Source organism: Coffea arabica, chromosome 2e, assembly GCF_036785885.1.
Source record: "Coffea arabica cultivar ET-39 chromosome 2e, Coffea Arabica ET-39 HiFi, whole genome shotgun sequence".
In the NCBI taxonomy this organism is placed as follows: Eukaryota; Viridiplantae; Streptophyta; class Magnoliopsida; order Gentianales; family Rubiaceae; genus Coffea; species Coffea arabica.
In genome coordinates, this window is record NC_092313.1 from 69,730,895 (window position 1) to 69,784,165 (window position 53,271).

General features: G+C 36.0%; 6 protein-coding genes across 7 annotated transcripts; 5 read left to right on the top strand and 1 right to left on the bottom strand.

Moving 5' to 3' along the window:
- The first annotated feature begins 4,633 nt into the window (after window positions 1-4,633).
- On the top strand, window positions 4,634-8,365 carry LOC113732803 (uncharacterized). Its single transcript, XM_027258789.2, has 7 exons — window positions 4,634-4,881; window positions 5,640-5,734; window positions 6,703-6,782; window positions 6,862-6,917; window positions 7,062-7,174; window positions 7,674-7,732; window positions 7,911-8,365. Exons 1-7 carry the CDS (start codon window positions 4,764-4,766, stop codon window positions 8,200-8,202), a joined length of 813 nt encoding a protein of 270 aa, XP_027114590.1. The 5' UTR covers window positions 4,634-4,763; the 3' UTR covers window positions 8,203-8,365.
- A 453-nt stretch (window positions 8,366-8,818) lies between these two features.
- LOC113732805 (amidase 1-like) lies at window positions 8,819-15,678 on the top strand. The gene is made up of 9 exons (XM_027258790.2): window positions 8,819-9,374; window positions 9,973-10,125; window positions 12,107-12,231; window positions 12,325-12,450; window positions 13,259-13,441; window positions 14,009-14,150; window positions 14,243-14,411; window positions 15,157-15,291; window positions 15,437-15,678. Exons 1-9 carry the CDS (start codon window positions 9,262-9,264, stop codon window positions 15,581-15,583), a joined length of 1,293 nt encoding a protein of 430 aa, XP_027114591.1. The 5' UTR covers window positions 8,819-9,261; the 3' UTR covers window positions 15,584-15,678.
- A 3,630-nt stretch (window positions 15,679-19,308) lies between these two features.
- LOC113732806 (mevalonate kinase) lies at window positions 19,309-24,544 on the top strand. Its single transcript, XM_027258791.2, has 5 exons — window positions 19,309-19,616; window positions 20,992-21,235; window positions 21,327-21,580; window positions 22,325-22,738; window positions 24,230-24,544. Exons 1-5 carry the CDS (start codon window positions 19,484-19,486, stop codon window positions 24,346-24,348), a joined length of 1,164 nt encoding a protein of 387 aa, XP_027114592.1. The 5' UTR covers window positions 19,309-19,483; the 3' UTR covers window positions 24,349-24,544.
- Window positions 24,545-24,959: 415 nt separating this feature from the next.
- On the bottom strand, window positions 24,960-26,985 carry LOC113732807 (NADPH-dependent aldehyde reductase 1, chloroplastic-like). Of its 2 annotated transcripts, none has more exons than XM_072080843.1 (4): window positions 26,653-26,985; window positions 25,869-26,245; window positions 25,503-25,771; window positions 24,960-25,280 (listed from the first exon to the last, which is right to left on the bottom strand). In XM_072080843.1, the coding sequence occupies exons 1-4, from the start codon at window positions 26,932-26,934 to the stop codon at window positions 25,258-25,260; spliced, it is 951 nt and encodes a 316-aa protein (XP_071936944.1). In that variant the 5' UTR covers window positions 26,935-26,985; the 3' UTR covers window positions 24,960-25,257. The 2 variants fall into 2 exon arrangements, with proteins under 2 accessions (XP_071936944.1, XP_027114594.1); XM_027258793.2 differs by having other exon boundaries at window positions 25,413-25,771; window positions 26,653-26,984.
- Window positions 26,986-28,352: 1,367 nt separating this feature from the next.
- LOC113729407 (uncharacterized GPI-anchored protein At3g06035-like) lies at window positions 28,353-29,515 on the top strand. The gene is made up of 2 exons (XM_027253705.1): window positions 28,353-28,434; window positions 29,067-29,515. Exons 1-2 carry the CDS (start codon window positions 28,353-28,355, stop codon window positions 29,513-29,515), a joined length of 531 nt encoding a protein of 176 aa, XP_027109506.1.
- Window positions 29,516-33,307: 3,792 nt separating this feature from the next.
- Window positions 33,308-42,292, top strand: LOC113729408 (uncharacterized). Its single transcript, XM_027253706.2, has 9 exons — window positions 33,308-34,667; window positions 35,043-35,387; window positions 35,756-36,103; window positions 36,350-36,844; window positions 36,993-37,058; window positions 39,424-39,588; window positions 40,483-40,699; window positions 40,873-41,217; window positions 41,628-42,292. Exons 1-9 carry the CDS (start codon window positions 33,492-33,494, stop codon window positions 41,741-41,743), a joined length of 3,273 nt encoding a protein of 1,090 aa, XP_027109507.1. The 5' UTR covers window positions 33,308-33,491; the 3' UTR covers window positions 41,744-42,292.
- Window positions 42,293-53,271: the final 10,979 nt, after the last annotated feature.

A 53,271-nucleotide genomic window follows, 5' to 3' on the forward strand; every position in this document is an offset into this window, starting at 1 on the left:
GGCAAAACGAAATGCATAGCTAGTATATCTAACCACATACTCGTGCACCTTGATTGTGTTATTCATCATAGCAACATGCTCCAGCATTAACAAGCATAGAAATAAATAAAAAGCCGACAAACTACAATGTTTTCATTTTTTTTTTCATTTTTCCCATTTTTTTTGTTTTTTCTTTTATTTAGAGTAACAAAGCAAAAAGAAATAATGGAAGCCACTCCCCCACACCTAAAACCTACATTGTCCTCAATGTAGAAAAGACAAATGAAGTATTAGGATAAAAGAAGAGAAACTTCCCTGACCACCGGGGAGGGGAAGCGAGACACTAAGGCGGAGGAGGGTGAGGTGGTTGGAATCCAATGTGAGCAAAGAAAGCTGTCTGATGAGAGAGATAGTGACGGTGGGGCCGGCAGCGACGTGCGATGAATGGCGCGAGGAGGAGAGAGAGAGTTTCTAGCGGCGGTGGACAAGGGGGAAACCTTGGACTAAGACAAAACAAAGAAAATTGAAAAGGAGAAGCTGAAACAATGGAAATTAACAAGACCATACAAGACAAGAAAAGAGAAAAGTAGAAAGTGGATTAGAGAGGGTCCTGGTCAATCTTTGACTTTCGTCGGCGCAAAGGCTAGAAGGCTTGGGCACGCCTTGGAAGCTATAGTCTTCTGACCATCAATTCCAAAACTTCATTTCTTAGGCATGACCAACTAGAGTGGGCATGTCTAACTGCCAGCTGCCTGCCACAAAACAACAATCCACTAAATGACACTAACACTTAACAAAAATTTCAAAAATATAAGAAAACTAAAACAAAAGAAGCTTTGGGTTGCCTCCCAAGCAGCGCCTTTCTTTAATGTTTTTGGCTAGACATCGTCATGTTTATTTACGGAGGATAAAATCGTGTAGCTCGTTTCAGTACTTCATCTTCTATGTAATCCTGATAGCCCTCGTAAATAGAGTAATTCTTGAGTCCACGAGCTACGGTCTTCCATGGATTAGTAGACAGCGCCAAACAAACAAGTGATGACCTTAAATCTTCACTCACTCCTCCATCACGAGCACTTATTGGTTCGAGATATTTTGCCATCGCAACTCTTAACTTATTCCTGTCAAGAAATTTAAAATCTTCTGATATAATAAAATCAATCTCACTAACAAGAATTAAAGAATAAGAGTCAGGAAAATATTGATCAAGGAATGGAGGAGATGTCACCGCATTTGGAGATTGTTCATTGGATTCATTCACTTGAACCATTTGATGTTGGGGTCTCAATTCTTGCGCTTCAACTTTCTTTTCAACCGCATCTTTAAATTCTTCTTCTTGAAACTCTTGCAGTACCATGTCATTTGTCAGAATAATTGCACTCTCATCTTCCTCATGGTCGATAATAGTCGGTGAGGGCAATTCTTCATAAACTGGAGAAATCAATTTGCTCATTTTAGATGCCCATTCACGCCTTCCTTCTTTCATCTCTTTACTCATCTTTTGTGTCTCCTGTTGAAGTTGATGTACCTCCTGTTGAATTTGATATGTGTTAGTAGCTATTAATTCAACTATTTCTTCAAGAGACATACCTGACATGGATGACGGTTCTTGAGACTCTAGCTGTTGAAAATCTATTGGCCTTTGTTGATAATTAAAATTGGAATCATCCCACCATCCTTGCTCATACCCGTTTGAATAAGGGTCATACCACGTTTGATATTGAGATGAAAAATCTCCAAAAATATCGATTGGAGCACTTAGACCATTTTGAAATGTATGGCATATGTCGATTGAATGATCTGAGGCAAAATAAGTTCCACAATTTGCAACAACCCATTGATCATTAGAAAAAACATGAGTCTCATAACCCCTTGTAGAAATAAAATTCAGTCTATCGCCAAAATACGGAATGTTAGCAGCCATAAACTATATATATATAAAAATAATAATAATAATAAGAGAAAAAAAAATGAAAACAAGATGAACTCAAAAAGAAACAAATTAATCAGGCACCAGTCCCCGGCAACGGCGCCAAAAATTGACAGGTGCCGAACCTGTGCAATAATAAATACCTGCTCAAACAAAATATAATTTTTGTAGATAGTGATAAGTAGGGTCGAATCCACAGGGACTGGGGATATTTGTCTTTTTTAGAGTTCAAATTAACAATGGGGGATTTTAGGAAAATTATCAATAAGTTATACTAATCAAATATTATAATTAAATAAAAATTAAATAGTATTAGACAACTCTAGTCAAGAAACAACTTCGGAAATGGTTCTTCTAATTGATCATCGATGCAAGAATATTCCACATATAAACTGATAAACAAGTTATAATTGTCAAACAAACGATGACAATCAATTCCTCCGTAATTATCAATAGCTAAGGTACGACCGTTAGCTATTGCCCTAATTGCAAAATAATCCTAGGTACGACCATAGAATTAAATTTCACAATTGCCTTAAGATTTAGAGAAACCCTGTTCTAACCAAACAACACGCTACGAGGGTTGTCTACGAATTAGCCCGTATATTTTCCTGACATAATCTTGACTATGCCAGTTACCACTAATTTAGAACAATCAAACAATTACGGATTTAATTATTCTAATTGGCTCTAGGTTATTGAATTAATTTAACATCCGAGCCCAGGACAATTGAATAATACAACAACCATAAGAAAATAAAGTAGAAAATATACGGATACCAGAAAATAATAGGAAAGCTAAAATCGATTAGATTTCACGATTTAAGTCGAACCAAATCCTCCGTTGTTCTTGACTAGAAGAAGGGATTTAGTTCATCCCTATTGAGGAGAACCCACGCAAGATTGTCACAATACTTCTGGCATACATACGAACCTAAGAGAACGCATGAATCAGGAAAAGAAAGAAAACTAAAATTGTCTCTAAAACTTAGCTCCCAACCCTCTGTACGTTTCTCCCTTTTTAAAGCCAAAAGAAAGTCTAATGCTATCTCTAGTGGTCCCCACTGAATTGAGAGTCCAAGGGCCAGAGAATTGGAGCTTTGCCAAAGTCCTTGTTTTTAGTTTCCTCTTTACCCGTAAGACTCCTAGTACAAGTCCACCATTTTCAGCAGAAAGATAGGAAATCCCTTTTTGTAGCATCCTGTGGAGCCCGGCTTGTATTTCCTTTTAGAACTTCCCATGTGTGGAGTGTTTTTCTCAATAAAGTCTCCTTTTTAGCACTTGTTTGCTCCACTTCTTGTAATTAGGGCCAAATATCAAATATAAGTACATTTCAACAATTAAAACAATATTTGGCAAGGACAAAGAGAGAAATTAACCATAAAATTAACAACAAATTATGCCCTATCAGATTGAAATTTCAGCTAAGCAAATTGCAATTATGCAGGTCAAAGCTTCAAAAGAAAATCAAGACAGGTATCTTCTAGCCAAATATTGATATGGTGGAACAACTACACCTGGTTTCTAACTCAATTCTTTCAGATTGTAAAGTCTATATGTTTGATGGAGATCAGGAGCCTCAGGGCTTTTATGCATTTATTTGCTACTACTATTTTTGCAATAATCAGATCATACCTTTAATTCATGATGTTCATCATAATTTGTCTTTCTCTGATTCCTGTGCTTTTGTTTAGGTTAGGAGAGTTTGTCATGGAGCAGCTCATAGGGTTGCTCAATTAGCTAGACCAATCATTGACTCTGTATTGTGGTGGATTGATCCACTAGCTGCTATATCCTCAGCCATCTTGGCTGAAAGTTTGGGTTAATGAAAAGCTTTGCTTTTATCCAAAAAAAAAAAAAAGATTGTATTCTTGAGATATAATTTTGTACATCATGAATTACTTTTGCATATCCTCCAATTACTCCATCATAATAGAGAAGAAGAAGATAACCAACAGCTAATTATTTTGATATACCAGACTCTGCTCATGAGCTTATTTTTACTGTCCCAATTATCCTTCCCTGTTTCATCAATCTGATCATCCCTTTCTTCAACCTCTTTTCTAGCTAGTTGAACATAAAACTCCAAATTCAGAAGAATCTTGATGTCTTGTTCAAGTCCTACACAAATTTGTGCTAACAACTACATAGCTTCCAAGGGAATTGGAATAAATTTCTTCTATTTATCGCTAAGAAAAAAAAAATTTTGTTTGTACATTTTGCTACTGATATGTTGGCAAAAGGAGAATTGGTGCTGTGTTAGTACCATCACAGTTTGATCCTGCCATATTAGGCTTCATACAAAAATTCCCACATGAATTAGATTTCTTTTGTCTTTTACAATTTAAAGTTTAAAATTGGTGTCACTAAAGACTAGTCGATAATTCCAGATTCAAGACAATAGCCTTTGTCAGGGACTTATGCCCTCCCAACAGTTCAGATTGATAATTCCATTTTCAAATCAATAGCCATTATCAGGAATTTTATGTCCATCCGACGGATTAGGGTTCAAACTTGGCTGTCAAGTTTGGGAATAGGAAGGGATTAAGGGAAGAGGAAGAAAAAATATATAAAAAAAGATAATTCCATATTCAATTTTTCATAATTTGGTCACAAAGAATTGTAGTTTCACAAAAGGAAATTCCAAATTGAGCATTGGGTAGATATTACTTGAACAAATACAAATTAGTAGTACCTTCTAGAAGCGTTATTCTTAAGCTGCCTCCAAACCCCGCTTTCTCTCAACCGCTTCTCTTAAGTAAGTAGGAGAGCCACCCCGACTTCACTACAGACTGGTTTTTTTTGATTGGCCATTTCTTCTTCGTCTGGGAAAAAAAGAAAGAAATTAAAAAAAATGGAGCACCATCAGAGCAAGGGCGATACACTTTCTCCCCACCCGAATCCAAACCGGAACCCGTGCCCCATCTGCCTCGGACCCGTCAACGATGAGTCGTATTTGGACCAATGTTTCCGTACGACTGTCTCTCTTCCTGATTTACTTTTCTGTTCTTAGTAGGTTTTGAGCAATAATTCCTTTCAAATAAAATAGCAAGAATTTGATTGAATTTAGTAGAGAAGTTTGAATATTGCAGCACTTGTAAACCCTAATTGGAGAAGTAAATGGAGGATTTGTTTCAAAAAATTTGTGGGAAGCCCTCAAATCTATGTCAAAAGTTCATTTAAGTGCCTGAACTGTCAAATGGAGAATTTGTGGGACTATTGCAGTTCTTGAAACCCTAATTGGAGATGCAATGGAGAATTTGTTTCAAAATTTGTGGGAAGCCCTCAAATTTATATCAAAAGTTCGTTTAAGTGCTCTGAGCTATCAAATTCTTGAATCAATTTGTTTAACAAATATCACATTCTTGCTCCATTTCCCTTACAGTTTCCTTTATCTACTCTTCTGTAAGTTCCACCAATTATTCCTCCCTAGTTTGATTGTTTAACTAGTTCTTTGGGGATTTTTTTGTTTGTCTGATGAAGGATAGAATGGATAACTAGAATCCAAAAGGTTGGATTTTTTGCTGAAATTAGGACCTTAATTTTTAAGAAATGCATTGGTTATGGAGAGATGAAATGCTGAATCATTCAAGGCATACATAGTACTAGAATGTAAACAATAATTTAAGTCAGTGTATAAATATTTGAATCCCACAGCTGCAGAAATTTGACTTGAATTACAATTTCTTGGGAAAACCATTTGGTCAGTAATTGAGCTGTTGCTTTACAGATAAATTTTGCTACAACTGCATTTTGCGTTGGACCAAAGTGGCAGCTTACAAGCACTCTGCACCACCTACTTCAGTAAAATGTCCTTTATGCAAGGTTTGGTTTTTTTGTTCTGAGAGTTAGATTACTTTCGTTCACTTGATTCCTTGGGAACTGCTCATGTTTCTGAACTCATGGTGAAGTTTGAATCTTTTTGTCAAAAGGATATGGTCTAATTAAATGACAACAACTACAAAGAGTTGCAATTATATGTGTCTCTGTTGGTTTTCCTGTCTTTTAATAAGATGGAAGGGGAGCGCGTATATGCTAGATATTGTTTGTTTATTTTCCAAAATTTCCTTTTTGCTTATGATATTAAGTGATATGAAATTTGTCACTTGGCTGATATTCACGCTAAACTTCTATCAGAAATGTGGGGAATTTGTCTAGAATTGTTTAAAAGTTGTTTAAAAAAAATGTTGAGTTGGTTTGCTTTATTTATGATTTTGGTGCAAATTGATCTTATGAACCGAGTTTTAGGACTAATTGTTTTGCCTTCAGTAGCAAAAGTATAGGTGTTGTGGAGTGACCGCTAAACAGGATTTGTAGGACTATTTAAAGAGGCCAACCATGAGTATTAACATTTCCTTTATTGCAAACCAGTTAAGGTGAAGGGGATAAAATAGGGGTCAGTTCTGAAGCAGTCGAATGAGTAGCAAAGGAAAGAATGGTCATGAAATACAGGATTCCTACTTGCTTTACAAGTCCATTATCTGTGGTACCTTGCCTCTAGATTAGTCCATGGAACCTAATTATATGTCATGGAGCCTCTACTTACAGTAAAAATTTTCCAAGAGTGCCGGTGCTTCTTTTCTGCAGAAAAGCTTTTGAAATAATTGGATATAATTCAACAACTCCAACCAAAAGATACTAGAAGAAAAAGGAAATTTGAAGGGACTAATGAATTCTTCGGTTATCCCTTAATTGGTGCATCTAGTTTCCTGTTTGTTGTTTGTCTTCCTTTGGAGTAGTATTATTTTCTTTTTTTCAGTGAAGATCAACTTTCTAGTATCTCTGACATGCAGACTGAGAACTTTTCTATTATACATGGATGTGATGGATTTTCTTTCCGAAGGCATTTCATTGGTCAGGATTTTCATAAAAGGTATTATGGTTTTTCGTCAATTGTACTTGTACAAGTCACTGTAGGCTTTTGCTCATACTTCTGTTAATCAAATCCTCAGTGATTTCTTTACAAAAGCACACAAATACAGGCTGCAGTCCTATTACTGTGAAACAGGTACCATGCTGCTCCTTTGTCATTTCATAAGTGTACTTAATATTTTGGCCCTCTGTTGTATTTAGTAGGAGCCATGTTTTCTTTCATTGCTTCGGATGTTACATGACCAAGTGTCCCTTTCTTTGTTTAACGCAAGATAAACAGGTACATTAATTGATGTATTTAATCCAACCCGTTATTGGAAGTTGCACAAGTATCTTCAGCCAAGTCATTGGCTCTATGACTGGATGAGAAGGGAAATTCAAGCTTTAACTCAGGTTGATTTGTCTTTCTCCCTTTTGCATTTACTTGACGCATTTGCATTTGTAATCTTTAATTGCATAGAGGATCTCGATCTTTATGGGGAGCTGTTGTGCAAGACACAAGAAAAAGAATGAAAAACAAGAAAAATGTGATTGGTTTGGAAACTTTAGCTCCTGCTTGAAGTCCATGAACCACTCTGGGCCTGGGGCTGCACCTTAGCCTATCAACCTTTTTGGCAATGTAGCTCATAAAAAAACCTGTGAAGCTTTCTAGATCTCTATTTCTGACACCATTTTACTTCTCTGCCAGCTCCCAGACTCTTTTGTTGATAGAAAAGTGTAAGCTTGTTAGTAGTTATCTGAATACCAATCATCACCTTAGGAATAGAAACTGCCTGCTGTACAAAATGGTCATAGTATACTTCAGTTCTGCGAAATGGAACTGACTCATCTCTTATACAAAGCTGTGTTTTAAGAGTTTACTAATACACTTCCTTCGTTATTTTGCATCCAGGAGGAGGATGTTGACATTATTGTTCATCACATACTCGGTGTTATTGAATCCTGGAGAAGGTAATATGACTGTGTATGGTTGTGTTCATTGGAATAAATTGCAGCAATTTTAGGCAGCATGATTAGAGTAGACGTCCCTCTTTTGCTTTATAGCACTATATTTCTGTCTTCGACATGGTTCAATTGATATTCCAATTATTTGGAGTAGTGAGCTCACTACAAACCCTCATGTTCACAGAAATGAGCAAACCAGTTCAAGAACTTCACCCGAGGCAAAGCAAGAAAGATTTAGAATCTTAGTCTCTGAGGCAGCCAGATGCTTCCTAACAGGCAGAACAAATCAATTTGTGAATGAGTTGGAAATGTTTCTTGCCTCAGGATTGAATATGGATGCATACGATAAGGTCTATCTGAAGAATTTGGGTTGGAAAATTCCTGAAATAAATGAGGATGAGGAAGAACCTCATGAACATGCCCCTGTAGTTCCAAACTTGTACTTATTTGATGAGCACTCTGATTATACAGAGTAGAATTTCTTCCTTAGCTTCCGATTAATTCGTTCTATTCCATCCTTCTGGTCTTGTAATATAATCTCTGACCTGTCTCTTTGTAGTTTGTACCCAGTGGAACATCATCTCTAACCGGTAGTGGTAATTATCTCACTCCATCATTATGTGGATCCCTTTTCCTTCATCTTGTTTATGTTTATATTTTAGGCTCTCACTTGGGTAGGCCCGATCTTCAATGATTTAATGGTCCAAATTGTGCCACACCATCTCACCAAGTGGTGTGGCACAATCTGAACCATTAAGTCTATGAAGATCTTTTGGCCTATATTTTGTACTTAACTGGGTGCTTAGCCTTCTTAGAAGACCAAAACCGAATCTTCTAGCTAAACAAAGCTACCCCAAATTCTCATTAAATTAACTTCGGTAGCAGTTGTTGTTACGAGTATTGTTTCTACTATACAATTATTTGAAATGCAGTATTTTTTCCCTTTTGGAAGAGAGATGGTATTTTATGATTTTTTATTTTTGGTATCTAAAGCTCTGTTTGAGATTACAGTGATTTATAAAGAAATATTTCTGATACAAGTTCTTTTAACAAAAGTGTTTTTAGGTTATCAAATATTGGCTCCTTAAATTACGAGAAATTAGTTATAGAGACACCCATAGAAAATTAGTTGCCAAATGTCACTTTTAGTGCTTAAAAGCGCACAATCCCAAATGAAACTTCAATTCTAAAATTTTTTTTGTCAATTTATTTTATACCTGCTTCTACTTTATATCAAGGGGAAGGGGTGGATCACAAGAGTCAATTGAAAAATCGGAGGGACTGGACTGCCAAAACTTCTAATACCCTGATCATACTTGTTTTTATCCTATAGTTCCCTTTTTCTTCCTCCAGAAAAACATTAATTAGTGGCTGTATTCGTCGGACACTTTGGTCGCACTATCGTTAATGTAGTGGTTAGAAATCAAATCTTCAAAGGACGCCGTTGCCTCCTTATCTCCAGGATACTGGCAGCGTTTAATTCCTGGGAAAAGAGGCACGCTAACACACTGCAGACTAAGGAGTAAGAGGAGAGAATGGCAAAAGGCTCATCAGACAATGGAGCTTTCATGGACAAGTTCATCCTAAAACCAGACTCTTCATCATCTCAACTCCCCTTGAGTGGCCTCACTTTTGCTGTCAAAGACATGTGAGTTGCCCCTTTTCTTTACTTCAATCATCATTTGCCAATATGGTCTTATCCAACATATGCTCTTATATACGAACCAAGTACTCAGTCTGTCTCGTGGTGCTCAACATGTTTGTGTAGTTCCTTAGTCTTGTATTAGATTATTGTATTTTGTTGTTTAGATAGTGCTAGCATTTGTGGGGGGTCTCGCACAAGACTCAAGGGTGAATATGAAAAGGAAAACAGCAAAAGAGGATTGCAAATTATTGGAGTTTTACACCATTGGAGTTTTAGCTGCCAGAAAAATAAAACTTTGCTTCTATCTCCCAATACTCCCAAGTGTTTCAGTGGTATTGAGTGAACCCTTTTGAGTTCTTGATTTAAATTTGCCTTATTTTGGCCTTTTTACTGTTTTTATTGATTTACTTCATTATGAGAACACCTATAGCAGGGGTGAGTGAAGGCTTTAAAATGAGGCTTCTAGATTTTGTTTATCCTGGATATATGAAATTAGGAAGTTGTTTAGTATGTTGGGATTCCATTTAAATGCTCTCTTTTCCTGTTTGTTTGGGTTGTGGGATGTATAAATTGCATTGATAGGTCAAATTTTGATTGGCAGATTTGATATTGATGGATATGTTACTGGATTTGGAAATCCCGATTGGGCACGGACTCATTCTGTTGCAACATCTACTGCCCCTGTTGTTTTGGCTCTCTTAAAGGCTGGTGCCACTTGTGTTGGTAAAACTGTCATGGATGAAATGGCTTACAGGTAAGGAACTTCACGTTCTCATAATTTTGCTATGAAGCTTCTTTTCTAATTTCTTTCAGCGGTGAAAGTTCATGTTACTTTTCTGGGCTTTCCAGTATAATTTGGTTAGATAGTTGCTGGTATGCTCAACATTGTTTATATATAGTCTTCTGGAACCATTCTTGATAGCTTCTTTCATATTCCTTATTATTAGCAAACTTTTCTTGTAATGGTTACATAATGATCTAGCATAAAAGGGATGAGTTGTACTCTTCAGTAAAACAAAATGACTATTTTGACTGTTAAGTATCCAGCTACCTCTCTTTGGCTTTTAGGATATTGACATGGACACCAGATTCACATTCCTCCATTCCTATTTGTGTCAAAAACTGTCAATTCAAGTGATATTGGGTATACAAGTAGGGGAAATATTTTGGATGGGAAAAAAGATGGTGGTTGGCATTCTATCAGCTGTATGTTAACTTCTTATCTCTAAGCCAACCTCTAATTTACCAGCCTTTCTGGTTAAAGTCAAAATAAATTTGAAGGGCTCTTTAGAAGAAATAGGGTTCATGCTGACAATGGGTATTTACACAAGGCTAGGTAACATCTATGGTAAGTTGACAGAACTGTATGCATTTCTTGCTATAGAATAATTTCTGTGTATGAAGTATATCAATAGCAAAGTGGAAACATTTGCAACGTCTAAAGAAATGGCAAACTTTGGGCTTTATATGAATTGTCTCTTAAAGATTTATTAGAGAGTTTCTTCCTCGAGTCTACTTGGTTAATGGAAGGATTTTGTCCTCACTTCCTTTATAATATTAAGCTCAACTCCTGCTTCAACGCCTATTCTAATATACCCAACAATCAAGAAAGAGAAACTATCAATTTACAGTACTTAATAAGAAGAAAAAAATTATAAATTGTGTCTAGTTGCAAACCTAATGGAACAAATTTAATTTCACAATGCACTTGGGTGTCTGAATTTTTCATTTGAAATTGTGTTGTATTCTAGTCATTCTGGTTAACCTTCTATTGGTGCTGAAGTAAGACCCTCTGAAACTTGAAAGCTGTTAAAGAAAGAAGGTTTGATGATAAGTTCAATGAGTAATTGTTGCAAGCTTACGGATGGTAAAGCCTATTTTGCAAATCTTTAAAAAGCTACTGCCTATCTGACCAAGTATTTGGGATCAAAGGTTACAGAAAACAAATTTAATGCTTGTTTTGCAAAAAATTGAATTGTCAATATCGTTATCCCAGCATCTCTGAGTATATCAGTTTATAGGTTGATCTCTGGAGATTCTTGAAACATCTCTCTCTTTTATGTAGGTTTACATAGTTCTAAAATTGGTGCTTTCTTTATGCTGTCCATGAACTAGACATGAAACTTGGTGACAATTTCTCAAATCCAAGTTCAAGATTGCTGAATCCTGTCTTTAATTCTTTCACACCAGATAGACTCCTTCCATGTCAACATGATGCGTCCATATTCCCATTTTAGACTACTTCAAAATAGTTTTTAGCTTTCTGTCTTCACTCACGCGAATGTCAATTGAACCCCACTAATCTACCTTAGTGATTAATGAAGTGGCTTATGGTGTATTTGTACCTTTTCAAGCCCCTTGTTTTGAATTTGTAAATATCAGACACTGTCCATCTAAAACTTCTATCTAAACTTGAGTCAATGTCAAACATGAACATTTGATGAAAATATTTCAACTCTAGGTTTCGTGCACCTCAATATATTGAAATAGATATAAGTCGTCTTTGGTGACCTGTTTTTCTTTTATGAAATCTTATCCTTTCCTGGCCATCTATGATTACTTTCTTTACCCTTAGTCCAAAATGCTAAAGAAGCGTTGAAAAGTTTTAGTTCTTTTGCTACCAACCTTAGAAATGCATTTAGGCTCATTTTCTCACTGTGCATCACACTGAAAGGTCTGGGGAATTCTCGGTAAAGTTAGAAGATCCTTTAGCTGAAAGAGTTGTCGTTTGGCAGTATAAATGGTGAAAATGTACATTATGGAACACCAACTAATCCATGTGCTCCAGATCGGGTACCTGGAGGATCCTCTAGCGGATCTGCAGTTGCAGTTGGTGCAATGACAGTAGATTTTTCCTTAGGTGAGTTTCCAGAATTACAAGTATGCTAATTGAATTCTCATAGCTAGTTGACTTCTTGTTAGCTAGTTGAATCAATTATTCCATCTAATACAGGTACTGACACTGGAGGAAGTGTAAGAGTTCCAGCTTCATATTGTGGAATTTTGGGTTTTCGGCCCTCCCATGGAATTGTTTCCACCAAGGGAGTAATTCCAATGGCACAGAGTTTCGATACAGTAGGTCAGCATAGAAGTACAATTTAGTATTGTGATGTATAGCATGTTAAAAGTTCTCTTTTTAAACCCAACTCAGGAAAATTAATTCGTTAATGTAATAGTGCCTAATATATTCCTGTGTGTGATATCTTAATGGAAAAACTCATCACCTTCCAAAATGGAAGGCGAATTTGATGCATTGTTGTGCTGAGTACTATGACCAGAATCCCTTATTTCAAAGTCACTGATGATTGTAGCAAGTAAGCAAGAGGAAAAAATAACATGAGATTTGCTTAAATGCCACTTATGGACTGGTAATCCTCTTCTAATTTGAATTCCAGTTAGAAGTCAATGCCAACTAATTGAACATCTTTCGTAAGCTGTTTGCAATTAAATCTTTCAAGTCTGCTGAATCTATTTTTTCGTTTTGCTTTGAAACTGGTTAGCTGGATATCAAGAGGATTTCTTGATTGTCCTTGTTTCGCTGATTTGCAACTGTAAAATGCTATCTCTAGGTGATGCCGTAAGAATAAGAGAGAGTCCATTTGCCATGGGATAGAATGCTTACTGAATAACATTATAGGCAGTTGCGATGAGTGTAAAATGGGCTGTAAATCCTCTTCTCTCATCCTCTCTGCTTCTGTCTGTGATGTTTCGTTGAGTATGAATATGCTTTTTAAGTCACCCTAACTCTTCTTTCCCTTTCCCTACTCTTTCCAAAACTTTCTTTTTCTCGGATGCAGACATGTACACAGTCTCTTTGATATTCTTTTGGTCTGTGGTCATAGAGATGCAAGTTTTTGACATCTGTTTTATTGAAAATGTTATTTCAGGATGGTTTGCTAGGGATCCTGTAATCTTGAAGCAAGTTGGAAGAATTCTTTTGGAATTGCATGATGCCAGCTCTGTAGCACCCAGTAATATTGTTATTGCAAAGGATTGCTTCAAGCTCATGGATTCTTCAGGAGATCAATTAACCAGGGTTATCACACAGTCAGTGGAGAAATCCTATGGCCGTAAGTGTGATCATGATGCTATTCGAATTCTTTTAAATTCCTATGCGAACTTAAAGACTAAAAGGAAAACACATTTTACTTGTTAACCCATGAATTTGATTAATCATTGGGAACCGCACGCTCAAACACCATGCTTAATGTTGGAAACAGAAAAGGAGCAGAAATTTGCTAATGAAAAAGAGAGTACAAAAATCAGAAGCCTCTCAAACCTGTAAAGCTGAGTAACAATAAGCCACAATATTGACAATTTCTCACAGCCAAAAGACTAAATCTCCTTTTTAAAAGACATTAAAAGAAATCTTAGTTTGTTTAGTCATTGGGGACAAGGATTTTCCATATAAAGTTTACTTCTTGCTGCAACTCCATCCTGAGATGGGACAACCAAGGACCCATAAACTTGCTTGTTAACTACAATCTTATGTCATCTTTTGTCTCTCGTGAATCCAAGCCTATCACGTGCTACAGTCAATAAACTGGGAGAATAACAGAAGTCGGATGAATAGGACTTATGTTGAGCTAAAAAATAGTTTTGTTAACAGGTGCTAGCACATCAAATGAATTTTGCAGGTCATTGCGTAAAGTTTGCAAGTCTGGGAGATTATGTTGAGGAGCAAGTTCCAAATTTGAAGCATTTCTGGAGCACTGGAAACCAAGAATATAGTATAGCCTCCTTAGCAGCGCTTTCAAGTGCCATGCGGTTGCTTCAGAGGTGAAAATATACATATTCAGTCTATTTGGTAGTTCAATAAGCATGGTGTGACTTCTTATCTCCATTCCTGAACCCATTTTGCTTTTAAGCAGATATGAATTCAAGAAAAATCATGGTGAATGGGTCACCACAGTCAAGCCTAATTTGGGTCCAGGTATATCAGAAAGAGTATGGGAAGCTGTTAGGACAATGGATGAACATATAGATGTGTGCCACAGTGTGAAGAGTGAACTAATTGCTGCACTTACTGCTTTCTTGGAGGTGGGGTCTCTCTCTCTCTCTCTCCCTCCCTCCCTCCCTCCCTCTCCTGTGTGAGGGCATTTTCGTGATCATTATAATACCTTGTCCAGACCTGTCTATGCATGTGTAGAAGTTTATGTCACATACCTTCAAAGGAAGAAAGGACAATGTAAGAACATTAGACTCTGGCAGCAGTAAACTTGCTGAATTTTTATAGGAACACAAAGGTTAAAGTTACCATGATCAATTACCATTGCCTATAAACCATTTTCACGGTGTGATAGGAGGCTATTACAGTGAATACATGTTTGGAATTTCACTCTTTGAGCTTTTCCCTTTCCCAGTTGTAAGCAACAGTTGATGGTATATCAACATGTTCCTCCGTTTAAAGCTGCGTGATTTATTTGATTCTTTGGAATGAAAGTTGAATATGAGAATTTTCCTTAAAATGTTTTTTTTTTAAACACTTTCAAAGGACTATAACCTTCAGAATAGAAGGCCTTCATCCTTGTGGTCACGTACATATTTTAGGCCTTAAAATCATCTATGTCTTTTTATATCTCTTTATCTTCTGTAAGAGAGTAATCCTTCTTAAACAAAAAAAAAAAAAATTGGCTATCCTTTTTCCAATTAAATTTGTTGATCATGGATTGGTGTTGGCTATCCTTTTTCCTATTAAACTTGAAATTGTAGAACAGATTTTAATAAGCTTGGTGTTTAACAGTTTCTGCCATTCTTAAGTGAATACTCTTTATACAAAATGTAGGATTTTGGCATCCTTGCACTCCCTACAGTAGCTGGACCTCCTCCAAAACTTCAACAGGAGGCAAGCTCACTTGAAATTTTTCGTGCCAAGGCTTTTAGTTTGTTATCTGTTGCAGGAGTTTCTGGATTTTGTCAGGTTCTCTCTCTCTCTCTCTACATAACCTTGTTGAATGCGGAGATACACCTTTTTTTTTTTGGCTTTAAGGAATGTGGAGATACTGACACATGCTTTCCCTGAAAGCTCTAATTTGGTTCTTTGCAAAAACTGCTTTCATCAACAGGTAAGTGTACCTCTAGGGATGTATGAAAATCTTCCTATTGCAGTTTCATTGTTGGCAAAGAAAGGTATGGATTGGTTATTACTAAACGTTGTGGAGACTATGTACACTTCCCTTAAGGAGCAGTTTGAATTGCTGAATATTGACTAGCTGAGTTGTATTTCTCCCTAGATGCAGATTTTAAGTTTCACTATTGTTTCTCTAAACAGCTGAATACCAATTAATGGAGCCTTTTTTCCTGCTGATTCTTGCTGTCTCTTTTCACTCTTTTCCTTCACTTACTTTTTAAATTCTGTTGCATCCCATTTTCTATTTTGGCACTATCACCATGAACAAGGGGTAGAAGGAACAGTTATAATAAAGTTTAAGGACCAAGATGACCCAATTATTGAATTTGAAAAACTATACTCTTTGATGAATTGTAAACTTTAGAGCACATTTTATACATCATTTCCAACTCCATGTGCATCCCACAAAATAATTTTTAAAGTTTACACTATGATCAAAATGATTTACATTGTTAAATAAAAGGACAAAAAATCTCAGCGGCCACTAAACTATTTGTCAGATCATGTTTTGGCCATCAAACTATTTTTCGTCAATAATTGGCCACTAAACAACTTAATCAGTAAATTCGTGACCATTTAGTTGATAATTACTCTTAATCTGTGAAATTAGCAGTACACATGGCAAAATATGAGGGTAATTTTATCTAACAACTATGCGACCGTATTCTCCTTTTAATTTCTTTCCTCAAACAATCACCGAATGGAAAATTATATGGAGGAAAAAATAGGGACTCAATTGGGAGCCCCAAATCTTCAGCCACAAATCCAAGAAGCCGAAGAAGAAGACAAGAATGTCGAGGCGCTCTGCTAAACCTAGATGCTTCTGCAAATTAACAGCAACGATGAAGACCTCATGGACAAATTGGAACCCAGCAAGAAGATATGTGGTCTGCCCAGGAGAGGTAAGATTTTTTCTGGAAATGATGCCTTTATCAGAAGAAGAGTGAGCTCTGAAAGCCATCTTGCGGAGAAGCTGCCAGCCTTCGTGTGGGTTAAGAAATCTCATCCGGTGAATGAATCCTTCGTCGTCGGCTGATGAAGAAGCAATCTTGTCTGCAACTCCGACATCCCGAGTGGTGAGCAGTACTCTGCTGGCGGTTGGTTTTTGAGACAAAAGTGCAATGCGGAGGCACTCCCAAGCATCGGCAGAGCAGACATCATCCAAAACAATCAAGAATCTCTTGGACTGCAGGAACTGGTAAAGCTTCTGAGCCAAGTCCAAATCTGAAAATGGGGCCATATCATCCTTGGCTCGGCAGACATGTTGCAGCAGCAAATCTTCCAAAATTTTTCTGGTGCGCAAGTCCTTCCCCACCATAGCCCAAGCAAAGCAATCAAAATGGCGGCCACTTAAAACCTCCCATCTTGCTTTACTGTCTAATCCACTAAAAATTACCGACACTTTTGCCACGTGTACTGTTAATTTCACAGATTAAGAGCAATTATCGACTAAATGATCACGAATTTACTGATTAAGTTGTTTAGTGGCCAATTATTGACGAAAAATAGTTTGATGGCCAAAACATGATCTGACAAATAGTTTAGTGGCCGCTGAGGTTTTTTACCCTAAATAAAATGATAATTTGTTAACCCCCTCAGAATGGTTAAATTGGCGGCCATCCCTGCTCTTTTTACCTACCACATTTGTCTTTCTGCTTCTCATTTTGCTGATATAGCTGGGAAATGGTGGATCTGATTATTTTTGAAAAAGAGGACTTACTATTGCTAGAAATGGTGGATCTGATTGTAGTAATACGACTGTGTACTGTATACATTCATGTTACTGATTTTCAACATATTTGTAAACATACTTAATTGTTTGCAAAAATGAGTTAATCATTTGAGTGGTCTGCTGTTAAGGTACAAAAATCATTCAAATGAGCGAGTTTAGATTCAGGCACGTATGGAATGGAATCATATGAAATCTATTTTCTCGGATTTTTGTAGAAGAATGCACCGTAACGATTTGACGTATACAAGGTAAAAAGATGACTAAAAAATGTGTTCACGGAAAATGTAAATTTTTTTTTTTTTGGAGAAAAAGTGCAATGTGAACAAGGTAGCGTATAACTATGTTATACACCTAATATGCACAGAATTAAACTCGTTAATTTTTCTACAAAAACATTTGTAAGATCCGAATCTTGAAGCAAATGGTTGGTGAAGGCCGCATGTAACTTTTTTTTTTTTTTGACATGGTTTACCTTTTCTTGTTCATCCTTTTCGGGAAATCGCCTAAAGAGTCCTTCAAATATCTAGACTACATACTTTAGTCATCTGCTCTTGAAAATGATGCATTTTCAACCCTCATGCGAACAAAACCTTTTCCAAGATTCATAATAGATCAATATTTTGTTTGAAAGAAGGGACGTGGTCACCATGTAATGTTAATTTGAATAGCAAAAAGATATCACTCCCTTGTTTTGGAAAAAAAAAAAAAAAAGACTCGTGTGTATCGCAATTGGCCTTCATGTTTAATTTCTTCTCGAAATCTTTGACCCTGTGTTTCTCAATTTCCTCAACAAACTTAGTTTGTCTTTGTCGACCCATCGCAATCATCTTTAATAAGCTTACAGCCACCATTAGGTTTTAGGACTAAAACAGTGCATATCGTTTGCGTGTGGTAAAAAATTGCATTATGTTGAAAGCAAGGGCCTAAAAAATAATAAAAATGTGAGGGACTAGATCCACATATTGTAGCTTTCTTTCTTTTTTTTTTTAATGGTGGGGTTGGAGAGGTTTCACTAACGGTATGGCTGAAAAGCGAAACTTTTATGAACGCTGACTTTGACTACAGCTTGAAAAGTCTACCAACCCTATGAAATTGACATTCTCCCAACTTCTGTGGGGCGCGTGTGCAGCAAGTGACGAGTTGCGAAGCAAAAAGGCTGCTGAAGAGCAACTTTTTTCTTTTTAATTAGTGTAAGTTGGAGCAACTTGTTATTCTATGAATCATAATTCCTTAAATTATTTCTTTTTTTCGGGTAAAATTTCCAAAATTATTATTTTAGTTTACAATTTCATAGTATATTAAGGTGAACAAAAAAAAATGAACATACTAGAAAATTTGATATGAGAATTTTTTCTTATCATATAAGATTATTCAAAGCCATCTAAAGTTTATGATGTTAATTTATATATATTTATGTCATTGTTTACGTAGAAGATTGAATGTGTTTAGTCATAGTTGTTGCTCTTTATAGGAAAACCGTTGAGCATATGTATTATCAAAAAAAAAAATTATTCATTGGTTTCAGTATTTTTTTCTGAATTTCTTTTTTTTTTTTGTGTAAGTGATAAGGTTCGAACACGTGATCTCTTACTTACAATTCTTTATTCCTAATTGGTTTTAGTATGAATGTATATTTGGTCAATATTTTTCTTTTTCAAATAACATTTTCTGGATTATGGTGTCCAAACTATATATATATATATATATATATATATAACAAATTATTACCTCTAGAAAAAATCAAATATTCAAGAAAATGACAAATGCAGTCAAGAGTTTTAACAAAATTTCCCAATGAGAGAGATAGCCACTTATATGTTTGATTAAAGGTTATTTAAATTTTTTACTTTTTGTATGATTCACTTCAGTGTATTTTGTAATCTGTTATATGTAAAATAATAAGTTGATTAATATACTAATGTATAAAGAATTGACAAAAAAAATTTTGATAAGAAAGCTCCCCTTTTTCAAATAATCTGTCCAAACCCGCTATCTTAAAGACGGCTCACGCGCCTGCAATCTGTGTTGACACAATAATGATATTAATTTAACCCAAAAAAAAAAAAACTCCGTCCTCCAAACAAAACCGGGAATCAATTTCTTGCATTGAATTTCTCCGGCATTCCCAGCCAAAATTCTCTGCTCTCAATAATGAGCATTAATTCATAATCATACATCCATATCCTACTGTATTTGAAAAACCCAACAAAATAACTAAAAAAATCCAATTGGATTTCGAAGAATAAAGAAATGGAAGCAAGAGCTAGAGCTCCAGGGAAAATCATACTGGCCGGAGAGCATGCTGTGGTCCACGGATCAACGGCCATGGCTGCCGCTATCGATCTCTACACTTATGTTTCCCTCCGCTTCCCCACCCCTTCTGGTATTCCCTTGTTTCTTTCTTGTTTTGTTTCAATGGGGGGCTTCTAATGATATTGAAATCTTGGAAGAGGTAATCTTGGTTAATGTTGCATTTGGCTTCTTGATTGGGATAATTAAGTGGTGATTAGTGCATGATATGAGGATTTGATTGGTCCTAATCTGTGTATTATGGTGTTGTATCCGTATGGAATAACATGATATTACCATGCAGTTGAGGTATAATTGCATAAGGTGTTTATAGGACAAAAAGAGCTAGCTTGTGCCAATATTTATGGATAAATTTATTGCCTAACCATGGTTTGATCAAATATTAAGGATCTTGGAGAGTTTGAGTCTCTGCTAATAATCAGGACTTGCGTTTTGTATTTTCCCCTTGACAAGTACAGTGGGTCTTTCTCTAGACAGGGTGGTCTGACACGAGCGCAATGATTCCTGTTTGACAAAAAAATTTGAAAAGATTTATTGGTTTATAGGAAAGTCCTTCAAAATCGTAATCTTGGGTTTATTCGAAAGCATTAGCAATTTTCGTACTGGGAGGAATTCATACAAAACCTTTAACTGTTTGTTAGTCATTCCATGAGACGTCTCATGCTTCACAGTTTGAAATTGTTTGGTGGTTGTTTTAGTCAACTCTGTGTCATGCAAAATCTTACTTTGTTATTTGAGATTATTTATTGGCAATTTACTAGTGCAAGAAGACACTGCTGCGGTAAAATTTGTGCTTAGTTCTACAAATTCAATTAGCTTGCACTGAAAAGTGAATGAACTTCTGGTCGTAATTTCATTCATACTGTTTTTTTGGCAAATGTTGGAATGTTTCTGGATATTTGAATGATAAGAGGGTTACTAAGCTGGTCTCTTCTCTGGGGATATTCGAGTTTGATCCTTTAACCGTAATATTTTCGTCTGTTGAAATTTACTGATAAAGTGACTTTCACTACAGTCATTGCGTATAGATTAGAGATAGTGCTACTTGATTTAGAACAAACCAAATTCACCCCAGACATGTTTGTTCAGATGGCTAGGAAAAGCAAATATGGATCTGGATTAAGCCCTTCTGTCTTTTTTTTTTTTTTTTTTTTTACTTTTATTTAGCTGAAACAGAATAATTTGCTTGGTCAACTTGGTTGATGTAGTATATGGCTCGATTGTGAGATTTAGCTTAAATTCCAGTATATTGAGGAGTCGTCCAATTCAATCCTCCAAAATCTTGTAATTTACAGCTGTAAAGGTTACCTAATATATCAACATCTGTGTGACCACTGCTGGATAAGCTGACTCTAATCATCTTCTCCTCTAATCAAGTTGTAGCATTTGTAGTTTGTTGCTTCGTGATGAAGTTATTCCTCTTTATTTTCTATGGTCTGTTTGTGTAGATAATGATGATACACTTAAACTCTACCTCAAGGACATGGACTTAGAATTTTCTTGGCCGGTTGGAAAAATCATGGAAGCTATCCCAGAGTTGGGCAGTTTTAGTGCCTCTTCACCAACGTCATGCTCACTGGAAACTACAAAAGCAATTGCAGCCTTAGTTGATGAACAGAACATTCCAGAGGCGAAAATAGGGCTCGCTTCTGGTATTTCTGCATTTCTTTGGCTATACATCTCTATCCATGGGTATGTGGCATTTTTTCTGAGATGATAACATTTATGTTTTTTTAATTCTGAATCACGTGCAACATCATGATTCCATTTTCTTTGGCATCAGTTGTAAACCAGCAAAGGCCACTGTCAATTCTGAGCTTCCTCTTGGATCAGGCTTGGGTTCGTCTGCTGCCTTTTGTGTTGCGCTTTCAGCTGCCCTGCTTGCCTTATCAGACTCTGTAAAGCTGGATTTTGGCCACCAAGGTTGGCAGATATTTGGTGATAGTGAGTTGGACTTGGTGAACAAATGGGCGTTTGAGGGTGAAAAAATTATCCATGGGAAGCCATCTGGGATTGATAACACGGTTAGCACATATGGTATGTCAAAATACAAAGTAAAGGCTGAACATTGACTGCTTTTGCTTCTTATTAAAAAAAAAAACCTGGAGAGACAGAGAGTGAACAGAGAGAACTTAATGATCTTTATCTCAATTGTCTTTATTCTGAAGTAGAGGGTGCCCTTTGCCACACAGAAAACATTACTGCTGGAAGTTTTTTTACAGTTTTAGGAGTAACAGTATTCGGAGGTTGAACTAGTAACTGGGGAATGATATGAATAGAAAGCTAGATAAACAACCTCAACAGCACTAAACACAAAAAAAAAATAAATAAAAATTCTTATCCTGGTGATAAATGTTTGGCTGGCAAAATTGACCTTTCCTTTCCTTTCCTTAACTATAAAGAATTAAAAATAATTCTATATCTTCTTTCAATTGGAGTAGTAATGTAAAATGGAATAATCACAATAGACTAACACATGTTGAGTCTGAACATCTTTCATGCTTTCACGGTTTAGATAACTTATGTCCTTTAAGAGAGCAGTGGCTGATGTCAAATGAAATATAACATTGAACAATTATTAAATGATGGAAGCATATTTACTCCTTTGACAAATTCAGGAAAGTGAAATTGTTTTTACCATCTAATTTTTCATATCTGCTTTAGATTTTTTACACTTAAAATGTTGTTTTAGTCAACTGTATTCTGGCTTGTTTTTGCACAATGTGGGAAGGGTCTCTCAGAATTTAGTTGTCCTTTGAACTGATAAATATTGTCAAACAGGTAACATGATCAAATTCAAGTCCGGCGAGTTGACATGCATCAAAACTAATATGCCACTAAAGATGTTGATAACTAACACAAAAGTAGGGAGAAACACAAAAGCATTGGTGGCAGGTGTTTCAGAACGGACAGCAAGGCATCCAACTGCTATGGCTGCTGTATTTAATGCTGTTGATTCCATCAGCAATGAAATGGCTACCATTATTCAATCTCCTGTTTCTGATGATCTTGCCATAACTGAGAAGGAAGAGAAATTAGAGGAATTAATGGAAATGAATCAGGGATTGCTTCAATGCATGGGTGTCAGTCATGCTTCAATAGAAACTGTGCTCCGAACAACGTTAAAGTTCAAACTGTCATCGAAGTTGACTGGAGCTGGTGGCGGCGGCTGTGTTTTGACACTGCTACCAACATGTATCCTTTGTATCTTCTATTTATAGTGCTTCCTATAACTCCTTAATTTCTTGCTTTTCGAAATTCTGTTTCCTTCTTGTGCTTGACTTAGCCGCATCTGCAGCATTCATTTATGCCTTTTTACCCTTTTTTTTTAAATAATCCTCTTGTGCTGATTGTCCAGGAGTTAGGGTCATTTGTTGTCTATCAAAAACCAATTGGTGAATTAGAGTTCATGTATGTACAACATTATTATGAATAGTTTCCCAGTAAATTTTGGTTGTAGAATGACAAGAGAGCATATCATAACTGTTGTAGATTGCAGTTACACTACCAAAAGATCGTTTAAAGGAGAAGTCTTTTAAGCTGAAACTTCTACATTTGAATCCTTGATAAATGATTTACTATCTTAGTTGGCAGGTGTTCTGATAATTATGGTATCAAAGTGACAAATAATTAAATCTTAGTGCACTCTAATGGCACAGAGTCCTATTGGCATGGTACTGACTGGAATAAATTGACTTGAATTAGAAGTGGTAATTGTGGAGTTGGGGAGATCATTTGCTGTTAAAGCTCACATAGACTTGGGTATGAATGGAAAAGGACAGAAATTTTAAAAAGATCTAGGAGAGATGCTAAGGCATACATACCTAAGAACAAATGAATTCAAATTCAGGCCCATGAATAGAATGTGGAGTTTGATTCTTGAAGGAATTGGATCACATGGGAAACTTATGTCTTTCTGCCTATTTTACGGGGTGTAAAATTTAAGGCAAGATCACTCTGGAAGCAGAACTACTCTAAGGATGTAAAACTGTAAGAGAAAAGGTGAGACAGTGAGATATTTTAGATGAGATGAAGATGTAGTGTCTTTCAGTTAAATATAGAGCTCACCTTAGAATGCAACTTTAAATTTAAAAAATAGGGGTTAGTAGTTTTGGGCTTGGTATGATAGCATGTGGTGTTTATTTTACATGTAGTGCACAGAAGGAACATTCGATAACTGGAAGGTATTCCTTTGATCCTAACAAAATAGCCAATCTCTTAGTATTTTAGTGTTTTCTTGAGCTTGAAAAGTACTTATACTTTAAATGTCTTCCTCAACTTCAATGGTTGCTTTTCTGTGTATGTGTGTTTGCTAACTATGTTCATATGTTGGGTCTCACATATTTTGAGTAACTATATACATGGAAGAAACAATGTAGGGGAAAGGAGATTGCAGGGGCACCTGCAATTGCTTTGCTGTAGCCTGACTAAAACTGGTGAACATCTTCAAGGTCTCCAGATTTCTGTGACTTTCTGTCATGATTTACAGGAAACCCTTTAACTTCATTTGCTTTTGGGAAGTACTAACATCATTCTATGCAGTCGAGGAATAAATTTTGCATCCAGAAAACCTTCCTGAACTTAAACTTTTATGTCATATTTATGTTCGAGAACTATATATAGGTTGGTCATTGTCTGGGTTAAGATTTTTATCCTTTATGTTCTTTCCTTAACTACATTGTTCAGTATTGTCAGGAACAGTTGTTGACAAGGTAATTGCAGATTTAGAATCATGTGGCTTCCAATGTTTGATTGCTGGAATAGGTGGGAAAGGCATGGAAGTTTCCTTCAGCGGTACTTCCTGATATTGTCTGCTGCAGCTGCTAATTGTAAGATCTATCTCTTTAGAATCAAATAAATTTGTTGAAGACATTTGTTTCTTCAAATTTTCCCATTGATCATTGTTGTATGTTCATTATTCTGTAACGGAAAGCTATTGTATCAAATGACAATCACATTGTTGAGAAAAAGATGTCTTTTCCTGGGTGGCATTAACCTCAATCTTCATTCTCAATCTGTTTTTCTGGTTTAAAAGTTTAGCATGCCTGTTTTACTTCAGGTTTCAGTTTGAGTTATCATAACTGTATAAAAAAAATTATTCTATGACTGTCGGTCGCACTTTTGTGATTTCCTCTCCTTCTGTTATACTGACCATACAAAAATCATATGTCAAATCTTGAATAAGCTAAATCATATATTCCATCTAAGCCAAATTGCACAAATGTAAGACTTAATCTCCATTCTCCACAGGAATGATTAATGGCACAAATTACTGTAGAACACAGGCAGGTTGTTGCCTAGGATTCTACATGTCGCAGGAAATTTGTCTTCAATTTCATCTGTCTACCATTTATTCATGTTTCTTCAGACTTAGCTGCATTCAATATTTACCACTGCACGATCAAATCCTCAAATGTGATCAGAAGATAAAAGTTCATTTAAAGCCGTATTTTTGCACAGAGTTTCTCCCAGATGCCTATATCAATATACAAAGAGTCACTAGACACCATTCTTTTTCACCAAATGAATTCTTGAACACAAGGGTTTTTACATTTACACACATGCATTCACATTTCTTGATGCCAAGTGCAAAAGAAGACATCACGCAAGGGAACTTGAAAGAACATAAAAAAGGACAGATGATTCCACTTCCTCTGGCCACACTGCTATAGACACTCAGCATGCCAAGACCACCACAAAAGCACCGATCAAGGTCAAGCATTAACAATCGTCCCACCTGTGAAAAACCAATCAATTAAATCGTAGAACTCAATTAGAAAAGACAAAATGACAAAATTCTGATAACACCATCAATAGGTAAAGGAAAGAAGAAACTGCAGCCTGCATGATACGGTGATAAGGAGCATACCATTAGGATGGAGGACCTGGCCAGTGATGTAGGAGGAGCACTCATTACAGGCAAGGAAAACATAAGAGGGTGCAACTTCAATGGGCTGACCTGGTCTATGCATCGGCACCTCACTCCCAAACTTTTGAACCTCCTCTTCGCTGAATGATGCAGGGATCAGCGGTGTCCATATTGGCCCCGGGGCTACACCGTTTACACGGATGCCTTTGCTGATTAACTGCAGCGCAAGTCCTCTGGTGAATGCAACAATTGCTCCTTTGGTGGATGTGTAGTCAAGTAACTTAGCATTTCCCTTGTACGCATTGATTGATGTGCTATTGATAATGGCGCTTCCTTCTTTCATGTGCTTCAAAGCATGCCTGCAATTACATTATCACTAACTAATCAAATAAAAGCCAAAACAAAAATCACACATATGATGAAAGATTGATAGTTAAATCATCCCAGCGTGCATACCTGGTCATAAAGAAGTAAGCAAAGATGTTAGTCCTGAACACTCTTTCCAGTCTTTCTTCATCAATTTCCTCAACAGAGGCTGCTTTATACTGCTCTGCTGCATTGTTCACCAAAATATCGATCCTACCGTAATTATTTACCACTTCATCCACAACCCTTTTGCAATTTTCATCATATCCCAAATCTGCAGGAAGAGCCATTGGGTCTTTTGCATCAGGAGCTTTGGCTTTCATCAACATTCCTAGGGTGTCTGTTGCATCTTTGTCCTCAATGCCTTTCACATAGGTGAAAGCCACAGTTGCACCCTCTAGAGCAAAGCAGTGGGAGACTGCTCTCCCAATGCCCGAATCAGCCCCGGTAAGCAGTGCTATCTTGCCCTGGCAATTGAACATTGGTTAGAGTAATCAATTTCCAAGTATATAGTACCTTCTTAGAATAATTTGCCATAAAATTCATGAACTTCAAAATCAAGAAGCAATCCCATGCAGAATGAAAGTACTAATGCCCCTCAGTTGATGCTTTATTTTTCCGCCCCATAAAATGATCAATCACAGTTTGAAATGAAATATTCACTACAAACATCCGATCAAGAACTAAAGAAAAAGAAAGATGAGAAAACAGGCCTTCAAACTCTTATTAAATAAGGAGCTATTTGTGACAGTAGAATAGCAAATTGAATTGAGGTAGTGAAATTGTTTTTAGTGCGAAAGAAGTAAGTCTAAAAAATTTCATTCTCCAGAAATAAAAAAAAAAATTAAATTTATGCAAAATTGGTGGAACGTACCTGAAGCTTGTTAGAGGGCTTATACTCATGGCAAGTAGCCTTAGGAGTTGGATCCATGACATGTTGTTTCCCAGGTTGTACATCCTGCTTCTGAGGTGGGAATTGCTGACCGCTAGAAGCCATAATTGATCTAACAAAAACGGTGCTTTTTCTGGTAAAACTGTGGTAGTAGGTTGAACTTGAACAAGAAACTGGAGAAAACTGACTTTTCAAAGAACTTTGGTAGCTGATCAATGAGGTGGTTGCTAACACTCTGGAAGAAACAAGAAAACGAAAGAACATGAAATTTAGAACTCTCTTTTTTTGGGATGTATATATGAAAATGTTGATAGATATATATATATATATATATATCCGAGGTGGTTTATATGAAGATTGAAGATTGAAGACAAAAATGTGGAAGAGGTGGCGAGGCTTTGTAACGTGGCATGAGGCAGGAGTCTGCGTGTAATCTTAAGCCGTATGAACCGGACACATCAGTAGCAAGGGCGTCATGCATGCATGGGGCGTTGAGCTGAGATTTGTATGGAAAGTTGGAAACAATTTAGTTTGCATTATCAATACATTATTTGCATTGATAAATTTAGTTTGTTTGAATTGCACATTATTTGCATCTTATTTAATTTGTTTTTATTATTAATACATTTTTTTATTTTATATATATCATATCAAGAAAGTATTACAATTTTAAAAAATTATCTCAAATAATTTCTTATCCAAACACACCCGCAAATCATGCTAGAAACAAAATGAAGATTCAAGTCAAGAATTTTGAGTAGAATGTTCCAATTTTTTAAAATGACCAGAAACTAATTATAGGGAAGACTAGTATGAGCATGTCATATGAGTATGAACAAAAGGAAAGTTAGAATGTGAAAGTGAAGTGAAGGAAAGTGAGATATAGGAAAATAAAAATCAATTTTTCATATACATTTAGTTATTAAAAAAATATTAATAACAATTAATAATAGCTATTGAAACTTTCGTGAGTAATTAATTTTTTCTTCAAAACCTTGTAAATTAGAAAATATAGGAAAATGCAAGAAAATTTTCAACAATTTATCAACCAAACATGCATGAAGAAGAAAATAACTAAAAGTTTTCTACACTTTTTCACACTTTTCCCTTGCAAACAAATAACACTATCCTAAACACTATTTTGAGTTAGATTTTTGTTTTCTACTCTATATCCTAAAGGTACAAGATAAGTTTAAAATTGCCAAAAATTATATTAAACTCACTTCTTATTCTTATTTTTTTGCTTTAGTCCACCTAGTTGAACCCTTTGAATTTTAAAACTAGACACAGCAATCACCTTAGAGCCTTAAACTCGGTTGCTGTCCACTTTTTCCACGAGAGTGGGGTTTGTCTATAAATTAGTCTATAAGATGGCTATTAGCTACAAATCCTCTCACAGGGACAGGCGCCAATAAAGGCTATGCATGTATGCTACGTGTAAACATCATGCAACTGATATCCATTCTTCAGCAACCTACCGCAGCCTAATTTGATACCCCCTTACATGTACCAGGACAGCAGATTTCAATTTTCAAGTGCCCTTTCCTGCAAGATAAGTGTTGCAGCCAATTTACCGAAAAAGAGATAGAAAATAACTTAATATTTTTCTGCTAAATTAACACGGAAAATTTTCTGAAGTTCGATCTAGTTTATTAGGTCAAAGGGCTCTCCTAAACTTAGCAATGTTGTCTGTTAGAGTTGGACTTACTACTTTCTTGGTGACGCATCTCATTCTCTTGCTGTCGGTTCCAGTTCTTGGTGATGGTACAACTTCATCTCCATTATATGCTTGTCTATCTCTGATTTTTTCAGATGCACCCTTTATACTCACGCATGAGTGAATTAATTAACGGACGAAGTAGGAAAAGCAGTTATTCTCTAGCACTATCTGATGATATGAAAGAAGTAGGAAAAATGAAGCTGAAGTTTGTGTTGATTTTGTATATAGGAACATGAATCAATTGTTAATTGTTCTTTCATGAGACAATGAATTAATGTGAATTCCGTTATTTCCTATGTTTGAGGATGTCAATTATGCGAAATAAGTGCAATGGTTCAAATATTTTGGGAGAAAAGATGGCTCTAATTTTGTCAGATTAGTGGTTCTTCTTCTTTCTTTCTTTTTTTTCCTGTTTCTTTTTCTTGTTCCAACCTCTATTAGTATGACTTTAACTTCATTGCTTGAGCATGGTTGTTTCAGGCTATACTGCGCTATACTAATCCCAGTATATGAATAGAACAAAAGGGTCATTTTGTCTGGATCATATGAAATGTTTAGTGGTCTTTTCTATCGTTGAAATCTTTTCATGCTTTTAACCCCCCCCCCTTTGTTTTTGTTGCTTTTACACTCAAATTTCAAGTTTTTTTTGTCCTTCATCTATTGCATTGACCTCCAGACGAAAGAGATTATCTCCTTCAAGGTCTCAACAGTTACAGGCGATCTCAAGGTGCTGCACCCCTTCAAATGCACGACAAAGCGGGGTGTCTAGCAGACAAAATCGCCGACGAGATACAGGACCGACCTTGCCCGCCAGGAGGCGTTCCAACAACAACTTCACCCGGAATTCGACCTCAGCTAACCAACTATCCTGCCCTAGTAAAGGAGTGCAACATTGACATCAACAACACACTAGACGGTGTCATATTGCCCGTCTGCGTCCCCAAACGTGTTGCAACTCTCGTTCTCACAAACTATACGCTGTCGCCTTACTCGGCCTCTGTCAATAGCACCAAGTACACTGGAGTTGGCATTGGTTTAGAGGACGACTGGACCGTGCTAGTCCTGACTACTAACACTGCTGCAGGAAGCTTTGCTAGTGCAGCTTGTTTTACTTGTTTTGTTTAGTTTGAGGTACCACGTTTTGGCTATGATTCTGGGATTGTTATTTGATTTCTAGTACTTGTGGCCTAGTCGTATATATATATATATATATATATATATTAGGGTTCTTCTTGTATCTTTTGTTGTTTATGTCACGAACCAAGATGTCATATCTTGTAGGTTAGTGCATCATAAGTGGTTTCTGTGTGTAGTCCACAACTATTTGCTTGTATTATTATGTTGTATTGAAAATGTCTGTTCATGTAAATTGGCCGTATAAAAGTGTAAACCCGGGCGAGTATTATTACCATAAGATGGTGAATCATCATCATTTAAGGGAAGAAAACTTGGATTAATCTAGTAAATCATTTCACTGAGTTTTTGTGATGTTGGATTGCTGTCAAAGAGAGCCTTTCTTTTCATGTCAAAGATAACAATGATTGTGCATCAATTTGAGGAATACTGGCCAACTTGAGTTCTGCCAATTGGATTTACTAAGAAGCCACGCTTTGGAAGGAATTTTTGCACCTAAAAGTGGTTACAAGTTTGGAATGCATGGTGTACTGTCATCAACTTGATGTTGTCTCCTCTGACTTGACTTCTAAACCAAATGGGGTCATGTGTCCTTTTTAATTTTATTTTATTGTATAAGTCGCATTTCTGCCGTCTAAGTCGTATGTCGTTTTTACCAATTGGCTGGATGGCTGTGTCTTGTGGATCCCGCTGCTTAGATTACCTTCGGGTCGGTTAGCTGCTAACTCCTGCATGTCTGTTTGTATGCGTGTCTGTTTGTATTATTGTGTGTGTGTGTCTTATTCCGTTTCGGAAAAAAAAAAAAATCGTATGTCATTTTTAATTTGATTTTGTTGCATAAATCGTATATTGTTGAGTACAGAATTCTAAATATCTAAACCATTCAATACTCTACCTTCTTGAAATTGGTTCAACATGATTGCATGGAGAACATGACACATGATACATAGCTTCGTATACTTGAGGATAAAAAATTAATAATGTGCCCTTAATGGATTTATTACAATTTAGCATGCCTGAACAAATGACTTAATTCCCCATTTGTTCTTCAAAGTAGCCAAAATTTTCAACTAAGTTACTCAAACTAAAGAAGTTTCAATACATTATTTGATACATCTTGTGCCAATTTAGGCCTCGAACCGTGTCGATGAATGGAGGCTTAAATTGGCAGAATTTACCTACATTTTTTACCCCTTTGGTGGACTGAACTGAGACCTTTTTAGTTCAGGTTAACTCAGACTTGTGGTTACTTCGGAGAACTAGAATGGAGTTTTTTTTTTTTTTTTTGGGGCATTGATCTGATTGTTTACATCTCTCGGATTGTAAATGTGTACAAGAAGAAAAAGATATAAAAGGAAATTTGTTTGCCATGGTGATTTGTTTTGTCCGCTGATGTTGTAATTAGGTTTATCAACTGGCCAAAGTAACCAACGGCCCTTTGGGCGGTGGTCAACCACCAAAGATTTCAAGTCTTGATAGGGTGGAAAGTTAAGAATTCAAATCTTACCTCCCATCAACGTACAATTATATGTGTTTTCAGTTTCATCGATTTCTCTAAATTCCATTGTGCCTCTCCTCCCAAACAAGAACACATTCTTAAAGCTTGATTCTCATTTCTCAATGGACCTATTATTTGGTTAATTTAATTATCGGAGCCTTGTATAGGTAACCATTTAAGTTGAACATCTATCAAATTAACAGAGAGAAGGAAAAGAGAGCAAATGGAGTAAACAAATTGCCAGATTGGTTCTGTCAGATAAGAAGCGCTTTAGAACAATACTTAGCCAAGGATTGTTAGGAACCAACATCATACAAATGATTATATGACTTCGACGAGTATACTTAAAAAAATTCTGCTGCAGTGGAAATGTGGAATCCCACAAAACTAAAATCTAATTCAGAAACTTTACCACATTGTTCAGAAATCAAGCGTGATATATTGAAGTTCTAACTTAATTTGACTATTATATTTTTGTAGTATAATAAAAAGAAAAGATAAAAAAAAAAGTAGAGAAAGGTACTGGGAATTGCAAAGGCAATGATGAAAGTGTAAAAATCCAACATGTATACTGATCAAGCTGTTAATCAACAATTACAAGCATCTTAACATTCTAAACAAAGCTGTACTTGAGGAATTATGTTAGTGACCTTAAAGCTCAATTGTTGATAAATTTTCTTTTAAAAATTCTCAGAAAGAGGAGCATGTTCACATCGTTATAATGCACAAAGTTGTTATTATTATTTTTTTAATTTCTACCACACCGAAAAGTTTGAATTTGAACTGCTCCATTGCACCATTACTTGACATCCGGTAAATGAATTACAATTTTTTTTTGACTTGCTATCTCAAACAAAAAAAAAGAGGAAAAGGATCAAAGAAATGTAATTTTGTATATATAACTGCGAAATCTTGCCATTATAAAAAGAATGCAAAAATGGAACCATCACTAACACTTTTTTTTTTAATCTAACATCTCGAGGTCACAGTTAGAAACCTGAAAAACTTAATCCAATCATTGATTTGTCATCAAAGTTAGCTAAGATCCTAAAAACAAACTAACATCAAACTATTCTTATATAACAAAAAAAACTATGCACAAAATGCGAATAGGGAAAGAGTTTCAAAAATACCAAATTGTTTAAACATGCATGCTCCTATACATTTATGCTCTTTTGGACACCCTCATGCATTGTGAGTGTAGGTTTTATGTGTACCACTCACAGTTCTCTTTTGGCAAGTAAGGGTTAACAAAATTCACAACATTATTATCCCTTAAGCGCTTCATATCTTGAATGGAATTAAACCTGAACAAATCATCAGTCATAAATTCACCTTATATAAAATTAACAGATTGGCTATTAATAAAATAGTATAGTTTCTTCTAGAAATAATGTTGAGTGCTATTCAATTAAGATCGAACAATTTTTTTTAAATATCATATCAAATTATGAGTTTTGTAGAAGGTAATACAAAACATCTTATGGTTTTATACGATAATTGCTATAAAGCTAACGATCCATTAGAAGATTTTCTTAAGACATCAACTATAGATTTAAAACCACTAAAAAAATGGTTAATTCCCAATAGATCAAATAAAAGAAATCATCATAAAGAGAAAAATTCAATGTTTTTCCTAGTGAGTAAATAATGGATGCCTTGTTCTCAATTGATTATTTCACTCAGTTATGTATTCTAATTTTGGATAATTTGTTTATCCCAAGTCTATTAAATTTGTACTTTTAACTAAACAAACTGCTTAGTATAATCAAGTTTTGATTTAAATACATATACTCATATTCGTATTTTACCCGTCTTGTTGATCTAATTTCACTTTCCTAAAAATTTGAGTGCTTGTTTTCGATGATTTTGCAAAAGTTGGTTGTGGAGGGTGAATTTAGAGAATAATCACACCAGTTCAAATCTCAAACTACTCTTTGACAGTGGATTTTAACTATTTTAATAGATACTATAAAATCTACAATCTAAAACCTATATGCAAAAGTAAACAAGAAAATCATAAAACTAAATATATCCAACCTAGATACATGAACAAGTCTTAATAGAGTGTGTTCGGATAAGAGGTTATTTGAAATATTTAATATTATTTAGAATAATTATTATAATATTTTAAATATTATAATATTTTCATAATAGGATACATGTGAGATAAAAAAATTAATTAAAAAAATAAAAAAATAATTAGAAAATTTATTTACAATAGTATTATAAAAATTAAATAAATACCACTAAACATGCATTAGGAAATTAAATACTCCCACTAATTGCTTTTTGGAGCCGACACCCTATGGTTGGACCAGACCAACGTCAACAAAATTCGCACTAAAAAGAGCGCTTTCTTCTCAAACTAGTGCTAAAATTCCACAAGTGGAAAATCCGATCGATCGACCAAGAAACGAAATCAAAAGGACGGAAGTAGAAAAGGGTCTCCACACCAGTCCTTCGAAGATGGCGGAGGACGACGACGACGATAGCTTTGGAGACTTTACGTTTGCGACCTTCAACAATAATCCATCTACCAATCATCAACAATTGAACCAAATCAACGCCCCACGATTCACAATGGCCACCACGACGACGTCCGCCACCTCTGCAGCCGCCAATGGCGACGACGATGATGAATGGGGTGATTTTGTTGAAAGCCCACTTGGATCTAATGCGTCCTCCATTAACACCCCGGCAGCAAAGCCTTTCGACCCTTTTAATTTCTTCGCGGCAAACCCCATTACTCAATCCCAGTCAGAATCTGGTGGGGTCCAATTGGAGGAGGAGAAGAAGGAGAGCCAGTGGGTGAAGCTGAAAGGGGCTATTCCACTGTCGATATTTGGTGATGTTGAAGAGGAAGAGAAGGAAGAAGAAGTGGAGGGATCTGGTGTGAGTGATCCGCATGGTACTAATGGTAAGGACTCGAAATTTGATCTGAAGAAAAATGGTAATTTTAGTAATGGATTTAAGAGTAACGGTTATTTAGGTGGGTCGTTTGGTTATGATGTCATCGCAAGTTTGTATAATCAGAATTCGGATTTGAATTTGAGCAAGAAAGATTCGAGCTTGATGCTGAATGGTTTGAATTTGGAATCAGAATCACTGGCTAGGAAGAGTGATAATGATTCTTTTATGAATTTGAGTAGTCATAACGATAGTAAGAATCAAGAAATGAAGACTGAGGATGGGGTTAATGCTAGTTCTAACGGAGTACAATTGCGTTTGGATGCATTAGACCTGGATTTTGGTGGGTGGAATACTGGTTTTAATGGACTGGGTTCAAAGTCTAGCTTGGACTTGGATATTAAATATGATTTGAACGATAGAAATTTGGATGGTAAAGCTGAAAATGACAATGCTCAGTCTCGTTTAAATTATATTGACTTGGCTGTAAAAGATACTGAGAATCCACCTTTTAGCTGGTGGAATTCAAATTTGGATGGATTTAAATTGAATTCATCTGCTATGGAGTCAAGTTTGGAGGGATTGAGTTCAAATGTAAACGGGGTGGCTAATATGGGCTCTGATTTTAAGGGTGGACATGAAGAACTTGTTGGTGGTGAGGATGATGATGATGCTGATGGATGGGAGTTCAAGGATGCATACGCAGAATCAAAAGTTAAGATGGGGAATGAGAAGGTAAATCCTTGGACTTTGCTATTTTTTGGTCATCTATATTGTTTAGCGCATAAGCATCCTTGATTAATTCTTTTGAAATATATAAGGAGCCTGTGGCGTTAGTGTTGTCAGGATCCACAATTCACTAGTAGTTGGACAAGAAATTCTGTGTGATACCTTGGAACTTTCAAGTTCTGTAGTCCTTATGTTACATGACAAGTTACATCAGAAAGAGTGAAACTCTTAACTACAAAACTTGGATTTTAAATTGCTCTAAACTGAAAGCTAACTACTGTATGAAAAATTGCCTAGGTTTTATGTTGAAATATCCCTATTTGTTTGCTAACTGGCATATTTCATTGATTGATCTAAACCTGGGATTTGTTCTCTGTGAAGGCTAGATTAGAGGTGCAAGAAGTTTGGGAGGAAAACTCACACTCGTCTGGTAGTGGAAATGGCACTAACAGATCAATTGATTTGTTTACTATGTCAAATGGATCTCGTGATATGTTGTCTACACCAAGTGGAGCTTCCAGTAAATCTAACGGCTTTGATATTGGATCGAATATCAAGTCGATTGCAGCCAAAGGTAATGCTTTAGCTCCGGATACATGCCTAAGAATTGATCAGAAAGGCCACGAGGCTGTGCTATACCCTCACCCAGTCGCTGAAACTGCTGAATCTGATGAGGATTTTGGGGATTTCACGGCTGCATTTGCTGGAGCTGGACTAATGCAAGAGGTCAGTTAACAGTCAACCTGTTTGTAGATTGTATTTATGGAAGCTATACTAGTGCTTGAGAGTTCATTTTTCACTCTGGGGAGAGTTAAACATGGATTATATTTCTTAGTCTAATTCAGTAATTACCACAAGTGATGCTGAGGTGGTTGATTTGATGGGATATCTCACTTTTTGACTAGTAAAGTAGCACCCAAAAAAAAAAGAAAAAAGAAAAAGTAAAGCAGATGTAGGTTAAAAAGTTGGTCTTTGAGCTTTATAAGACATTATTAGTTGGCTATGTTCAAATTAATTTACTCTATTCTGTATGGTTTCCCAGACTACTTATAATTGGTTTGTTGAGCTAACTTTGGATCTTTTTTTTCTGAAAGGCTGATTCTGAGGTGCGTGAGAGCTCTAGGATCAATGCATCCTCGTCGGGTTTTACAAGTGGCTCAAATGGATCACTTGATTTCTTTTCTGCGTCTGATGGAGCAGTTGACTTATTTGCGCCATCAAATCGAACTTTTGGTGACTTCAGTCAAGTTGGTGGTGGTTTTGATATAAAGCCTAGCATAATTGTTAAACGTGAAGCATCTAAACTTGATGCATTCTCAAGAAGTGAACTCACAGATGGTGTAGACCTGCAGGACCATTCTACTGTAATTCAAAATGCTGTATCTGGTGAGCCAGTTAGCGAGTTCAGGTCAGCATTTGAAGAAAATGCACTTGTGAAACAGGTAATGAAGCTCAAGCAATCAAAGATCTGCTTTAGGATGATATTTGAACAGGTGTATTTTCTTAGTGTTTGGTGTAGTGGGAGTTAGAGACTAGTAATTTTCCACACTGAACTTTAAATACCTGCAAATGATGGTAATGTCCATATTGGTAATTGATACTCTGATTAAAAAACTTACATAAATGCGATATCTTCTGTAGCTTTCTGAAATTTGTTAGGTTTGACATCAAATTTGTATGTCTTTTAGGAAAATGCCATTGAATTGGAGAATCATAAAGGTGCATTGCCCTTGTCCATATTTGGTGATGAAGAACTGGAAACTGACGGTTCCTTGAATGCTGATGATAGTTTCATGTTTCAATCTGCTTCTTCTAAGGGAAACAGCCATAGTACAAAATCAGCTATCTCTATCAATGATCTTATATCAAACTTATACAGCCAAGCTGGGCCAATTTCTTCTGTCAGCTCAATGCAAAACCCAGTTGTAAATGGGTTGCATCTGTCAGACTCTTTCTCTGGTTCTAATCTAGTACCTGCTGCTGAAGATGTTGATAACAGTTCTTGGGAATTTAAGGATGCTGTCTTTCAAAATGAAGCTAATAAGGGGACTTCTCTTTCTGAAAATGAAGATGTGCATCAGACAAGCTCAGGCAAACTAAAGCTACAAATTTTCATGGATTTCTATTCTAAATTACAAGACGAGTTATACTTGATAGCTAAAGGCCATCTTGCAAGCCTAAAGGTCTGTACCTGAAACTATCCCATCCTTTCAACCTGCATTAGACAGGGATATACATGCTTTATTGAGTTTTTATACATGTGTGGGAGGCACATTTTTCCTTTACGTTGTTTCTTTTCGTCTAACTAACTGAAGTTATGCTCTTTATCAGGAAACTCAAAATGATGTTAATTTTGGTGAAGATGCAGGCCTTGATGCTCTCATTGAGGAAATTCAGGTCATTGTTGTCCTTATTTTTTTTCACTTTTAGTTGTTCTCAGAACCAGATGTTCATTCAGCATATTTCTCTCGCTTTATTTTTAGCATTCGAAGGGAAAATCTCCTTATTTGCACAAATGTAACTAGCATTATTTGACACCTAGCACCGTGTTGACAAAGAGTATTTTCTGATTGCCTTCCAAAATACATGCATGCGGAGTAAAAAGTTGGCTATGATACTTCTTTAACTGGGACAATGTTTTACTTGCACAGGGTCTATTTATTTGTAAAAATTACCTGGGTATGTCAAAATCAGTATTGGTTTTACTCATGTTAAATCATCATCCTTAAGGTGACGAAAAACTATTCTATCTGCATGTTCCATTCCTCTGAACTTGGCGCATGCTAAGGAAATTCTATTCATTCAAACTATGACATTATTGTGACATAGAAAAAAAGCGTAGTATGTTCTGTTTAGAATTTTTTGGCTTGCAATTGGTTAGTGTGATGGTTTTGCTGATGTTAAAAAACATGGCAACATAAGAGAAAGCTTTACTGTTTTTTGTTGCTTTCCATTGCTCTGCTTAATTGCGAGTTATATTTGAAGCTTTTGTAAATTTATTGTCTTTTCCTAGGATTACCTATGCCTTTCTGTGTGTGTATGGTTTAGTTGTTATTGGCATGTTTCTAGTTGTAATGGTGTCTGTTGAAAGCACTTTTCAGTTATTACATTAGAGAGAAATGTGCTGTAATCTATAATCTTTGTTCAATATTTCTTGATTCACTGCTATTCATTAGCCATCCTTCAGTTAGTGTTGAAGTTTTTTAGAACACTTCCCTCGGGATTGGGGAAAGAAGGATATCATATATAGACAGAAGCAGTGAAAGACAAGAAAATTTGTTTTCAATGTTTTGTGGGAGGTTAGCATTATCATGTATGTGCCAACCTTCCGTAACAAAATGCTGCCACTTAATCTTCCTTAGCCTCAGTAACCATAATGAATTAAGAACCTTTTGCTTATTTGAGCTCAAAACTCAATGTTCCTGTGGTTCTGTGAATGGTTTTTGAAGTAGTGTTAATGCAGAGTATGGCTGCAAACGAGCCGAGCCGAGTCGAGTTTTGGTCTAATCGAGCCGAGCCTTAACTTATTTTTATTGAACTCGAACTCGAGCTCGAGCTCGACGAGTTGACAATTTAAAGCTCGAGCTCGAGCTTGAAAAAATAAAAAATAATTATTTTATTTTTTAAAAAAATAAATAAAATAATATTTTTTCTTAATAAATAATAAAATATTAAGGATATATATGTAATTTTACTATTAAAATAAAAAATATATATATACTATTAAAAAAAAAAAAATATATATATATATATATACCCGGCTCGCGATCTAACGAGCTTAATATTTTGAGCTCGAGTCGAGCCAGCTCGAGCTCGACTCGAGCTTGCCTCGCGAGTGGCTCGGTTCGTTCGCAGCCCTAATGCAGAGAAAACAGCAAGTATCATATCAGATGCAGTTAGGAAAAAGGTTGAAGCTGCATTGGGAAGTGAAGTTTTAGTTATCTGTAGCTCTCCTCTCCTTTAGTTTTCCCTTACTTTAATGGTTGGAAAAATCACATCTTCTGGTTCCTCATAGGACTTAAATTTGGAAAGTCAGTCATACAACATGGGATGGTTTTGGAAGGCACAGAATACTTTAGTGAATCATCATATAGATTATATGTTAAGCAATAGTGGAAGATACCAATTTTAAAAGCTTTGGACAGTGAGGAAGCATTTTTCAGTTAGTTCGTGCTGAGATTTTCTTTTTTTCTTTTCTTTTTTGAACAAAATGTAGAAGCAAGTTTGGACTAGAAAAAATAAAAAGGTCGAAGTTTGAGGTGTTTCCTATTGTTTGAATGCCCTAAGGTACTGTATTTTTCATGCAGTGTTATTTGAGGCAATCTCATATCAAGTAGTTCTTTCATACAGCTTGCTTTGTGATGATAGGTCAGTTTAATAGTATCAGCAACTTTATCTTGTGTATAGTTAAGGGCTGTTAATTAACTTTCTGGAGCTTGTAGGCTTGTGATTGTTCAGTACTGGATTAATTGCATTTATACTTGTTAATTTCAGTGGTAAACGTCAGTATCAAGCTTAAGCTTATCCATTGTTTTTCATACCTTTGCTTTGTGTAGTGTGGTGCTTTTTGGGTCTCATCTTGGTCCTTATATTCACTTTCTTGAGGTGCAAATTATTAACACATGCAACTTACTATTTTTGTATTCAACTTGTGAGTAGAATTCATGTTAATAATTGCTATGTTCCTAATTTCTTGCTCTTTCTGTGTGATTGTTAACTAGTTATTTTTCAACTGAAGTATCATGCTTCTTTTATATTCTAGATGGCTTGTGACGAGCTTGGCCAAGCGAATGCTATTATTAAGGAAGAGCACTTGGGTAATAGTACACAAAGTCAGAGTAATCTCCATGATTTTCTTGAAGTTTTGCAAGAACCAGGGTTTTGTGTTCTGGAGACCGAATATGACTTGCAAAGAAGACTGTCATTGGTATGCATTCTCTTCCTGAATATCTGAAACATTCTTCAGACGTCTATGGCAAGTGTGTGCGTGTATTTTCTTGTTTTTCTTAAAATGGGAGTTGATGTACAATAGCTAACTAACTTGACGAAAGCTGTGAAAGTTCACACTGCAGGATATTTTAAAGAAAGAAAGAATTCATGAGCTGGGGCCGTGTGGACTACATGCATTTTTTAGTTTTGTAAATGTATAAGTTCCTCAGATTTTTAACTCTATGAGTAAGAGTAAAATACTCCATTTTGAAAATGCGGAGATTATTTAGAATTGCTCCAAAAATGTGGTGCAGTATGAATTTAACTTGCATAATTAATATCTGGGGAAGATTCTAAGACTTAATGTTCATTCATTAGCAATATGCTGCAGAAAATCTGTATACTTCCTAAGATTCTATGCGGTACATTCTGCCCAGTATGTCAGAATCATTATGAAAAAGGGCTAGAAGACATCAGAAAAAGCAAAAGCGTTGTGTTTATCTTGCACGAAGTTTATTATTGCTAGTGTGTTACCTCAGCTATAGTGAGATGTGACAAAGTTGCTTTAAGCAATTTCGAGCAAGTCATTATTGACGCCATATAGACATGACCTCACAATCATTTATGTGTTTTTTCGCTCTTTTGAGTAGTTGTAAATTAGATGGTGCATGCATGCACAGTTTCTTTAGGCTGCCTGCGGAGCTCAAGTTGGACTGATCCTTCTTTTCTTTAGATTGAATTACATATTGGGCATTCCTTCGGTTCTTGGGTGACTTGGTCAAATTTGTTAGCTTTGAAAAACGAATTAAAAAAGGAGATTTACTTGTTGCTAGTAAGATCAACATTATTTTTTGGACTTTTATTTATTATTTTGAAATATTTTGGTTTATAGGTAGAGAAGGATGCTAAATCAGCTATGGAACTTATAGGTCATGTGAAAACAATGCTGAAGATTCTGATGATGGGGTCATTGGATGAACAACATACTTATGTTTCCGTGTGGTCTAAGATGATTAACATTTGTGCTCAAGAGCTGCAACATGGTGCTCAGTTATGGAGGGAGTCATTGCAAAAGAATATTCAAAGCCAGATACTTGCTGAGCCTCAAGGTATTATATTGTTGTTACTTGCTAAACCTGTTAGGTTATTATTGAAGCTGTTTGGTTATAACAGTTGCCAATGGTAGAATGTCCTATTTCTTTCTTGAATAAAATATGCATGCACATGTGATACTGTAGTCCTCCGTGCCATAATTTGATAGCATCATTGCTTATCATAACAGGTAAAACATTTGTTATCGCCCTTGGTGAGATTTACAGGGTTGCTGTATTACTTGGAGCTACAGCCAAGCTTTATAAACCGTGGATATTGTCGACTCCTGTAGAATCATCAAGCATCTATTCACTCCTAGATCAATGTCATTCTTCATGGTCTGCTTCAGGCCTTGAAGAAGCCCTAGCAATTATATCAGATTCTACTCCTGCTAAAGGTCATGGTAGTCTTGCATCCTTGCTGGATTCAATCAAGTATCTTTGTGATCTTGATGCATTTGCTCTTCAGAATAAGCTTTTTATTCAACACGAATCCTTGTGTTGGCTATCACTTATGCCTCAAACAGTGGCTCCAGGTAAACAAATTTTGTCACAGTTTCTGCCATTTGGCATTTGTAAGTGTTTGTAGAGTTAAAAAAAAAAAAATTTTTTTTTGACATTTGATCTCCACTAAATCCAATGGGATTTAGGGTTCAATTTTGGAAACATGGTCGTTTACATTGCATTTCCAGATTTCATGCAGCTGGCTAAGTTGTTATTTGCAGTAGATAAATTTTTTTTTGACATTTGATCTCCACTAAATCCAATGGGATTTAGGGTTCAATTTTGGAAACATGGTCGTTTACATTGCATTTCCAGATTTCATGCAGCTGGCTAAGTTGTTATTTGCAGTAGATAGATAGAACTTATTGCAGGTTATTACTATCAATTTTGTTCACTGTTCATTGATCTGACTCTGTTTTCTCTCTCGGATTGCGATAATTAGGAATGACAATGGTAGTTTGGAACGAAGAACAGTGTTTCCTCAAACTGGCAAATTTGTGGGCGAATCTAATAAGTTCTGATCGTCCAAAATTGCCGCCTTTGCTTGTCAACGGATGAGAACCTCAAAGTATATGATGGAAGCTCAGTTTCTTTCATTCACGAGGTGTTCGCTGTCTCTCTCTTTTCCATCAAAAGTTTGATTTGGTTTAGGGAGATTTGCCCATTGACAGTAAAGAATTTGGTAAAAAGCGTAGTCGGATATTGAGTAAAATTTTTGTCATCCTGCACGCTTCCTTTAAATGGGATTTTGCGATGAGAAAGGCGCCAACAGGGAAAGTAGGGAAAAGAAGAAGAAGAAGAAGAAAAAGAGAGAATATTGCATTCTTTTGTTCAATTTGTAGCCTGTAGTTTAGCTTTTATATGTGCTAGTACTGTATGACTGTATTTTTTGATGTACAGGTCAAGTTTTGGGTGGAATAAAGCCCAGATGCAGTTACAAAGGGCTTGTAGAATACAAGATTTTGAGATGTAATTATTTTAATGGCATTTTTGTTTTGATTTGAATCAGATATATAGGGTTATTCTTTGTACTCATGAGACTGGTACCCAAATGTGTTGATAATTCGTTATCTCTGGATCATGTCTTAAAGGTTATAGTATTATCAACCCCCTGTCTTTTGTTTAAATGTATATTATCAGCTTCAACCAATATCATGATTGTGCTAATATACGCCATTGCAGACGGGAAAATTATGGTTACGACTGGAGTAACATTACATGACAATCGTTTAGGAGAAAGATGAACATAAGGCTTCTATTTCCATGAGTAAAATTTGAGAAAAAGCACCATCTAGATTAGATTAGAGCTAAATAGGCCCCATTGAAGATGGATCACGAGAAATCAAGACTACAGATGATGGTAATTTATACTATAAGCTGATGAACATATGTAAAGCTGAAAGCAATTATTAATGTATTTTCAAGAGACTTGCTCTTATGGAATTTCGTACTTCTATTCTTATAAGGATGAAATGAAACGGATAAATGAACCATTGTTCAAATATCTGTTGTTTGTGAAATTTGCATGCCACGATCCCTGCTTCATAGTATGATCATGGTTAGTCGTCGCGGAATCAGTAGTTTTTTCACATCGATTCAACGTGCAATGTATCAGAGTAAAATTGGAGATACGTATTTTTTAATCGATTCAAAAATTATATATAAAAAAAGAAAATCCTATAAACAATTCAGTGAATGAGAGAAATAAGTTAAATATATTTGTTTACCAAGTTGGATATGTCAACATTTTATTTTTTTGCCCCTATTCGATGTTTTTTTGTATTAATTAAAGAGTAGTTTTTTTTTTCATTTTTTTTTTTGTATCTAATCAGTAAAAATGGTTTCTCTAAAACTTATTTTAGGTCCCTAAAGTGATTTCAAAAACTTATTCTTAAGTGAATTTTATCTTCAAAAAAAATGAATAATTTGCTGTCTTCATAAGAATCGTAACACGACTAAAATAAAATAATATAGCATTCTTAGTAAATAGAGTGAAATCTTGGCCTAATGGTGTAAATTCGATACTCAGAAAACAGAGAAGACTCATCTTCCTCAGAGTAGTAGAGGAAATGGCTCTTCCGGTGCTACAGCAGAAGTTTAGCCGGGACTCTTCTGGTAATTATAAAATTTTTAAAAAAACTTGATTTTATCTTCAAAACACAAGGAAAACCCACCATTTTAACAAAAAAGAAAAAAGAAAAAAGAGAAAAAAAAATCCCAAAAGAAAGCTCCCACACACGTCATGTAACTAAAAAGGTATCGGATCGGCAAGCTCCGTTCCTGTTATGACTCGTCGGAGTCAAGTCTGCCAAAGTCGGATGACAAGAACCACGACGTTTCCGACACGATCACGGCTAAATGGATTAGGGGGTACATCACAAGCACATTTGTAAGGGAGGACTTGCATCGGCTCTTCCTGACTGATGTGAGAAGCTGTTGGTGATCGCCGACTCCAAGTGTCTTTCCGAACTTGATAAAAAGATCCTCACCGAGTCCAGGGATGCAAGAAAGATGAAAAGATTGATCGCATTCGTTGCAGTGATAGAGCCAATGCTTGGGATGCAGTTCTTCTTCACAAATCTCGCAGTAAAACTCATTTGGATGGTCTCTGAAAAGGGGATACGTCAAGGTAAGGCAATGTATTTCCCATCTGTGCGTGACTACAGGGGGTGAGATGGCACAGTGGTAATGCAGAGAGAAATACGAACAGTCAATACAGCTGCACCTGAGGCCATATCTGTCTTCCCCACATGCATCACACAATTTAGTAGTACTATCTTTTTCCTTTCCTTTTTCTTAAAAGTGTTGATTATGGCTTTGATGAATAATGAAACGCGGTAGCTAGGACTGCACAGAGAAGATTAATGCGAAACTTAACAGGACTTACATTCAAACAAAAACGCGTTGCAGTTCATGACAAAGATCACAATAAAAGTAGTCGAACTGATTTTCCAGTTTTCTGGGTGAAAGTTGGTGCTCTGAATGACTCTGGTGCTTCAATTCTGTTGGTAAGTTGGCACAACTCTGGTGCAGAAAGAAGCGGCACTCAGCAAAGTGTAATAGGGAGCGGAAGCAAATTATCCTAATAGTCATTAAACTTTTGGAGACGTCCAGTTTTGGCTACTGGACTATTAAAAATTTGGTTGTAACTACTGAACTATTTAAAATTTAGATTTCGGATTATTTCGTCAAATTTAATCATTAATAATACTCTTTTCTTTTGTCTCGTGAATCGTGCGAGCACTCAATTTTGCCATATTTAATGATGAAATTTAAAGGAATGACCTAAAATCTTCAGACACATCTGCCCACCATGCTGCTGGCTTCTCATAATGATCTTCAAGTGGCTTGTTCTTCCCTGTATTATTGGTGCTGTAATAAGAACATCAAATTTATGTTAAACATTGTAAATAAGTGAGACAATTCATGGATCATCATTCCATTTTCGAAACACTGGAAAGTATGCATGATTTCTTTTAAACAATAAACAGCACTGGACAGGAAGAAATAAAAATGAAAATGCATGAATATGTCAACTCTACCCTTCTACGCCTACGAGCTCAAGAAGATGCTTATGGCTAAAATGTGCTATTTTTGTCTCACTGTTTGTGGCTAAATCGTCAATTTTTTCGAGTGACATTTCTGAGGGACAAGAAAATTTTTAGGGCATGTAAATGAGGAAAGATAAAAGTAAAATTTCTAGGCAGGATTGTATGTGACATGTTGATGATTTTGGCTGGATGACTTGGGAATCGATCAGTTTTTGTAGCTACGATCAGCACAATTAACAATACCTTTCTTGAAGTGTGTGAGTTTTTGCTTCTTTTTTTTTCAAGATTCAAAAAAACTTCCTTGCTTCCTTTAATAATTTGCTTCATGTACTCTAAGATTTGTTGGCCACTGTGCTGTTATACTCCGACTTCAATATCTTAGCAAATGAGACAATTAATTGTTTTTGCTTCATACTATAATATTGGCCACATTAATATGGAAATGAGATAAATTGGTTCTCAATTTCCCTCTTTGCTTCGTCCATGTTTTTTTTCCTTCTCTTCTCTTCTTTTATTTTTCCAGCATTTTTTAGTTATTATCCTTCTTAAATTTTTTACTCTCCCGCTCCTCCCCACACCATCATTTACTATCATTTATATTTGGTGTGTACTAAAAATAAAGAAAATGAAAAATTGATATATTTAACAGATTTGTGAGATGTAAAAGAAAAGATATTCAGAACGATGATAACATCCAGCTTTATTTCATTTTGTATAAATGCCAAGTATAGAAGGAAGGCTACAAATGATTTCGTCTAAATTTTTTCAAAAGGACAAGCAATGAGTAAGACTAGGCATGTTAATTTATAGGGTTTGAGTTGTATCATTTTGATTCGGACCCAAACCATTAAATTTAATTAGATTTAAATTCAGACCCAAACCCTTACGTTTGAAAAAGTAAATCCAAACCCAGGCCTTTTATGGATTTGGACATCCAATGGATATCCGTTATATTATTCTAAATATACTAAACTAAAAATACATTAAAAATATATAGAGCTCAAAAATAATATAAATGCAATCCAATTTTTTTTTAAAAGAATTTCTACTAGGAAGTCTAGGACTAATTCAAATAATTTAATATATCATGTTAATACTATCAGATTGAGAATTTTATACAGAATAATACATAAACAAATTAATCTTTTCTTCTCCGTATTAATCTTAAGAAATACTTATCAGAATTGTTGCTGCGAATTCTGTCAATGCAGATCCTAGACTTCAAAAGTAAGATATTCGCATTCTCATAAAGGAAGGGGCTACGTGCAAGGTGCGGACTTGAAAATGAGAACAATTTTTTTCTTATGCATTCTGTCAATATTTCAGAAGTATTGCTAGTTATCTTACTGTTGTTTGTATTCCTTTTATTTCATGTTTTTAGTGTAGCTTTATTTGTTTGCCTTTGTGATAATCGAAATGCATTGACAGAATTATCCCTTTTTTTTGTTTAATTCAGAACATTACCATCATCTACATATTATCTGTACTGCGGTCCCATGCTCAATAAAAGCATGAGATGGTGAGACAAGAAACCATTTTTTCTCAACTTCTCGATTTCAGAAAAGAATTTAACATCCACCTTTATTCCTCATTATTTGTAATAAGTTTTGTATAGACATCAAAAAGGCTACAAACTCTTTTGTTTAAATGGTAAATCGAGTGGAGAAGCAATGCGTAGGGCATGCATTTTTTTGCCTAAGTTACCAAGAGGTGAAATCCTTGAGATCTCCAAAGTTTAGGAAGTTTTTAAATTGAACAAACATGTCTGCATGAATAATTTTTTATATACAATGTTAGCACTAAGTTCTTGGAACAAATTGAGGATTTCATAACGAATAATACATAATGAAATAATTTCTTCTAATTATTCATTCTAAGAAAATTATTGTTGGTTTTATAAAAAGGAAGAGAACACGTGCAATGCATGTATGCATTGCATAAATAGAGAATGATTTTGTGCTTTTGAATTTTGTCATTGCATATTCAAAAACTCAAAAGTAGGAGATTCTTTTACTTTTCAGAAATATACAGCCATTATCCTAAAGAAAGGTAATAAAATATGTGCAAACAATGTCAGAAAGAAGTTCTGATATAGGCAACCCTAGGGGAAGACCCTCCTAGAACCTCCCAACCTTGTAATTATCAGAGTTGGATCTTTTCTCCCAACAGAAATTGAACTCGATTGTTCTCATGAACTCAAGACCTCTGACACACAAAGGTAATCAGCAACCTTAAGCAAATAAGGATGGATGAAGCGACACCACGATTAGGGAACAAGCTAATCGATAAAGTCAGATTTGAATCCTAAGCCATGAACTCAAGAATTCAGGAGTAAGTTCGATTAAGAACTTGAAGGAAAATTCCTCACGATTTCTGGTTGTAATATTCTCTGTCTTTTACTCTTACAAGAGGTGCCTTTTATAGGCTAAAACTAGGGCAAAAATCCGGCCCACATAAACCTGGAAGAAATTCGGCCCGCACAAAGAGCTTAAAGAGCCAGCTCTTTAAGGCTTTCCGGTAAGGCCCAATAAGTAATAAACCTGGAAGAAATTTGGCCCGCACAAAGAGCTTAAAGAGCCAGCTCTTTAAGGCTTTCCGGTAAGGCCCAATAAGTAATAAAATACTAAACGCCTAACAACTACTAAACTAGACAGTCTTAAAACAACTACCAAAGTCTCCTCATCATTCCCTCTTTCCTCGAAAAGATTCGTCCTCGAATCTTCAAAGTCTCCTCTTGAAAGTGAGTTGTCCACAAATCGATGCTGCGCTTAAAGGACAGCAATGTTGGAAGTAGACGAATGACTACAAGCCATGTTGCATGTCGTTTGGTCAGCTTCGGGAAGCTCTCAAACAAGAACATGCGCCAAGGTAGGAAAGAGCTTGTGTAAGGCATGTGAAAATCCCAAGTGGCAATGAAAAACTCTCTAATTAGTCTTTGGTCATGGATCTTCACATTGACACCTTGATTGTGCAAAGGTGTAAAATCCAGCACTAGTTGACATTGATTTGAATCATCTTGCATGGATAAATTGTGAGCATGTTGTTGCATGGATGAAGCACTAAACAACTCGTGGAGGACGGCTTTGGGATCTTGCGTGACACGCAATTTCTCTTCTTCCAACATATAAGGTAGCAAACAATTGAATTCCACTTCATGAGGGTTACTCGAACTAGCACAAGTTGAAGTTGACAAATTGAGCACTTGGCCACCAGCTTTTAGCGGAGTGAATAAGCATGAAAGATCACCACATTTAGTTGGAATAAGCACAAAATCAGGTTGTAAGTCTTGAATCAAAACTGGAAAATTGTGGATAGCTTGACAACCTACAAAAACAAAATAAACTTCAACTTGAAACAAATTTGAAATCGGGTAAAGAAGTAATGGTACATTATCAACTAAATGGTAAGAAGGTATAGAACAAGTTTTAAGTGTGAAAACTCCCTTTGACACTTCATCATTCCTTTCACCAATTGATTCAATTTGAGAAGGCATTGCTAGCCTTTTACACTTTTCTTCAAAATCTGGATAAGAAATACAAGTGTTAGGATGGAAATTATACTCAAAAGAAGGTAAAGATGATGAATGACCCATAGGTAGCAAATGAGAGTCAAATTTCGGAATTCTCCCTTCATGGTGGATTTGACGTGATTCCCCTTTGGTATGGACAGATTTGAATTGAAATTGTTCCATGAGATGATTCCAAATAGATTCAATTCCTAAAAGACAAACTCCATGGAAACTAGTGAATTGTACAAGTGACTTTGGAATGGAGCATGGCATGACTAACTTCACTTGACTTTGCTTAATCTGCACAAATGAAGAAACACTAAATAAAGCAAAGGTAAGTTCGTTAGAAAAACAATAAACCCTCACATTTTTGCTCACAATCATCTCACTTTCTCTCTTTTCTTCCTTTTTACCACTCATCTCATCAGATTTTTCCATCTCTTTATCTAGTTTAACGCCCTCAATTGTTTTTTCATCATCAACCTCCTCAACAAATGGTTCAATAGGATGAGATACTCCTTTGTTGGGAATAGGGTCAGCTATCTCCTTCTTAGAAAACTCACTTTGATAGCATCCATTTGACTCCATTTGTTTTTGGTGTAGAAGACGTTGATATGTCTCCCAAAATGACTCCGCATGAGGTGGTTCAACTCTAAGTTTAGTCTTAGAAAATGCTGAATGAACCTTCTTATCACCTCTTGCATAAACCGGCTTTAAAGAGGTAGATTGTATGGAACCCCTCCTCTTGAGAGATTCGTTCTCTTGTTGGAGCCGATTGTACAAGTCCGCAGTATAATGGGAGGGTACAAATCGTTTCCTCATCACTTGCTTCATTTCAGTCCAAGTGGCAATCGGTTGTTCCCTATTTCTCCTTCTTGTGGCACATACTTGCCCCCACCAAATATATGCATAATCTTGAAATTCAATAGCTGCAAGTTTCACCTTTTTATCTTCAGAGTAATTGTGGATTTCAAACACTTGCTCAACTCGCCTAACCCAATCCAAGTAAGCTTCAGGATCATTTTTCCCATGAAAGGTAGGCATTTTGGTCTTGATGGAACCAAGATTGTCATCGGTTCTCCTAGGTCGGCCTCGACCTTCCCTCGCTCCCTCTTGGCTTCTCCTTGATCGAAATGAGATGTGAGAATGATACCCCTTATCATCCGCATCATGATCAGCACTCTGAACACTCGAAACCCTATGGTGTGTATTTCCGGTACCTCGCATCTCAATGGCAGCCAACCTGTCGGATATTTGTGTCACCACAAATTCAAGCTTTCCCGCTTGTTTTTGGAGAGTTTGGAGCACCAATTTGAGGGACACGTCGGTCTCAGACGGCTCGGCCATGTTCCCCTCTTGAGACATATTGTCAAACCTGCAAAACAAATGTATCCTAGTCTACCTTGCAAAGCACTCGTGTATCACTCAAGAAAACACACTCACTCTCAATTTTCCTTCTCAAGGTTCTTAAAACAACTCAAACTCTCAAAAATTCCAGAATTAATTACCCTATAAGCAGGTAATAAAACACAAGGCAGAATTTTGTAAATCCTAGAAAAACTCTACCCGAAACTGGAACACTTTTTTTTTTTTTTTGAGCTGTTGCTTTGCTGAATTTCTGGTCAGTATTTTGGAGTATAAATGGTGCTTTTGGAGTGCTCAAATAATGTACGAACCAGTCCTCAAATTTCAGTCAAATCGGATTGCAAAACTAGCTCAACCGATTTTAGAAACTCAAGAACTCCCAAGGCGGTTTGGGCTAAGGTGTTTGGTTTGGTTTTGAAAACGGAATTGGGTGTGTTTGGGGCTGGTGAGGTCGTTTGGGGTCTTTGGAATTCAATCAAGATTGGAACTCAAGAGTTGGAAACCAATCAAGATTAGGAAACTCAAGTTTTGGGAAATCAACCAAGATTTGGAGATTAACCAAGATTTGGGAACCCACCAAGAATTGGAAACTCACGATTTTTTTGGAAACTTGATTTCCTTTGTATGAGAGCCAATTCCTTCTCTTCTTCCTTTTTTTTTTCTCTTTCATTTTTTTTTTCTTTCTTTTTTTTTCGGCTCTTCAAGGAACACAAATTCAGATCACACCAACAAGTTCAAGAAAACGGATGATAGGTTATGCCAATTCCAAGAAATCCCTAGTTCTTGGTTTATTGTTCAAGAATTTTCAAAATAAGACTTGGTGGCCCAAGAACTTCAAGAATTTGTTCAAGAAACACAAGAATTTCCCCAAATTATGTTGCGGTGTCTAGGGTTTGCAAAAACAACAACCAATTCTCAAGAAATAGGCAAAACAGAATTTCAGCAATATTCAAAAGAAAGTTCCAGCAATACTCTAGCAACTTGAACACTAAACAATATAAGGTACGTGACTCTATTTTTTTTTTTTTGTCTTTAAACCCTAACAACCCAAGAACTTGGACAGAAAACACAAAAAGACAACACCCAAACAGTTTTTTTTTTTGACTCGGATGAACAGTAACGTGAACAGTACGCTACAGTACGATGAACAGTATTTCGGAACAGTAACGATGAACAGTATCGGCACAAATTTTTTTTTTTTTTTTGACAAAAGACACAACTAACAAGATATGAACAACTTCAATTAAAGAGAATTAACCTGATGCTCTGATTACCAACTGATATAGGCAACCCTAGGGGAAGACCCTCCTAGAACCTCCCAACCTTGTAATTATCAGAGTTGGATCTTTTCTCCCAACAGAAATTGAACTCGATTGTTCTCATGAACTCAAGACCTCTGACACACAAAGGTAATCAGCAACCTTAAGCAAATAAGGATGGATGAAGCGACACCACGATTAGGGAACAAGCTAATCGATAAAGTCAGATTTGAATCCTAAGCCATGAACTCAAGAATTCAGGAGTAAGTTCGATTAAGAACTTGAAGGAAAATTCCTCACGATTTCTGGTTGTAATATTCTCTGTCTTTTACTCTTACAAGAGGTGCCTTTTATAGGCTAAAACTAGGGCAAAAATCCGGCCCACATAAACCTGGAAGAAATTCGGCCCGCACAAAGAGCTTAAAGAGCCAGCTCTTTAAGGCTTTCCGGTAAGGCCCAATAAGTAATAAAATACTAAACGCCTAACAACTACTAAACTAGACAGTCTTAAAACAACTACCAAAGTCTCCTCATCAAGTTCATGATGTCATATTTTTAGACAGTGAATTAGCACTATTGGCCAAAAAAAAAAAAAAAAAAAAGTCTGCATAAATTTTTCTTGAGGTTAGCCTCCAAAATGGTTGAATTCTTTATTCCAACATTTGTTGATAAGCACTGAACAGTTTCCACCAAAAAGCATTCCGATTCCAATTCCGATTCCACAGTTATAGTTGAACCGATAGGATGAACTGGGTCAAAGATGCAGTAGTTAAAATGTTTCAACTTTCACATGCATGCACTAATATAATGCATTATGGCATAAAAATATAGATTGATAAATATGTACATATATATTCCCAAGAAAATTGCGTGCGCTCCACGTTCAATTACATACAACAAAGAATTCCAGGAGGATTTGTTAATATAGCAGTGAATGATAAAAAAATCTATACTTTTCCACTGCATTTCTAGGCACTGATAGGGGTGCTTCATCTTTCATTGTGCTCTTGCAACTGCTGCAGCAAGCAATATCATTCTTTTGAATCGTCTTTCTTTTGGTTTCCTGAGCTTGATTCCAGGCTCCCAAACACAGGCCTTGGCAAAGACAATTGGTGCCTCAGCTGATACCATTGTTGCATCTTCAGCAGCCTTCATAATCTTCTTCATCCTTGCATAGGGAAGACTGTTATGACTCTTGATGCCAGCAAGCCTCTCAATCTCTTGGCGCTGGTTTGCCCAGAATGACTGAAGTTGTTGCTCCAATTCTGATTGCTGCTGCTGTTTTTCTCCAAGCTGAACTCCCTGCTGTTTGAGCACTAGCCTGGCCGGCCGGTTACCAACTGATGTCACCAATGATCCCTGACCAGGATTCCCATCATATAGATTTGGGGCATATGAAAGCTGAGGCATGCCACCAACAATGCCACTGAACTGGGGAACCAAATAGAATTTGTCCTTGGTTGATACAACGGAAGGATCTTTTAGAATGTCCTGGGTAACTTCCAACATTAGCATCTTCAAAATTTCGTTATCTCATCCCCATTCCTGCTCCTTCCTTGCCAACTGATGTCACCAGTTTCGTTCTTTTCAGTGCTGGAAAAAAAAGCCTAGAAAGTTACCTTGCCCAAGTCCCAACAACATCAAAGTTTACATAGGAGAAATGTATGACGAGAAAATTAATTTTAACTGGATTGGAAAAAAGAAAAAAGGGAAAAAAAGAAAAAGAATCCGGATTGGAAAAATTAATGAATCTTAATCCCTCAATTAGCACCAAGAAAGTTTTCCATCACGGAGCTTTCTTAGTTTTTCTTTTATTATTTATTTATTTAATAATTTTTAAGAGAGGATATGAACAGAGAGAAAGAACAGAAGCAAAAGACATAGAACACTAGTTTCTTCAGATTGCATGCATTAGTCAATCATGCCAGATTTTGTTTACGATCATGAACATTCCAAATATTACGTTTGCCATTAGCGCACATCTTTACACAGCTATCTAACTTCCAAATCCAAACAAGAAATCAATTCCTGATTTTCTAGAAGCACCATCTATTGATTGTAAAGTAAAACCCTCCCACAACAGAAATTCAGGCAGTGCCAGTGATTCTTTTTCATTTCAGCAACATAAATATAAATAAATGGAATTCTATAAAGGGCAAAATCTTAACAAACTGTTGTAAAAACTGAATAAGAAAAACTCAAGCAGCATGTCATTTTTACCATCTTTGTTTGCATTTCTGAGAAAAATTCCCATGATTCGTACAAGTATTAGGTAGATGAAAAAATTCTACGTATCTTAAACCAAAGCTTGTTTGCATTTCTGAAAATCAAAGCTTGATGAAATTAAGAACAACCATTATATAACAAGAATATTTGGTGCAAGAAATTAGATGATTGGATTGC

Coding starts and splice junctions, on each gene's coding strand:
- LOC113732803 (XM_027258789.2), top strand. CDS start 4,764: ATGGAGCACCATCAGAGCAAGGGCGATACACTTTCTCCCCACCCGAAT. Junction 6,783..6,861: donor GGTCAGGATTTTCATAAAAG/GTATTATGGTTT, acceptor TCAAATCCTCAG/TGATTTCTTTACAAAAGCAC. Junction 7,733..7,910: donor GTTATTGAATCCTGGAGAAG/GTAATATGACTG, acceptor TCATGTTCACAG/AAATGAGCAAACCAGTTCAA.
- LOC113732805 (XM_027258790.2), top strand. CDS start 9,262: ATGGCAAAAGGCTCATCAGACAATGGAGCTTTCATGGACAAGTTCATC. Junction 12,232..12,324: donor GACAGTAGATTTTTCCTTAG/GTGAGTTTCCAG, acceptor CATCTAATACAG/GTACTGACACTGGAGGAAGT. Junction 12,451..13,258: donor ACAGAGTTTCGATACAGTAG/GTCAGCATAGAA, acceptor ATGTTATTTCAG/GATGGTTTGCTAGGGATCCT.
- LOC113732806 (XM_027258791.2), top strand. CDS start 19,484: ATGGAAGCAAGAGCTAGAGCTCCAGGGAAAATCATACTGGCCGGAGAG. Junction 19,617..20,991: donor CCGCTTCCCCACCCCTTCTG/GTATTCCCTTGT, acceptor CTGTTTGTGTAG/ATAATGATGATACACTTAAA. Junction 21,581..22,324: donor TAACACGGTTAGCACATATG/GTATGTCAAAAT, acceptor ATTGTCAAACAG/GTAACATGATCAAATTCAAG.
- LOC113732807 (XM_027258793.2), bottom strand. CDS start 26,934: ATGTTCTTTCGTTTTCTTGTTTCTTCCAGAGTGTTAGCAACCACCTCA. Junction 25,772..25,868: donor GCTTACTTCTTTATGACCAG/GTATGCACGCTG, acceptor ATGTAATTGCAG/GCATGCTTTGAAGCACATGA. Junction 25,281..25,412: donor CCAGGTCCTCCATCCTAATG/GTATGCTCCTTA, acceptor GGTTTTTCACAG/GTGGGACGATTGTTAATGCT.
- LOC113729407 (XM_027253705.1), top strand. CDS start 28,353: ATGTTGTCTGTTAGAGTTGGACTTACTACTTTCTTGGTGACGCATCTC. Junction 28,435..29,066: donor GGTTCCAGTTCTTGGTGATG/GTACAACTTCAT, acceptor ATTGACCTCCAG/ACGAAAGAGATTATCTCCTT.
- LOC113729408 (XM_027253706.2), top strand. CDS start 33,492: ATGGCGGAGGACGACGACGACGATAGCTTTGGAGACTTTACGTTTGCG. Junction 37,059..39,423: donor CTCTCATTGAGGAAATTCAG/GTCATTGTTGTC, acceptor TTTATATTCTAG/ATGGCTTGTGACGAGCTTGG. Junction 41,218..41,627: donor GCCTCAAACAGTGGCTCCAG/GTAAACAAATTT, acceptor TGCGATAATTAG/GAATGACAATGGTAGTTTGG.